General features: G+C 37.8%; 2 protein-coding genes across 2 annotated transcripts; one reads left to right on the forward strand and one right to left on the reverse strand.

The window, feature by feature from the left end:
• Positions 1-1,741: 1,741 nt before the first annotated feature.
• Positions 1,742-30,603, forward strand: LOC122147963 (unconventional myosin-VIIb-like). Its single transcript, XM_042772219.1, has 47 exons — positions 1,742-2,073; positions 2,204-2,305; positions 4,279-4,431; positions 5,380-5,564; positions 8,812-8,933; positions 9,015-9,157; positions 9,620-9,733; positions 10,027-10,180; positions 10,298-10,374; positions 10,515-10,634; positions 10,806-10,948; positions 11,165-11,375; positions 11,462-11,597; positions 11,704-11,873; positions 11,963-12,103; positions 12,197-12,355; positions 13,218-13,310; positions 13,828-13,922; positions 14,004-14,088; positions 14,197-14,415; positions 14,605-14,805; positions 15,087-15,485; positions 15,593-15,745; positions 15,895-15,969; positions 16,063-16,211; positions 16,319-16,445; positions 16,844-16,963; positions 17,039-17,212; positions 17,315-17,542; positions 17,646-17,813; positions 17,936-18,053; positions 18,581-18,704; positions 18,882-19,045; positions 19,667-19,848; positions 20,994-21,118; positions 21,229-21,371; positions 21,559-21,712; positions 21,836-21,991; positions 23,785-23,890; positions 23,977-24,090; positions 24,186-24,273; positions 24,383-24,489; positions 25,771-25,956; positions 26,372-26,488; positions 29,745-29,828; positions 29,933-30,052; positions 30,139-30,603. The coding sequence occupies exons 1-47, from the start codon at positions 2,056-2,058 to the stop codon at positions 30,229-30,231; spliced, it is 6,615 nt and encodes a 2,204-aa protein (XP_042628153.1). The 5' UTR covers positions 1,742-2,055; the 3' UTR covers positions 30,232-30,603.
• Positions 30,604-35,631: 5,028 nt separating this feature from the next.
• On the reverse strand, positions 35,632-42,345 carry LOC109064893 (angiomotin-like 2a). The gene is made up of 10 exons (XM_019081922.2): positions 42,114-42,345; positions 40,504-41,238; positions 40,065-40,227; positions 39,202-39,403; positions 37,942-38,237; positions 37,595-37,782; positions 37,419-37,508; positions 37,175-37,311; positions 36,820-36,957; positions 35,632-36,595 (listed from the first exon to the last, which is right to left on the reverse strand). Exons 1-10 carry the CDS (start codon positions 42,152-42,154, stop codon positions 36,510-36,512), a joined length of 2,076 nt encoding a protein of 691 aa, XP_018937467.2. The 5' UTR covers positions 42,155-42,345; the 3' UTR covers positions 35,632-36,509.
• Between the last annotated feature and the right edge of the window lie 9,171 nt (positions 42,346-51,516).

Consider the following 51,516-nt stretch of genomic DNA (forward strand, 5'->3'; position numbering starts at 1 on the left):
GTCGCAGAAATTTGCTCTTTGTAAGGCTCGCCAGATGGCGGCAGGAGAAGCTGGACCACTGCTGTGTGGTGCTGAAGGCAGCGAATCAGCCGAGCAGAGAGGTCGCTTTTCCACTGCGAGATGTGTCAACGGTAAGCAGGCTCTTCAGTCAGCAGAGATCAGCGAAGAACGTCCTCGTCGCTGAAGGAGAAGAAATCTGAATCCTATGGCAAAGTGCCCGCTTATATAACTAGGTGGCCCTGCCCATTCTGCCGGGCTTTGGTGGGCTTCATGGCCATAGGTTTGTGCAACACCTTTTTAAGCGTACTGCATGAACCAATGGCCATAAAAGTTACACTGTGTTATTAAAAATGGCTTCAGTTCAGGAGAAAAAATTACTTAGTGTACTTAATGGTTAAATTGTGTTATTAGTTATGGTTTGTTTTTAGGAGTGGATTTTGTTTTTTAGCATAGCAGACCCAGTACATAAGACCCAAAAAATGGCTTCAGTTCAGGAGAAAAAATTACTTTTTCCCATAGCAGACCCAGTACAAGTGAAGTATCGATAAGGAAATTGTTTTTTTTAATGAGTTTACATTACATTGATCAAAAGAACAGTAAAAATATGTGGAAAAAATAACAGTTTCCAGAAAATTAAGTAGCCTAACTGTTTTCAACATTGATAGAATTAAGTTTTTTCACATTGAATTAGCATACTTAACAATATATCAATCTAACATATATTAACATATAGAACAGTTATTTTAAATTGTAATAATATTTAGTGATATTACTGTTTATACTTTATTTTTTGATAATAAATGCAGGCTTTGTGAGAATAAGAGACAGAAACATTAAACAGACTTTTAATGACAGTAGCTGGCTTGAGCAATAAAGTTTCTTGAGGTTTACTGTGGAATAGAATGCATTTAAATAAGTAATGTTTATTGGTTTGTAGGGTGTGACTAATGTTTGGAGTTTCTATGCACTTAAAAAAGTGATCCCTCCTTTCTTGAGTATTTTATTGTTCTACAGCGTTAACCAGCTGGTTTGGTTTCAGTCTTATCTCCATGGAGACTTATAACACAGAACTTAACACTTTTCATCCTTATTCCTCAAACACACTAATTAATTACGCTTCTCTGAGTTGCGGCTGTGGTACTTAAGCCTTTTTTTAATGCGGATCCCTTCATGTTTTTAAGGGCTATACAAAGTCTGAATATACATCAACCTCCAGGAAATAAAGATGCTTTGGTGTTGACTTTAACTGTGTACTTTGAAACCTGCTGGCCGCTTCTAAATGTTTTCATAATCAGTGCGTGCAATATCGTCATTTATGAAAACCACTGCTTATATGACACCCAAGCAATTCCAGTATCTGCACACTTAGACTATGCAAATGAATGTATGCTCTAGAATCTCACAGTTTTACTGCTTAACAGCAGTAAAGCTCTGACTCAAATAATAAAGCTGTCCTCTGGTACCATCTTCCTCTTACGTGAAAAGTCCAAAAGGCACATGTCATGCGTAGTTAATGGATAGGGGGCAATTTTTTTTTTTTTTTTTTTTTTTTTGATAAGATAAACAGCATTTCAGATTTCATGTGTTAAATGTCTCAAGCCAAAGAAGCTCATGATTTTGAACTACTTGTCTATCTCATGATTTGTTCCTGACTTGTTGCAATTCATTGGAAACTTCCAATGAGTCAAGCTCTCAGGCTGCTAATGACGTGTCTTCACAGCCCTCTGTGGTTGATGGTGATAATCGGCCCATAATGGAGCAAAGTCTAGGGGCCATAAAGAGATGAACACTAGGGACACTTCCTTGTTCCTTGTTGCTGTCACACAAGCGAATGGAAAATTTAAGTTTGGACACGTATGTTTTTAATTCCTTCTTGGAATTAGTCAGTGAGGGCGTATTGTCCACAGTTATTGAAAAGATTCATACAAGGCATAGTTTTCAGCTGTAAATGCTTCAATGAGGGTTCCATTTCCAACCGGTTAATATATTTATTTGCTTGTCTTTTGAGGGTTTTAATTTCAATTAGATGCCAGTGGTACAAAAGGGATTGTTCAAATGGTGATGTTAAAAAAGGTGTGTATTCATTTATTTACTTCTTTTTTGCTTTCTTGCCCTAAGTAATATGTTTTTCTGAAATTGTGATATTTGAGTTGGTTGTGAATAGTGTTTGGTTTTAAAATGTAGTTCATGTAAATCTGAATAGGGGGATCACTTCTGGATTGACTCCAGTATTGGGGTCCCTATTGGAGGGTATGTGAAGGTCTCAGCCAGTGGACAGTATTGCCTGATTGATGATGAAGGGAAGGTAAAAGCCATGGCTCATGAAGACTTGTACATTAGGAGAGACCGGTGCTAACTGTCACACAGGCTTTTATTTGTAAGGTTTTGAGTCTAAGATCTAGTTACACAAAATTAGTTTTCTCTATACACAGTTGACCTTGTTCAAAAAACCATCGTACATTTTTATTTTTGAGAATTCTGTCCTTCTAACTAAAATTTCACTTCATATTCTGTAGCTGTCGGGAACATTTTAAAACAATGTCTGATTTGTGTCAGATCAGTAAAGGTTTTTTTTTTCATAAAATCCAAGTGGAGCAAATTGTCACTTTTTATCACATTTTGAAATTCAATGCATCAGTGAAGACTTTTAGGCTACATCTAAATTGAACACATTTTTTCTCACTGTAATTTGAAATGGGGGAATCTTGAGTTGCGGCGATATTTGGTCTGTATTTGATTGACCTTTTTAGAGTTAAAATTAGTGCTGTCAAAATTTGCGGGTTAACGCATGTGATAATTTTTTTTTTCAGTTTAACCCAAATTTTTAATATTTAACGCAATTAACGCAGGGGTGGAGCTAGGGTACTGGTGACGAGGGAGCTTCAGTAGAACAACAGTTAAATCTGCGGTCAAATGAGATGTCAGTAAAAATGATTTTTCCAATTTTCCTGTCAGCTGGTAATTGCTCACACAAATGTGGCAGCGTGCGCTGTAGCCTGTATCATTTCATAGTAAAGCACAAAAGAAACTACCAGCATGCAATGTCGTAGTTGTCATCAGTTAAGTCATTAAGCTATCAAAAAGGCGAATAAAGCTGCCTTAAAACTGTGCATGCAAGTATTTGTTATGTGAGTCACATTAAAAAACATGTCTCTGAAATGCAGTGGTTTTCAAAACTGTCCTGGAGCAGCCCAGCACTGTCTCCCTCACCTATCAGACCTGATTCATTCGTTAGCTCATTAGTAGAGACTTTAAGAACTGAAGTGAGTCAGAAAAGGCAAAGAGACCAGCTCTTAAAGCAGCCAAAATAACCAAATAACCCAGCTGCGGTGATGTCTGTAAATCAAAGAACAAAAGAGGAAAGAGGAAAAAAAGACTTTTGTAGCTTTAAGGATTCATCTAATTTAGAATTTAGTGTTTGATTATTTTATTCAATTTCTATATATTTCCTACTTGCCGAAGGCCCCAGGTAGCTAAATATGACATTATAATGGGTTTACGTGAAGATGATTTTAAGTTATTTTTTTAAGTCTAATAAATGTTACAATTGCTAGCTCTCAATTATATTGCAATGTTGAATAGTCAAATGGTTGGAATGGTTAAATATTAGGAAGAAGAAAAAAAATAACTATTTCATAGAGACATCAGTAGTATGTATTGCTATCAGTGATGCAGTCATAAAAATAAAAGATGCCATTAAACAAATATTAAAGATATACTGTCTTTACGATGTTTCTACATTCATTTGAAGATTGAATGTAAAATTATTGCAATTTTAAAGTATCAAAAAAAGTATTCGTTTCAGAAAAAATGTGGGGTTAATTAATTTTTTTAATCGATTGACAGCACTAGTTAAAACATTTGTTACTGTGTCTGTGTATCTTATTTTACTATTTTTAATAATTGTTTATTTAAATATGATGCTAAATGTGCTATATGAATAAAATAAATAATTATCAATGTGTTAATAATGTAATATTAAATATTAATCATAATATTTAGAATCATAATATAATGGCTGTTTAATGGCGATTTACACTGTGGTAACAGCCTTTTTTGCCAAGGCTTTAAGATATGTGTCTATACAGAAAATTACTTAAATAAATATACCCTTACAAATATTCAGTGGAGTAAAAATGTGACAACTAGCCCTGCTCTCCCCTAATAATCTACAGTAATGGAATATTACATCACAACACATTCTATATTATTCCGGTGTTCTAATTCATCTATACTTATGTAGTCGGATGAATCTCATTTATTGTGATGGTTTCCCAGGAGCACTATATCCCAGAGGGGGAGAAGGCTATTCTTAAGCCTATGCACCCCACCTCAGTGGAGGGTGTGGATGACATGATCCGACTGGGGGACCTCAGTGAAGCCGGTTTACTCAGAAACCTGCTGGTGCGCCACAAACAGAGCATTATATATGTGAGTAATTTTATTATGTCATAACAAAAATTTAGCCTCTGTAATCATCAAATTAAATATAATGTTTTTCCAGATTAGTATTTGAGTTGTTTTTCAAAGAGATTGTAATAACAGTGAAATGCGGTAAAAACCTTTCTGAAAATTGGTAAAAACCTGTGATATCTAATGGGACGTTTCATGTAATTTTACAGTAAATATAGTTAAATGTACAGTTTTTTGAAGTGGAAAAGAACGTCATCTTATAATTTACAGTGAAAAACCATATTCCCAGAATTCATTGTGTGACAGCTCACATTTATAATATACACATTTACAATATATTTTTTTTAATGTAAATTAAATTTTATTCTGTAAAACATAAAATGTTGTTACCATATTTTTTAGAGTAAAGTTTTGGCAACCACAGCTTAATGGATGGTGTGATGTGGATTTAGTTGTACTTGAGATGAACAATGGGGCACAAAAGTCTGAGACCACTAGGGAAAATAATTCTGATTTGCATTTTTTTTTTTTTTTTTTTTTTAATGACTACAGTTGATTGATAACAAGTTCAGTTATGCATGATTTTATTAAAAAGTTGAATTGAAAAAATTTGTTTGTATTTCAGTGAGAGTATGAGCAAGTTTGTGTAAAACGCCATGATCACAACTGGACATAATCCAAAAAGTGGCGAGAAATTCTTAAGAAGGACATCTGACTGTTTGTACAAAGAGTCACATGATTGGTGTCATAAATTTGCCTTTTTTTGATTAGTGACCTAGAAATAGTGTAGAATTTAAAATATTTATTATTAATTTTACATCATAATGTTGCTTTGTTGTAAATCCTTACACTTTCTGTAAATTTTTATATTTATCATGTTTTTTGAGTTTTTTCGTTGTATGTTTGTCCCATTGTAAATATAAGCTGTGTGTGATATATGTAGTTTTCTCTGTGTGTGCTGTTTAGACCTATATTGGCTCTGTCCTCGTGGCCATGAATCCCTATCAGATGCTGCCCATCTACACGGCAGACCAGGTGCACCTCTATCACGAGCGTAAGCTGGGTGAGCTCCCACCGCACATCTTTGCTATCGCCGACAGCTGTTACTTCAACATGCGGCGCAACAAACGCAACCAGTGTTGCATTATAAGGTATGTATTTAATCTTTTCTTCTGAATATTGAGAATCTAATCTAATGCATGTTTAATATAAATTTTTTATGGCTAGTAGTATTATGTGTGAAGTTAGAAGTTAGTCACGCAAGCTGCCCTTTTAAGATAATGTTTTTAAATAAGATTTATGAGTGTCTACACATTTAGTCACACATCATAAAATTTGTGAGTGGTCAATGTACAATTAGAGATATAAGTTATGCTTTCTAACTTTCTAATATTATATTATATTATATTATATTATATTATATTATATAACAGGGCTGTTGAATGCTTGAATCTGATTGGCTGACGAACTTTTAAGGTGTGTAATTATTTTCAGGAATTCAGGAAAAGAGAAATGTAGTAAACAATACAATAAAAACCAAAAATTTCTTCTGTGCTTCTGCCACAAAATTACGTTTTATTATGTAAGGAAAGCACATACTCTATTTCTCCCACTCTCTCTCCCTTACAAACGTACACACATACAGTACAGACACACACGCGCAAACACAGAAACACATGCGCACAGAAACCTGTCATTTGTTAGTGATGCTCTGACGATTTTATCAATAAAATATTACATTTAGCAACTTAAAAGCTACGTGACATTTCTTACCAGCAATAACAGCGCTGTTCTTGAAACAGATTAATTTACAGTTTTGATAATAGTAGAGACTGTGTGCTGCTGAACACTGTTGAGAAACACACAGACTCAGATAATTCACACACACTTAATCTTTCTCTCTCTCTCTCTCTCTCTCTCTCTCTCTCTCTCTCTAATAACTTAATAATAACAGCATTAGTCTGCTATCAATGGCTCAAACCTCCGTTTTTAGATCTTAGGAATTAGCAGCTGCAGTGTTGGAAATTAATCCTACTCATAACAGCATTTTAAGGACAAAAACCTTATTAATGTCTTAAAAATATATCTGAACAATGTCTTGAAGTGTGGTAACCGAAGTATAAGCAGACTCCACTACACATCATGGCCACTTCACTACCTCGGGTGTGCATTATTTTCTTATAATTTAATGGCCCGTTGTCAATTATTCCTTACTTATATTATATTATATTATATTATATTATATTATATTTAAGCATAGTTTATTTTCAGATTTCACCTTTTAATTTAATATTTGTTGTAGTTACACATGCTGCAGCAGCTCGCTGTCAATGGATTTGAACACATTTACAGTGGGTACGGAAAGTATTCAGACCCCCTTAAATTTTTCACTCTTTGTTATATTGCAGCCATTTGCTAAAATCATTTAAGTTCATTTTTTTCCCCTCATTAATGTACACACAGCACCCCATATTGACAGAAAAAACACAGAATTGTTGACATTTTTGCACATTTATTAAAAAAGAAAACCTGAAATATCACATGGTCCTAAGTATTTAGACCCTTTGCTCAGTATTTAGTAGAAGCACCCTTTTTGATCTAATACGGCCATGAGTCTTTTTGGGAAAGATGCAACAAGTTTTTCACACCTGGATTTGGGGATCCTCTGCCATTCCTCCTTGCAGATCCTCTCCAGTTCTGTCAGGTTGGATGGTAAACGTTGGTGGACAGCCATTTTCAGGTCTCTCCAGAGAAGCTCAATTGGGTTTAAGTCAGGGCTCTGGCTGGGCCATTCAAGAACAGTCACGGAGTTGTTTTGAAGCCACTCCTTCGTTATTTTAGCTGTGTGCTTAGGTTCATTGTCTTGTTGGAAGGTGAACCTTCAGCCCAGTCTGAGGTCCTGAGCACTCTGGAGAAGGTTTTTGTCCAGGATATCCCTGTACTTGGCCGCATTCATCTTTCCCTCGATTACAACCAGTCGTCCTGTCCCTGCAGCTGAAAAACACCCCCACAGCATGATGCTACCACCACCATGCTTCACTGTTGGGACTGTATTGGACAGGTGATGAGCAGTGCCTGGTTTTCTCCACACACACCACTTAGAATTAAGGCCAAAAAGTTCTATCTTGGTCTCATCAGACCAGAGAATCTTATTTCTCTGTTTTTTTAGCATCTCCATGCTGGCTTTCATGTGTCTTGCACTGAGGAGAGGTTTCTGTCGGGCCACTCTGCCATAAAGCCCCGACTGGTGGAGGGCTGCAGTGATGGTTGACTTTCTACAACTTTCTCCCATCTCCCGACTGCATCTCTGGAGCTCAGCCACAGTGATCTTCACAGTGGGTTCTTCTTTACCTCTCTCACCAAGGCTCTTCTCCCCCGATAGCTCAGTTTGGCCTGACGCCCAGCTCTAGGAAGGGTTCTGGTCGTCCCAAACGTCTTCCATTTAAGGAATATGGAGGCCACTGTGCTCTTAGGAACCTTCTTAGGCCAGATCTGTGCCTTTTCTGTGCCAATTCTGTCTCTGAGCTCTTCAGGCAGTTCCTTTGACGTGATGTTGTGTTCGTTGAATAATGGTTAGAGAGTCGGACTCCCAATCGAAGGGTGGTGTGATTCGAGTCTCGGGCCGGCAGGAATTGTGGGTGGGGGGAGTGAATGTACAGCTGCCACCCTCAATACCACGACTTAGGTGCCCTTGAGCAAGGCACTGAACCCCCAACTGCTCCCCGGGCGCCGCAGCATAAATGGCTGCCCACTGCTTCGGGTGTGTGTTCACAGTGTGTGTGTGTTCACTGCTCTGTGTGTGTGCACTTCGGATGGGTTAAATGCAGAGCACAAATTCTGAGTATGGGTCACCATACTTGGCTGAATGTCACGTCACTTTCACTTTTCACTTTCACTTTCATGATTCTCATTTGCTCTGACATGCACTGTGAGCTGTAAGGTCTTATATGGACAGGTGTGTGGCTTTCCTTATCAGGTCCAATCAGTATAATCAAACACAGCTGGACTCAAATGAAGGTGTAGAACCAACTCAAGGATGATCAGAAGAAATGGACAGCCCCTGAGTTAAATATATGAGTGTCACAGCAAAGGGTCTGAATACTTAGGACCATGTGATATTTCAGTTTTTTCTTGTTTAATAAATCTGCAAAAATGTCAACAATTCTGTGTTTTTCTGTCAATATGGGGTGTTGTGTGTACATTAATGAGGAAAAAAAAAAGAACTTAAATGATTTTAGCAAATGGCTGCAATATAACAAAGAGTAAAAAATTTAAGGGGGTCTGAATACTTTCCGTACCCAGTGTATATTTATTCATTTACCAGATACTTTTATCCTTATAAATCTTGGCAAAAAATAAATAAATAATAATAATACATGCTTTTGGTTTGTGTGTTAGTGGAGAATCTGGTGCCGGAAAGACAGAAAGTACTAAACTGATTCTTCAGTTCCTGGCTGCTGTGAGCGGGCAGCACTCCTGGATAGAGCAGCAGATCATCCACGCCAACCCTGTCCTGGAGGGTAAGCACTGAACAGGCTTGTTTGGTGGACTATTTCAATCATTTCCATAGAAAGCTGTCTCACTTATGCATGTTCCTACAGCCTTTGGGAACGCCAAAACCATTCGGAATGATAACTCCAGCCGCTTTGGGAAATATGTGGAGGTCTACTTCAATAAAGAGGGCATTATAGAGGGAGCTCACATGGAGCAGTACCTGCTGGAGAAGTCTCGTGTCTGTCATCAGGTGAGACTATGTTTTACAGTGAAAAGGTACATAGCTGTCACTACACTTTCAAATGGTACTAATATGTACCTTTAAGGTGCTAATATGTTCCATTTAGGAATAAAAAAGATACAAAGGTATAGCATTACCACCACAGTGACAGCTGTGTACATTTTAGTCTGAGATTGTTAAACTTACGTGCTTGCTTACTTACTTTTATGAGCTTCATAAGTTTCAAATAGTCTGAAATTGCTTATATATATATATATATATATATATATATATATATATATATCACAGGTTCATTTTTACTGATCAAAATAAGGTATTCTGAATAGTGTGTTTAATAAATATTAACTAATATTTATCATGTTAATGATTAAAACCTAAAAAATTAAATGAAGTAAATAAATGTTATTTTATAAATTTAATTTAATAATTTTGAGATGATTTAATTATTAATTAATTTATTTTTATTTTTAGGCACCTCACGAAAGGAACTACCACATTTTTTATTGTATGTTATCTGGGATGCAAAGTGACCATAAGAAAACTCTTTCTCTTGGTGATGCATCACAGTTCAAGTACCTGACTGAGGTGAGCACTTCAATTCAGGTTTATTACATTTTAGAGAGGAGAGGAGTTGTAATGCTTTTGTTTTTGCTCATGTATTCACTCAATCTTTAGCCCTAAGTTTTTGGAGTTTTTCTGCCATTTTAAATGTATACGTTAATTGAGTCAAATACAGGTAAATCATAACAACATCTTAACGTTATCGGTGTTATATCTACTGAGTTGTAAAATCACTCTTCTGTAATTCAGATTCTTTTATCAGGTTTTGATACTGATAATCACAAGTGCAATAAGTGACTCTTCTGATGGTTATCTAGGGTGATTGTTTGACTTGTGATGGTCGGGACGATGCTGATGAGTTCGGACGGATTCGTGCTGCCCTAAAGATCCTCACTTTCTCAGACAGGGACTGCTGGGAAATCTTCAAATTACTTGCTGCCATTCTCCACATGGGCAATATCGACTTTCAGAGTTAGTGTCAATAACCTTTCTATTACAGTAATAGCATTTCAACTGTCTTCCCATAAACAGAAGTTATTGCAGTTAGGAATACCATAAAGTTGACTGATTTGCTCCTGCACTTTTCAGGCACTACAATGAATAACATGGACAGCTGTGATGTCCTATCATCCAATCATTTTTCTGTCACTGCCAAGTTGCTGGAGGTACAGAGAAATGTTCTTTAGAGCTAATGCTGCTTTGAGCACTTTATCCTCAGTTCATTTTTTAAAAGCTTACTATATTTATGTAATCAAACATTCGGCTGCTGAATGGATTTGATGACTGCACTTCTGTCACTTTGCAGGTGGGTGATGCTGCTCTTGATAAGAGTCTTACCCATCGCTCCTTCATGACAAACCGAGAGATAGTCACGAAGCCCCTCAGCTCAGAGCAGGCCACATCCACCAGAGATACTTTTGCCAAGGTACCCACATCCTCACACCTAGAGTCCAAATGTTTTTTCCAGAAGAAAAAAACAACTTATTGACCCCAAACTTTCAAACAATGGTCTATATACAATCATCATTCAGACTTAATAAATGCTTATTATTATTGCACATGTGTATTACATGTTTTTTGTTCTACTCCCTGAAAGGCCATGTATGGAAGGCTGTTTGTTTGGATGTTCACAAAAGTAAACAGCGCCATTCACAAGCCCCAGACTGATGAGCCCTCTTACACACGCAAGTCCATTGGTCTGCTTGACATTTTTGGCTTTGAGAATTTCCCTCAGAACAGGTAAATATCTGTTGACTAAACTAAAAATTATGTTAAAAATTATCATGAATAAATAATTCATAATAATTAATGCGGCTATTTAGCTAGGGATTTAAAGTACTTGAGCAGTTATACTTTATTACTGCATTTAAGTATAATTTCATAGATAAATAGATACCCATACCCATACTCGAATCATAAATATAATTTCTCTATACTACTGTCCTCTTTGTTTAGTTTTGAGCAGCTGTGCATTAATTATGCCAACGAGCACCTGCAGCAGTTCTTTGTGAGGCACATCTTTAAGCTGGAGCAAGATGAGTACAGTAAAGAAGGAATCTCATGGAAGCGCATCGCTTTCAGTGACAACCAGAAAACTCTGGACCTGCTGGCCATTAAACCTCTCAACATACTGGCTCTGATTGATGAGGAGAGCACCTTTCCTAAGGTGAGCATCATAAGCTACATGAGTGGTTTATATGCTTATGGATATTTTGTCAGTGCTCACCTTGCGTTGTCTTGTTTTCAATGCAGGGAACAGATGCCACAATGTTAAACAAAATGAACACAGAACACAGTGGAAACAAACTGTACATGTCATTCAAGGGCAACCATGGCATGAGTTTTGGGGTAAAGCACTTTGCTGGGACGGTTTATTATGACTGTGAAGGTACAATTCATTACTTAAAGATTTGGTTATGACAAACATACTGCATTACCTAATAGTTATTTTAAAAAGCAAATTAGTTCTGACAACAAGTGCTGTATTTTGTCAGGTTTTTTGGAGAAGAACAGAGACGCCCTCAGCATGGACATCTTGGGGGTCATTCAGAAATCTTCCAACAAGCTGCTCAAACTGATCTTTGAAAAGGAGATGAATACAAACTCAGCCAAGAACAATAACAAAAGCAACAAAATCGTCATGACGCCGAAGAGCTCATTACGAGTATGGGACATTAATATGGTAGACTGAGAGTATTGAATGGACAGTGGCAACAGCTTTGCAATATATTGTGTCTTTTTTGTGTCACACAGCAAGTAAATGATTCGAGACGGAATATATCTACTCTGAGCGGCCAGTTCCGGCAATCTCTGGACTCTCTGATGAAGGCCCTGGCTCTCTGTCAGCCCTTCTTCATACGTTGCTTCAAACCAAATGACAAAAAGATGCCCATGGTACCAAGTCACATCCCTTAAGTTACATATTATATATTGTGTAGCCACTAGAACGCTAATCAAATAATGCTTTCTTTTTTTCTCGCTTTTCAGGTTTTTGATAGAAACCTCTGCATGCAGCAGCTTCGCTACTCTGGAATGCTGGATACTATTAAAATACGCAAGCTGGGATATCCCATCCGGCACACCTTCAAAGACTTCCTGCAGCGCTATCGTGTACTCCTTAAGAGCGTGGACTGTGACCCCAACACTGTATGGGCCTAATGTGATTGTTTACAGATGTGATGCTCTGAATATAAAAAATATTATAAAGTGTTAGTTGATTAATATAGCTTAATGTGTTATTCAACATCCCTAGATGGTCCTGCGTAAATCCAACCAATCAGTGCCTTCTGATTTAAAGTCAAGTTCAGGGCTGTGATTGGTTGCTAGGAATCATTAATCTAAAAGTCTCTATTAACGCTTTACAATAAGGTTTCATTTGTGAACAGTAGTTAACTACATTAGTTTACATGAACTAACAATGAACAATACTTCTAGAGCATTTATTAATCCTATTATCCTAGTCAGTGTCAGTCTCTGCATTTACTAAGATCACAATTTGTATCGATTAACGTGTGAATTAACTAAACATGAAAGTTGTAAAAATGTATGTTCACTAATGTTAACAAATGAAACCTTACTATAAAATCTCTCTTAATATACAACTACATTTATTTAAAGGTGAAGCGTGTCATTTTTGTGCCACTTGCATCACCAAAAACAACTATAAGCAAGCAAAATGCAAAATAATGACCATTTTCAAACAAGTTTCCCTAAACACTCCACCCATTTGCCATTGGCCAGACATCTAGATCTCTCCGCCCCAGTTTGGTTTAGCCAGTGCTGACGTGTCACATGTCTGCATCACACTAATGGAGACGCTTAAAAACAAAACAGCACAGTGTTTTACATTTTTGTGGGAATCATACTATGAATGGTTCATTTATAATTGTCTTCACATACTAAGGTGACATAGGAGAAATGAAAAGCTTTAAGCTTCAGCTTTAAACATGATGAATGTACTGGGTTGGAATGATTTGATAAATGGAAATATTTGTTATTTGTTTATCAGGAGCCTGCTGCCAACTGCTGTGCAGCCATCTGCAGGGCTATGATCAAAGACAAAGAGGACTGGAAGATTGGCAAAAACAAAATCTTTCTCAGGGTACTTTAGGCGTTATATTTCTCTAGTATATTATACTGATTTTACATCTATATCAGTATACATTCCTGTAATGTTAACATAAATTGGATTTCTAAAGGCATTGATGTCATTTTAGTGATTGTGCTAAACATACACTACTGTTCAAAAGTTTGGGGTCAGTAAGATTTTTATTTTAAAAAATGAATACTTCTATTCAGCAAGGATGCATTATATTAATTAAAGAGTAAAGTCACAGTAAAGACATTTATAATGTGACAAAAATAAATGGTGTTCTTTTGAACTTTTTTTATTCATCAAAGAATCTTGAAAGAAAAAAATGACAAAACAGTTATTTTAATTGGTTAGAATTTTCACAGTCTTATTGTTTTACTGTATTTTTGATCAAATAAATGCTGCCCTGGTAAGCATAAGAGACTTTAAAAAATCTTATTGACTCAAACTTTTAACAGTGGTGTATCTTACATATTTTTTCACATAAGAATGTATTTGCACTGTGTTTTCTTCTTTCCTATTGCAGGATCATCATGACTCCTTCCTAGAGCTGGAGAGGGAGCAAGAGCTCTACAAGAAGGCACTTATCATCCAAAGAGTGATGATCGCCCATAAGGACAGGTTTGTTCCCCATTGCCTCTTGTCTACATAGTAAAACAAAACTAAGTATAGTAAACTAAGTCATTCTTCATTCACATACAGATCAAATTTTGTAAAGAAGAGGAGGGCAGCTCTGGTTTTGCAGAAAAACTGGCGTGGCCACAGAGACAGAAGAGTATTTTGCAAAGTAAGCTATGCAGGAACATCTTATGTCTACAGTATATGGAATAGCTCTTAAAATTAGTATAATAAAATAATGAAACATGCCTCATATTGTTTCTGTTTTCCCTGTAAGCTCAAGCAAGGATTTGCTCGGCTGCAGGCAAAAGTGCGCAGTCGGCAGCTCCATACAGAGTATATTCGCAGACGGGCTGCAGCCATCACTCTGCAAACACAGACCCGTGGCTATCTCGCCAGGAAAGACCTGAAACGCAAAAAAGATGCAGTGATACTCCTGCAGACACAGACCAGAGGCCTGCTGGCCAGGAAAACCCTCAAGAGAATGAAAACAGATGTGAGTGTATAGTGGAAGGATGCTATAATTTCATTAAAAGTAACAGTGTTGTATTATAAGATTTCTATTTCAAATAAATGCTTTTCTTTAGAATTTTCTGTTCATCAAAGAACCCTGAAAAAAAATGAATCATGGTTTCCACAAAAACAGTTTGAAGTATTTATTATTCATACCCTTGTTCTATCTTAGGCGTTTTTGACTGCACAAGAAAAAGAAGCTCAGGAACGTATAGCCTTGGAACTTCAGCAACGCCTAGAGGAGCTGCTCAAAAAAAATGAGGAAGCTGCCAAATCCCAGAAAAAGGATGAGGAGGACACGGTGGAGAATATCTTTGGCTTCCTTCCGAGTGCAGTAGGAGGACAAGAGGGCCCAGCTCCTGAGGGTTTTGAGGTTAGAGTCATCTCGACAGCACAATAAGGAAGCAGGACACCTATTTGAAGGGAACAAACACTTCCTAATCAAAATTAATTTCTCAAAATAATAAGCCTATATCAACTCCAACTATCCAATAAGCCTATGTCAACTCCAACTTTTATTGTCGCTACGCAATCTATTAATGGCATTTACTGCATTTGCTATCATTGATAATACATTAGGTCTTTTAAATGCAAAATGTTAGTATTGTTAGGTAAATATTAACTTTGTGTGATTTGTTCCTGATGTTCTTCTAGGATTTAGAGGCAGAGCCGGTGAAGTTAGAAGAGGTTGAATTAGTAGAGAACCCTGTAAAGGAGAAGAAGGCGATGTCATTACCAGACAGCAGCAAACACAATCAAGATGAAGATGAAGAGGATGAGGATGAGAAGGAGAAGGAGAAGGAGAAGGAGAAGGAGAAGGAGAAGGAGAAGGAGAAGGAGAAGGAGAGGGAGAGGGAGAGGGAGAGGGAGAGGGAGAGGGAGAGGGAGAAGGAGAAGGAGAAGGAGAGGGAGAGGGAGAGGGAGAGGGAGAACGATGAGTTCTCTTTCTCTAAATTTGCATCTCTGCACTTCCAAGGATCTTCTACCCACTCATATATCCAACAGAGATTACGACAACCCCTGCTCCACCATGAAGATGAAGGGGATACCCTGGCAAGTGCTGTTCGCATAAGCATCATGTTCCCATTAAAAGCAAGGCTTGATAAACTGTCTTGTATTGTTTTTTTACTTTTCTCTCCGCTCTTTCCCTCCTCCTTTAGGCTTGTTTGACAGTATGGTGGATCATACTGAGATTTATGGGTGATCTTCCAGAGCCGAAGCAAGAACGTGTTTCTGCCATAGCCGACCCCATTCAGATGAACCTTGGTCAGAGACAAGCACGGCGACTCAGTAGCCTTGTTGGATTAGATCAGGTAAACAATCAAGACACTCTTATGGATGACATATAATAACAAAGTAGTCAATAACCCAACAGAAATGTGACTGTTGCTTTTCTTATATCATTATTTTACATCAAACAAACGTTTGTCGGTTTATTAATTTGCTGGTCTTGTAATTGCAGAAATTTTTGAGGAAAAAAATTAAGCAACAGAAGGGGACAGGGAAAAGAAAACACTCAACCATTCCTGAAGAAGAGGTGAAATGTGTATATATACTAAATCACTGATCGTTTACCACGGCTAACTGCATCATAGCAGGTTTCTGTTAATTATTCTGATGAAATTTGCAGCCAGAAGAACAACCAAAACCTAAAATGCAGGCTGTTCAGGAGGAAGAGGATGTACTGTTTGGAGAGAGAGCAACTTATGATCGTCCAATGACACCATTGGAGAAATTGCATATTATTGTTGGATATGCTATCGTACGACACGATATAAGGTTAATGTGATGAGCCATTGGTCATTTACATTCTTTATATTGTGGAGTATATTTCTCATACAGAGAGATAAGGGTTACATAATCTTTTGACTTTATATGTTTTTCAGAGATGAGATCTACTGTCAAATCCTTAAGCAGTTAACAGACAATAAAAACCACAAAAGTACAAACAGAGGCTGGACTCTTCTGTCCATCTGTCTGGGTATTTTTCCCCCTACGGACCGCCTCACTAAGGTATAAAATTATGTCATGTTATGTTATATGTTGTGTTGTGTTGTGTTGTGTTGTATGTTAAATGTAAGGTTAGGTTAGGTCATGGTTTATATTTTATGTTATGTTGTTATGCTGTGTTATATGTGCTATGTTTTGTGTTGTCATCTCATTTTATGTTCTATGCTGTGTTATGTCATGCTGTTTTATAATGTTTGCTGTTTTATGTTGTTGTGTTATATGTCATGATGTCATGTTAAGTTATGTGTTGTGTAATACATTATATTACATTTGATTTAATGCTATGTGTAATGTTGTGATGTTACGTCACGTCACATTAAAGTTGTGTTGTGTTGTGTTGTCTTATGTTATGTTATGTTATATATTATGTTGTGTAATGTTCCACAACCTTTTGGCCACAGTACCTGCAGAGCTTTATACGCTATGGGCCAAGTGAATACTCCTCCTACTGTGCAGAGCGATTGCAGAGGACTTTAGCCAATGGAGAAAGAAGTGAGCCACCATGCTGGGTTGAACTACAGGTAGGCAGTCCCTCTGACTGAAACGATGAAGAATACTTCTCTTACTCTAAACATAACCAGCCCTTCTTTCCTGCATCTGTAGAGAACAAGAAGCCCATTTCAGTAGCTGTGGGTCTGATGGATGGCAGAAGCATCAGCGTCACACTGGATTCAGCCAGCAGTTCTGCAGAGGTGTGCAGTGCAATTATCCAGAAAATAAAGCTGCAGGACACTTACGGCTTCTCCCTATATGCTGCAATGTATGAGAAGGTATGTAACATCTGGATGGCTTCAAGACGCACCTTATAATAAGTCACATATAATTAATGAGTAATACTAACAAAGTCTTCATGTTTGCATCTCTTGCTGCAGATATGGTCTCTTGGCAGTGGTAGTCAGCATGTCTTGGACGCCGTGTCTATGTGTGAGCAGGAAGAAAAGAGGCAGGGGAAAGAGGAACAACATGCTCCTTGGCGCCTCTACTTCCGCAAAGAGATCTTTACTCCATGGCACGACTGTTCATCTGACCAAGTCAGCACAGACCTCATCTACAAGCAGATCATCCACGGACTCAAAAGTGGTGATTATCAGTCTGATAAGGTCAGTCCAGGCTATTTGTTTGAACTGTTCATGTTGCATATATTTTTTATAGGAATAAGATTTGTGACTTATGCTCTGTTGTTGACCTATAATCTTGATCTAGGAGGATGATTATGTGCAGCTCGCAGCCAAACATTACTATGTACAGCATGGCTCTGAAAGCAGTATGGAAACCACAAATAAGATTGTCCGTGAGTGCATGAGCATGACTTTAATTGAGAACAAATCTGTGGCCAAGCTAGTGCAGATGGTCCATTCTGCACACACACAGGTATGATGTATATACAGGTATATGCTGTTATATCATTGTTCACAACAGTGATTGGACAAAATTTGATTTTGTCGTTAGTGCTCGGAGAACAATGCAAGGAGTAATCCTTTGTAATTTCTTAGGGTCCTTACATAAACTCTACTAAACCTGCCTTTGAAGTAAAAGCGGAGATTGTCCAATATGCGCAGGAGAAGTGGCCAGTCTATTTCTCCAGGTTATATGAAGCTGAAATTATTTCAGGTAAAAAATAAAAAAAAACTATTCTTAGTTCTTATAGGAGTAGCTAATCCAAAAATGACCATTTTGTCATTACCTATCCTCATGTCTTTCCAGACCTGAATGACTGTATTTCTTCTGTGGAACACAAAATGAGAGTTTTTGAAGAAAGTGCATGCTGCTCTTTTCCATACAAAGCTGTAAAGATAAAAAATGGCACATAAAAACATCATAAATGTACACTATATGACTCCAAGACTTTTGAAACCATATGAGTTTTGTTTGAGGAACAGACTGAAATTGAAGTTATGGTTCACTAAAAATCTTGCTTGATGGTCAAGGTCACCATTCATTTTTTTTTTTTTTTACTGAAAAGAGACATTCAGCAATAAATAACTCATTTTGTGTCCCACTAATATAGAGTCATGTCTTTCTAAAGTCAGTAAATGATGACAGAATTATAATTTTTAGGTGAACTATCTCTTTAATGCATTGAATTTGTGAATTCATTGTTGTGTTTTATTAGTTACTGTAAAAAAATATGTGTTCAGGTCCCTCAGTGCCTCAAGACCAGTTTGTAGTTGTTGTGAACTGGAAGGGGGTCTTCTTTCAGGATGTGACAGAAGCCGCATTTATGCAGCTCTCTTATCCTGAGGTGTCAGGAATCGAAATGAGGTAAAACATCCCTTTTTATGATAAGCCTCCATGGAGAAGCATCTGAATTACATCTGAGCATTGATAAAGTATTAAGGCCTAAAAGACTGCAGATCCAGCCTAATGCATGAGATGAACCATTTGACTTTTCTTTTTTCATTTCCGTTATTCCTTCTCTTCTTAACTTTTCTCCTACAGTGAGGAAGAGTCTGGTAGAATTGTGTGTTTGATGACTCCAAAGGGGATGTATGAGCTGAAGGTTGTGAAGGGAAAAGACTTCGTGGAGCTGGTCAACATGTTCATCTCAGGGCTTAAGGAGAGATCCCAGTACGCTGTGGCAATACAGGACCTTAGCAGACAAGGTGCTTCTTTTACAATTTTACTTGTAGCATTCACAATTATTTGAGAGTGAATTTTTAACTTTAGGACATTTTTGACTTTTAAGTTTTTTAATTTTATGATTGATGATTATTTGTGAGTGATTTTTTGTTTTTTTTTATTTTTTTTTTTTTTTTTTTTTTTTGGTTAAGAAATGATTTTTGTTTTTTATTTAACAATCAAAATTAAATTAAATTATTTTATAATTTATTATTAGATTATTTTTTTGTATTTCTATTTAAAAATGTCTAATTTTTTTAGTTTTTTTTTTGTACAAATGCTTTTTATTATTTATTAAATTTAATTGAATTTAATGAGTTTTAATTTTTTCTTATTAGATTTTTTTTTTTTTACAATTTTTTAATTTTTTATCTTTTTAAATTTATTTAAGTTTAAGAATTAAAGTTAAAGTACAGATATTGTGGTTATTTTTGTTTATGTAAAAACAACAACTTATAATTAAAAACTAGTATAATCACTCCTAAAACTAAAATGTAAGTAAAATGTAAGAATCACTCTTACATTAATTTGAGCTGATGACATCTTGAAAATGGTTAATGAACTGGTCGAAATTGTTTGGATATTTTCGTTTTCCTTCCCTCCAGAGGATCCCACATTGCTGAGCTACAGAAGGGGTGATGTACTGTATATCATTAAGGATGGGGAGTATTCTTCTGAAGAAGGCTGGATCAAAGCAAGGAATGAGAGGACAAATCAAACTGGAGCAATTTCCTTAGATGCCATTCGGATTTTGCCGATGTTGACCAGGCCAACAGAAGAGACACTGGTAAACATGATTCTTTTGTTTCACACTAATTTGTGGAGGAAATTACTCCTCAGCACTGGCTATTATTATGTTAATTGTTTTATCAGTGTTTTGAGGGTTTGTCTTGGAAATAAATATTTTAATGAATTAATCTGCTTTTAAAGATTTTTACATACCTTTAAAGAATTAAAACTGCATTTAAAAATTTTAGACTGACTTTAAACCCCTTAACTGTCACCCACCATTTTTTAAAATGGGCATTAAAGTGCACTATTTAAACTTAAATTGTTGTAATTTATGAACACTTTGGAATATCTTCTGCAATATATGAACACTAAAGTTGGTTTCTTTTTAAAGAAGAAAATCAGCAGATACAATTAAGTATCAAAAAGTTATAGAAGTTTAAATGTACTGTAAATAAAATGCACTATATTAATTTTATTTTATTTATTATAAATATTTTACATAACAGGTTTTACTCTAAAATTGGTATAAAATTAAAGCCTTATGTCTAAATAAATTATGTGCCAAATTTGAAGTTGATATGAAAAAAATTGAGGTTCCTGTGAGGTCTTATTCAGGGCGTCATACCACAAACAGCCACCAGGTGCCATCCAAACGCCACAGAATTTTTTTAATGCATTTTTCTGTCACAAATGTCTAGATTTCTCTGTCAATATTACTTCTATCTCAAAATATGGAATATCCTAAATATGGAATCCTGAGATGCAGACCTTTCCAATGATATGTTTGTTTCCAAGATTATAAAAAGTTTTGATTCTAAAAGACCGTAATGCATTTTGTAATATGACACTTGACACTGCCCACTAAGGGGGAGGAGACCGCCATAAGATTTTAAAGTACCATTTCCATGGTAACGCAATGTCCGATTTCAAAATGGTTTTCACAGGATGAATCTTGGCATTCTAAGCTTTCAAATGATGATGATTACTAAAAGATTTGATAGAGAAAAAGAACAACAACAAAAAAATTGCACCAAGCATCCCACAGGTGGGACAGTGACTGAATTCATTAAGTTCATTGGAAACTGGTTTTCAAAACCCTCAACAAGGTTATTTTCTTAGGGTCACAAAATATGCTTTGTTTCACAAATCAGTTTATGCTTTACAATAATAGAAATGTAAAGAGTGATTTCTATCCTCTAGAATTTGCTGAATTTGAACCCTGCACGAAGAAAGTCAGTGATGCCAGTGTTGCCACAGAAGGAGGAGCTTAGTACAGAGAAAGTTGCCGTTGTGTCCCTTAAGGAGTTCTCTTTTGATTATTTCAGGTAACACATGTACAGTTTGCACACATCCCATCTGGTATAAATGATAACTGCTCCGTTTTGATAACATGCCAGTACTCATGCCATCTTGTACCTCTTTCAATTGGTCTCAGGGAGCCTAAAGAAGGTGGCCGTGGCAAAGGCGGGGCCAAAGAGAGACTGTGGGCCAACAGCAAAGAGCCTCTCAAACAGCCGCTGCTCAGGAGCCTGCAGGGCAACTCAGAGATCTGCCACCTCGCTTCTGACTGCTTCACAGATATCCTTCCGGGTGACTGGTTGAATGAGGAAAATGAAGAATAGAATCATTTGTTACATATTTAATATAGTTCCTCATGTAGGAAGTTGTATTTTGTGTATTATGATAAAAGTGATTAAGACTTCAGTACATGTGAACCGAGTTTTTAATGAATGATGATTACCATTTTCTTTAACACTGTCTCTACCTATCCTTAAATATATGGGAGATTATCCAGTCAAGCATGTGCGGACACCCATAGATCTAACAAACCAGATCTTTGGACCAGCAACTGCACGCGTAGAACTAAGAGATGAGATCTACTGCCAAATAATGAAGCAGATGACTAATAACAACCATGGGTTTGTCACCTAGTTTTAACTCATTTCGTTTTGGTACCCAAATATGGTCTAATGTGGTTTGTTTGTTTTATCTGATTACTTTGTAAATGCAGTCTTGTTTGTTTCTCTCTGTTTATCTCTCAGGTTGAGCATGGAGCGAGGTTGGCAGCTGTTGTGGCTGTGTTGTGGTCTCTTTCCTCCAAGTCAGTTGCTACTGAGACATGCTCAGCGTTTTCTGGAGTCCAGAACCAGAGAGCCTCTGGCGTCCACCTGCCTGCAGAGGATGCAAGCTATGCTCAGGTAGGACTTAACAAACTCAAGCATTTTGTCTAATAAGGCCAATTCACACTGCAACAACACACATGACCAACACAGACAGTCACCAGATTATAGTATGGCTACATTTACACTGTCAGTGTTAGCGATTGACAAATGCATTTACTAACAGGTGTAACTCTCGAAATGTCCTGTTCATACAGCAGCTTAAAATAGGGGCTTGAATTCTTGTGTACAAATGTGCAGTGAAAGTCAATCCTGTATTGATCTTATTTAGGATCGCATCATATTTAATTTTTGACGGGAATGAAAGTGAGGCTGTGAGAGATATAAGTGCAGTGTATTCAATGGATTATACTGTTGTTTAACCACTTATCAATTGTTTTGCTGATGAAACATCTTTCTGGGAAAAAAATAAATAAATAAAAATTCATCCACATCTTAATTTTACAGATGGCAGCTTTTATACTTCAGTAAAGTGTGCAGCATTTAAGTTGTGTCCAGATCACAGAACTGTCTTGAGTAGCTCTGATGGAGGACAAAAAATAAATTAATGACATACAGCTTATATATGCATCTTATGACACATGAAAAATGTGTGGCTAGACTCATATGTGGAGCACAGAGCAGCATTCTCACACTGTATGATGTGACAGACAGCTAGTTGTTCAGTACGATTCCGTTGACACACAAGGGCTTCGCTGAAAATATGGTTTTGAGTCCTGAAAATTTAGAGGTTTGAGTTTGTTTATAGAATGTGGTTGTCACTCCCATAAATAAATATAATGAATGTACACACAACTATATTAATGGCTCAAAAACAGGACTGACAACCGTCTTCTGCTGCCGTGTGAATGTGTCACTATGTTCAATCGACAAACACAAACACTGACCAACGGCAACAGATGGAGAAAGGGGTAACACACACTCTCTCTCTCCTTCAGTCAAGTCAAGTCACCTTTATTTGTTTAGCGCGTTATACAACATTGGTTGTTTCATAGCAGCTTTACAGTGTCAAACAGGAAAATAGTTTGTCAATAATGCAAGAAGACAGTAACAGAGTCATTTTTAAGCTAAAGTCAGTTCATTGATGATTCAATGATGTCATTATCCAGTTCAGCTCTCTTCCAATAGTGTCTGTGCAATCAGTCAAGTGTCCCCAACTAAGCAAGCCAAAGGTGACAGTTGCAAGGAACCAAAACTCCATCAGTGACAGAAATGGAGAAAAAACCTTGGGAGAAACCAGGCTCAGTCGGTGGGCCAGTTCTCCTCACACAGGTGCAGAGGTCTTGTCTGGTTCCAGTGGTCTTCTGCCGATGGTTGTTGAGGTGATGAGGTCTTCACAGGGGATCTGTCTCTGGGGCTCATCTAGTTGACATGGTCTCCACTGACATTCAGGGTGCAGAACCACCATCTTGCCTGGATATTGACTAGATCTGGGTGGCTACGGTGACCATCTGATCTGCATACGGACTGGATCTGTATGGCTACGGAGACCTCGGAATAAGAATGAAAGAGACTAATATTAGCTTAGATGCCAGCTGCTCTTGTTAGGGGTTGCCACAGCGGAATTATTCACACAGCCATTCGGCACAGGTTTTATGCCAGATACCCCCGGTGCTGGGACATACTCATACACACACTCTCACTCCTACAGCCAATTTTACTGCATCCACAGCGGTAACACACTGATCCAACAAAACTCAACAAACATGTCTGTTGGTGTTGGCTGGTGTAGTGTGAATTAGCCATTAGATGCCAAAGTGAAGAGAACATTAGGGCTAAAATTGATCTAAAAAGCAATGTTTTTTGTACAGTATTGAGGGAAGGAAGTTGCCTCCTCACCAGGTGGAAGTGGACGCCGTTCAGAATAACAGCACTCAGATCTTCCATAAAGTTCATTTTCCCAACGATACATCTGAAGTAAGTAGTGGTATTACAGTTTAAACAATTCGACTCATTGTTTTTTCCATTCATGTTAGAAACGCTCTCTTTTTATTTAATTTTAGATATTTGAGGTGACCTCCACCATGAGGATCAAAGACTTATGCCGCAACATTGCTAAAGACCTCCGGCTCTCTTCATCAGATGGATACAGTCTGTTTGTTAAAACATCAACAAAGGTTTCAGATATGATTTCTTTCAGTCATTTTGTTTTTCCTGATGGTGTTGTTTTACGTCTATGCTAATCTTCATGGGTCATCTCTGATTCTTTCAGGTAGTAAGTATGGATTCTAAAGAGTACTTTTTTGACAACCTCAGGCAACTCACAGATGTCGTCAAAAAAGGAAAGAAAGTCAAGGAGGGTGAGCTGTATAACATAATAAACTACTGTAATTAACCTAATATATATTCAGTAGGTTGTGTTAAAATCAGACTCTCACTCACTATTAATATTATTGATCCTGAATACAGCTACTCCAACCATTGTGCCTTACCTGGTGCTCTTCATGAGGAAGCTCTGGTTTAATGTGATCCCAGGAAAAGACATAACTGCTGACCTAGCCTTCCACTTTCCCCAGGTACATCGTCTATCTGATTATTCCTAATCTGGTCAAGCCAAATACTGTCAGCAGATTGAATAGGCGTGGTTGATTGTAGACTCAGAATTAATTGCCCACTGATATTATTGGCTAACAGTTGTGTTTGTTTGACAGTCTACATCCTTCACAGATGGACGCTGCTGTGATTTAGGTTAAAAACGCATGAATACTCAAGACATATCAAACAATCTGTAATAACAGACAAAGCAATATGGACCACATATTAAAAACAGTTACTCACACTTGTGTGGTGCGACATTACTGTCAGATCCAGTATAGTCGACACAGAATCATCTTGTAGTTTCAATCATTCTGAAAATCCTGCGTCAAATTGTGCCTTGTTTGTATACAAATCCATGGTAAAATGCAGTGAACAAAGGACAAAGTTCTTAGTGATATGGTCTGGATCTTCATTAAAAATAAAGTACATTCATTCTTTTTATAATGTTGGGATGAGAAGGAAGGCAGTGCACAGTGTCTTGATGTCTTCGGAAAATCTTTCTCGTTTGGTTTCAAAACATGCAGTGATATAGAAGCAGATGTTGGTCTTCTTCTGCGGAGACAGTGTTTAACCACAATATTTTGTCATAAAGTGGTACAATCCACAAGCTAATATAAGATGTTTTTAGACTAACAAAATAATTTTGAGTTCTGAAACTTACAGGATGTTTTTATAGTACACTGACCTTATATGTCAAAAGGTCAATGGAATTTTGATTTCTCAGTTCATAACCCCTTTAAATACAATCCTAATTACAATCAACAAGTAAAAATCCATTCAGCAGATTGTTAGGCTATAAACAAACTACAACATGGTCGTACAACTTCAATATCACCACCACTAAGCTTCTGTTTTAACTTTTATTTAAAATCTACAAGCTGGACATTTTGAGTGAGAATAGTTTGCAAGATTATAGTTTACAGCATGGGGGTAAAATCGGACTCAGAGTTTACCTGTTTGACATGATGACTTTTAATGTCCCCAACCTTCCATATTTATCCACTTCTTGGCAACCATCTTTTTCACATGTAAAGAGTTCAAAAAGAAATCCAGGAGTATGATACATTTTATATGGAAAAATAAATCAGAGACCTTATTTCAGACATTTAACCATAAACCCTTTCAAAAACTAATTGATTTTATCACAATAAAACCGAAAGTGCAAAAATGCCAACTGATTTCTGAGTTTTAGGACTCTTTCCTGTGACACTCTATTATGCTGTGCAACATTGCCCAACTGTCTTCTTTTATTTTCCCAGGAGTTGCCGAAGTATTTGCGGGGTTACCATAATGTAGCTAAAGAGGACATGATCAGTCTGGCAGGACTGCTGTTCCGTATTCAGGTTGAAACGGATAAATCACAGTTTGTCATGATCCCTAGAATGTTGAAAGACCTGGTGCCAGCTGATCAGCAGAGGATCATGACTCCTGATGACTGGAAAAAGGTGATCCTCAAGCCTCTTATTTATTATATGGCTCTGTATGTTTGACCTTGTTCCAAACCTTAGTAAGGTGCCTACATAGACACATACACTAATGTTCAAAAGTTTGGTGTCAGCTGTTTTTTTTGTTTGTTTTTTTTTAAATTCACAATTTAATCTTGTGACGGACCATGTGACACTGAAGACTTGAGTAATGGCTGCTGAAAATTTTTAAATATATTAAAATAAATCTGTTATTTGAAAGTGTAATAATTTTTCACTATATTAGTCTTTTTATGCTAAATAAAGCCTTGGTGAACATAATAGACTTTTCTCCAGAATGTAAAAGGGATTGTTTAGTATTTATATATTTAAGTAACCCCTGGCAACCCCTAACATCAAAATGAATGACAGAATAATTTTGGTCTTTGGTTTGCAGCACATCATCAACGCATACAACAAGCAGGCAGGCATAACTGTGGATGAAGCCAAACTCCAGTTCCTGAAGACGATCTCACAATGGCCTACCTTTGGATGTGTTTTCTTTGAAGTAAAGGTAACCAGGACAACACTAAAAATAATTCTCCGGTAACTTACATAACCTCGGTTCCCTGAGATAAGGTAACGAGCGTTGCGTTAACACGCTATGAGGAAACTCCTGTTTACTCTGATACTGAAGCCTGATTTGATCATGTTTGTGTAGCTGCACGAGCCAGTGGTGCTTCAACCTGCCAAAAGGAATCATTTCGTCAAAATCTTTTGACTGACGCGACAGTCATCGACTTGCTGCTGCTTTATAGAATGGCAGCTTACACAACGCTCGTTCCCTTATCTCAAGGAACCAAGGTTTCGTAAGTAACCGGAGCGTTCCCTTTCGAACTGTCTCTCCCGTTGCGTTAACATGCTATGGGGGAGGCTTCCAATCACACGGTGCTATAAGCAACAGCAGAATGAAGCCGCTCTGCAAGCCCTGCCCCGGATCACTCTTACTGAGGGCTCCTGTAGGTCTGAGCTAACAATGAGGCCCAAGCCGCCTAGGCTGAGGACTACATAACAAAACCTTCTCCACTTACAAAGTGGATTAGGTAAACTTAATTGGACAAAATCCATGCCTGCAGGGCAGCGACGTCCAAGTTATAAAACTTGGTGAAAGTTGACGGTAATGATTAGCCGGCGGCCACACAGCTATCACAAATAGAAATCAAAATACACTCAAAAGGCCCCAACTGGGCAGTGTGGATTAGGGCCCCATTCATCCTCTGAATTGAGAAGAGCTAGAAGGGTGATGACTTGTGCTCTGAACAGGGTGAAGAGCACTTAGGCACATAGTTGTGTATTGGTTTGAGGACGACTCTACAGTCGTTAGGCACAAACTCAGACATGAAGCACTGACTGACAGTGCCTGCAGGTCACCAACTCACTTGACCGACACTAACAAAAGGCAGTGGCCACAAGTCGGCCGACTGGAGCAGTTTGAAGGGAGGGCCCTGAGGACTATAGATAAATCCCAAGTTGGCACAGTATGAGGACGTGGTGGATTCAATCTCAGCGCTCCCCTCAGAAACTTAACGACAAGGTTTCCAATTGACTGGCCAGCCACAAGAGAATGATTTGCCACGATGGCTGCCACATATACTTTGAGCATGGAAGGGAAGTGCCCCTTGTCCAGTAGCTCTTGTAAAAAGATCAGTACATAGGACGCATCACAAGAGGACGGGTCCTCGTTCCATGCTGGAAGGTTTTTAGGGCAAGAAAAAACGGGAAAATCTCGAGGCATTGCCAGGTTCCTGCACTGCAGGTTTGATCAGGAGCTGAACGCCTGTCTGCCCTCGTACAAAGCTCCCATATTTGAGTTGGAAGCATCTGTCATGACCATCTTCCTTCTGGAGGTCAGTCCCAACGGGCTACCTGATTGAAACAGGTGAAGGGTTTTCCAAGGGGCCACAGCTCTGATGCAGCTGTGGGTTACACTGAGATGAAAACGTCCCAGGTGCCAAGCGTGGGATGGGACATGGGCATTGAGCCAATACTGGAGGGGCCGCATATGAAACAGGCCTAGAGGAATCACAGAGGAAACAGCTGAAATGAGGAAGAGCATGCTCTGAAAAGCCCTGAGGGGACGTGAAAATCACGAGTCTGAATGACGCTGCTAGCTGCTGAATTATCAGGGAACAATCTGACTTAATCCATGCCCGCATCTGGGCATAATTGATATCTGTCCCCAAGAAGGCCACTCGCTGGCTGGGAGACAGAGAGCTCTTGGCTAATGAATTTTTAAGCCGCTCCAGGTGGCTGTGCAGCAGTGACCTTTGAGCAACGGGGGTTTCTGTTCCGATCTGGCTAAGGCCAGCCAATCGTCTAGGTAAATCATAATGCAGATTCCTATCCGTATCAGAGGGGAAAGAGCCACGTCCATGCACTGTGTAGGTCCAGAGACAGTCCAAATAGTAGGACTGTATATTGATAAGTCACCCCCTCGAACACAAATCTCAAGAGAGGTCTGTGATGAGGGGCTATCTGGATGTGAAAGTGAGCATCATTCAGATACACTGATAAAAAAAAGTCCTCTGAGAATATTTGCACAAGGATCTGCTTCCAACTCAGCGTCTTGAATGGGTGATTCATCTTCTCTGGGAGCTTGCTATTCTGTCTTACTTCAGCGCCGTCAACAGAGGTAAGGGTGGCAGAATTTGAAAAGTGGGCACGTGCTGAGTAGGGGCGCGCTACGCCTTGATGAGTTCAACTTCTGGGAAAAACAGCACCGATCTCTAGCGGGAGATTCATTGACGACAGCCCAGCGGGCAACATTCATCTAAATAACTGTGTGCAGGCTCTTCCAGAGCTGACCATTCTTAGCCAAGATTCTCCATAGCCTGGTGAGAATGCAAATCAGTTTGCTCTCTGCCAGCCCGTAAAAATCCATTGGGGAGAAGGGTGTCAGGATCCTCTCCGGAGCATGCCCAATCCTCCAAATCTGAAGCTGTCAGTGATATAGAATCATCAGTGACAGCTTTCAAACCACTCATAGATGAGAGCGCTGATGCTCACCTGTAAACACACCAGCAGATCAAAGTGATGAGCAAGACTCATATTCTCGCAGTGAGTGCAGTCTGCTTTAGTGAGCACAGCCTCAGCGTGGGCGTGGCCCAGGCACATCCAAATCTGAAGCTGTCAGTGATAGCGTCAGCATTCTCCTCTGATCCGGCTAAAAGGATCAAACCACTCGTTCTAGAAGAGGGGCACTGATCCTCACGTGCAAAACACACCAGCAGATCAAAGGGCAGTGGGGAGAGTGAGCACGCGAGACCTGTACCAGAGTGAGATCACTCAAGCCCGGTTGCTCATCCCTGTGATTCCGCTGTTTCTTCCTCTGTGCTAACTGAGAGGGGAGAAACGGGAGAGCAGGGCTGCCTTCTTTAAATAAGGAGATCCGCAAGCAGAGAAAGGGAAAGACTTCTGTTCCAGTGAGCACAGTCTCTGTGTGGGTGCTGCCTAGACAGGCGACACACTCAGCGTGCCCATCAACATCATACAGGGGGTCCCTGCATGAGCCACACTGACGTCATGACATTTGCTGGGAAATTTGCTTAGAAATTTGCTCTAGATGCCGGATAGCAGCAGGGGAAGGCTTCTAGTGATCTTACACTGCTGTGGCTTTTTCTCACGGTGGAGAATAGCAGGCTTCAGTATCAGAGTAAACAGGAGTTTCCCCATAGCTTGTTATCGCAATGGGAGAGACTGTTCAAAAGGGAACCCATATTGCTAAGAAGGGGGGGTTGTTTTCTTGACTCTGACTGTCCTTTTTCTCACAGCAAACCTCAGAGAAGAGCTACCCCAGTGTTATTACGCTATCAATCAGTAAGCAAGGAGTTAGTATCATCAACCCTAAGACAAAGGTACAAATTTGTCTATATATACATAATACAACTATAATGTACAGCCCAACTCATCATTGTGTAGTTTGTGAAGTTAACAAGTGTTTTTGCTGGCTTGTCTGCAGGAGGTGCTTGTGATGCATCTTTTCAGTAAGATCACTTCCTGGTCTAGTGGAAACACCTATTTTCACTTGACCATCGGCAACCTGGTGCAAGGCAACACTCTGCTCTGTGAGACCTCTGTGGTAAATATTGCGAACACACACACACAATATAGCAAGTGTCACCTGAGCATATGTTAATATCCTCTCTGACTGTTTGTGTCTTGCAGGGTTATAGAATAAGTGATCTCCTGTCGTCTTACAAGGACATGTATCTGAATGAGATACCAAGGGTGCGGAAATCAAAGGGGATCAACATGTAGTACAATTGTTTTTTGTGGCATTTCTTTTTTAGATCTTTACTATAATAATTATACTAAGAATTTTTTCATGTAATGTCTGGAGAATTGAATAAAAAAAATTACATTTAATAATTACTGTCAAAAATCGGTTTTAAAATCGTCACTTTTTAATATGTAACAGTTACTAGTATCGATCTGTCAGGGAAATCATAGTTTTTGCTTTTTGCTTTTATGTGCATATATATTTTAAATGAATTTATAGGCTTGAGTATTTATTTTTATTTCAATAGTCCACCCTTGACTTTGCATTGCAGTGTTACACTAGGTGGCAGTATTTTTACAGTTTAATTCTAATCTAGCTACTACTGCTTTGATGGAACTATCATATTTAACAATAAAATGTAAAAATCAGTATGGCTCTGAATTTAAATTTTAATTCATGAATGATGACTAGCTGAACAATATGTCATCAATGATAATATTCCACAATTTAAATTGAACTTGTTTCTTAAATTGCATTCATTTTGTTCATAATAATTATACTTAGTTTGTAGTATTTGCAGCTTGGTTATATAATATTGATATGGTATATTTGACTCTTGATGTTCTAAACTGTGATACACACACACACACACACACACACACAAATATACACTACTGCTCAAAAGTTTGGGGTTGGTTTACATTTTTTAAAATATTTTTTTAAAAAGTCTTCAAAAATACAGTAAAACAATAATATTCTGATCATTTGAAAAAACTGTTTTCTGTTTTACTACATTTTAAAGTGTAATTTATTCCTGTGATGGCAAAGCTGAATTTTTAGCAGTGATAACTTGTCACATGATCCTTCAGAAATCATTTTATTTACTACTGCAGACTGAATTTCCAAATCCACAAAAAAATTGGGATTTACTTTTAGGACTTTAGGGATTTTCACAGCCTCTCTTGCTGTTTAATTCTTCCACTAAACCAAAAATATCCAGCGTGCCTCTCTCAACCCCTAGCCTCTTGACCAGCAATTCAGCTATTCCATGAAACTGAAAGAAAGCCTTGTGCTAAAACTGGAAAATCCAGCATGAATGCTCCACAGCAATCATCGTAATCGAGTGTAGAGCACGCTTTTTGGCCCTGACGCACACTTTGCCATGTGCTCACTATTACCAAATAATAACAGAGGACCCTGGGCAGGAGAGAGAAAAGTCAGAAACACAACACTTCACTGTGGGGGACTCAAAAAAACATTTCATTCATGTCATGCCTAAAAGTGAATTGTATCCATTTCTCTTCAGCCCTGAACCTTATTTTGTCTTACCGACATGAGCCTCATGTTATTAGAAACATGTTCTTGATACCACAACGTCATGGCGCCTTCAGCCTTCTCAAAATTTCAGTCTGGAGCTATTTTACTGTTGAAACCATAGGATGCTGGTGTTTTGGAGAAATTGTATCAGTCAACCAACCTTCTTGTAAACCTATATAGGATTTACAGAACAAAAACAATTTATTGAAATACTTGGAAAAGTAAGTAGGCAGTAAGTAGGGGTAAATTCAGGTGAATTGGAGAAATTTTTTGCCATTGAGATGACTGGAAATAAACGTCCCAATTATCTGTTTTCTATTTTTAAAATGTAATTTATTCCTGAATTTTCAGCAGCCATTACTTGAGTCTTCAGTGGCACATGATCCTTCAGAAATCATTCTAATATGCTGATCTGGCGATCAAGAAACATTTCTTAATATTATCAATGTTGAAAACAGTTGTGCTGCTTAATGAATGAAACTTATTTTTAATTATTGAACTAAATGTATTTAGTTGATAGCATGCATTCATTTTTTAACTTTGACTGCCCTAAATTTTGTAAAATCTTTTTTCGTAGCACCGTATCACCACATTGCAACCCTTGACCTCACTTTGAAAGCCCCTTTATGAATTATCATCATGTATTACTTTTTTTTTTTTTTAGCTCAGTTTAATTAAAAACAGGCAGTTTTTTTTCCATTGTGTTTTGAACCGTCATGTTACTCATGCAAATTAATTGAAAGAGCCCAGCAAAGGTAATCATGGCCAAGTGCTGAGACTTTCAAACAGCAGCCCTGAAAAATGCAGTCATGCACGTGACTAGCATTTGAAATGCTGTCATTCCTAACCATTAAAATGCATGATGGGAAAGCTTTAGTCATGGATGGGCTATGTGTGGCTCCTTGTGGTTTTACTGCTCTTCATCATTGCACTGCCCTACTGGAGTCATGAGATATGGTTTGGATTGTGTTATAGTTTAAAAATATGAAGGCAAGGTTGCATTAATTTATTCCCCTTGCAGCGTGTTTCAGATCTATCATTCAGAGAGAGTCCAAATTGAAGGTTATTATATCCAGTCATCAATCAATGCTGGAAATGTGTGCGGCTGAAGTAATCAATCTGCTCTCTGAGAGCACAGCACATGCAACCAACATGTGCAAGACAATAAACAGGACAGCTTTTTAGTTTATAAAGCTGACCTCATTCATGCTGGATTCACTTGAAAATTTATCCTGTTTTCAGAATTGTTTGGTTCTTGGCTGATTGTGCTGATCTAAAAATCATCTAACATCTAATCTAATGTTGTTTTTCAACAAACACCAATGTTCCCAACCGCTTGAATTCTGATTTGAAAGGCGGATTGCTGCACCCTCGCTCAAACGGATAGAAAAATTCATATTTGCGAGGACCTTCAAATGCTCCACGGCCCTCCATTTTGTTCATGTTGAGGAAGCAATCCAAAGGTAAAAAATGTCAAGTGCTTCTCAAAAGTCAAAAGAATGCTGGCAGCGTTTCTCTCTGTGAGGAGGAAAAGGCCTCCACTGCGCTTATAAACAAGATGAATTGCAGTGTATCGCATGTTTCCTGGTTCCCATGCAGGCTGTAACTGCCATAAAAATGCTAAACCTTTTCATTCCAACCAAGAGGATTTTCTCAGCTCACATAAGCTCACCTGGAGCCAAGTTTGTTCTTGTCTTGGTATGAAGATCCAGTGCCACAATGTCGTCATCATGTTTGCCTGTTAAAATGTTACTTGGTTAAAGATGGTTTATTGCAAATATTGAAAGCACATGTGAACATTGTCAGTGTATATAGACGAGGGTCATGAACTCCCCCACATGATGGAGTGCTATTCCCTCTGATTTCTGTTATCGGTTTAAATTGCAATGCTGTTATGATTTATAAACTGTACTTAAAATGTTCTGATACTGAGTCATGATAATCCATTAGTATCACTGAATATATATATATATATATATATATATATATTTATAAATACTGACTTTATATATTTGATCATTTTTGACAGTGATCTATCTATGTTGAATGTCTGCTTCAAGAGCTGCATTTGAAAGCAGATGCATTTTAGAGATATTCAACCTGGAACGAAAAAAAAACAAACAAAAAACAATCGATTCAATGATTCATTTGAATTGTCCTTTAACTTATCCTTCCAGCCCTACTGACCAATCATACTTATTTTGTTATATTATCCAACAAACCTTTGCTCTTTATTATAGGCTGTCCTGTAAGTTGGGGTAATTTTACAGAAATTATTCAAACATTTTGGAGAAAAAAAAATCAGTTTCCTTGAATAATTATCATATATCCAATTTCCCTGAGTTTTGTTGGAAATGAAATGAAAACTGTTCATTTGTTCTTGGTGCATTTTTTTTTTTTTTTTTTGTTTTTTTTTTTTTTTTGTGATGTGTTTTTTGTGTATTTTATTTTTTTTTTGTTATACTTTTTATTATATTACATTTCTTGTACAAGATATTGTTTAAAATTAATAATATTTAAAATATAAAAATGAACAGATATTGCCCATTTCTAAAGCTTCAGTAGCTAATTGCAGTATAGTATCTTTTTTAGTAGTTTGTAAACTGTACCTTGTAACTTAACATGCTAGTTTTAAAGTTAAATGGAGAAATTTTCTGTGTGGGAACATAAATGCATAAATGAACAATGGAGGTCATAATCAGAGGCATTACTACTGTACGTGGCCATCTTATTTCCAACAACAAGCATTGTTCACTCTTGTTACAACTGAGACCTGAATTCCTGAGATTCCTTCATCAATCAGTCTTTTGTCTTTGAAATGCCTTAAATAGTGAAGCATCCTAGCATGCTTTAGCTTACTTACCATAGATGATATCATTGCGCATGTTTTTTTCCCATTGCACCCTAATGTTGTCCTAAGGACGTCCCATCAACTTCAGAATTTCAGCTGAGTATAATTAAGTATAATTAAAACCATAAACTATACCTTTCCCTTTTGGAAAATGCATTTAAAGATTTGTTTGGCATTTGTAATTAAGACATTAATTGGTTTATTTATGCACCTTCTATTACACGTTTGTTTTGAGAGGTTTTAACATTCAGTGGGGTTCAAAAGCCTGAGAACGTGAAAATGCTTCCATTTGGCATTTTTTTTTATTTTATATATTTAGTTTCATTACAAATGATATTATCAGCATAACAGTTTGACTAAAAAGATAATATGACATCTAAAATGGTATCAGCACTCGAGCTACATGAACTCCTCTTATGTGTAATGTCTGTGCAGAATCTCTAATATTTTCTTAAATAAAATTAGATTAGTTTTTTATCTTTATAAAACTTTATTTCCAGATTTCAATACAGTTTTGAATTCCAAAGTTTCAATGTGTTTTCATTCTTTTGGGCCTCACTGCTGTATACAGACAGATTTTTGGCCCTAAAAACAAGGAAATCAAACACACACACACAAGATTTAGCAGGAATGCATGTGGGGTATGTGAGCTGCCCAGTTTTCACACAGTTGAGTGCCTTGTTCTACAGTATGTAAACAACTGACTTACAGTAAGATCACCCCCCAAATAACTTCCTTATGAGCAACGCAAGTCTAAGTTGCCTCTCATTACTATCACAAAGATCAATTAGTTATAAACGAAACATTACATCTAATACAGATGTAGCCTTGCTCTAAATTTGGAAACTCAGAGTGTGACTTCAATACCATGTTACAAAGCATGTGACTACACTAAGAAATATTGAGTTTGCTTTGTCAGTGACAGTATTTGTGGAATAGGAGGCCAGATAGGTTAGTCAATGTTGGGTAAGTCAGCTTTGAGTGAGATATCTATTGTTCTCTCTCAAAAGCAGAATGTTTGTCTGCATGCCTCAGAAGTCTGAGTCTAAAATGTGGCTAAAGGTGCGCCTGAGGGAAATTACTTGAAGTTTTCTCTGGTGAAATATAAGAGCTGGAATGCCCCTCACTGGCATTCATTTCTAATTACTCATCTTTCTCGGACTGTGCGAGAAAAAACCTCAAATGTGCGAAACGGGCTGAAATCCAGTAGATGGTGCTTGCTAGAACCAACAGAAATTCCCAAAGGGCTTCACAAAACAAAAGACACATATTTTATATATTAATAGCTTTATTGTAAATGTATGAAATGTTTCAGAACATTCACATCTTTCATTGATTAAATAGAAGAGGTCAACCCTTGGCCATGTGTTTTGAACACATGAACTTTGCTGAAATGCTCTTTGGCATCAGTTCCTCAGCTTACATTCCAAACACAACTCAAAATAATTGTACAAAATATATATTAATATTTACTTTGAAATGACACCTTGACCAGCAAATGTGTCATTTAGGAGCAAACACATTCAAAAACAAAATACAAGAAAGCAAATTATAATACAGTTGGTTTTCTATCTAACAGTTCTTCTGGACTCTTAGGTCTATATCATGTTTTTGTCTCACACAATGTGACAGCATAAAGCATGCCAATCCTAGAAATGCAATGTAAAAGAATAACTTTGCGGAAGGGCGTAACAGCCATAAATAGAAAAACATGAGAAAAATGTAAGCATTTATAACATTCAATAAAGGTGGGGTGGAAAAGATACATGCAAGAGCTTCAGTCTCAAGAAGAAAGTCGACTGAACTGGAATGTGGTGAAGTTACCACAGGTCTTCTGAGAAGAGGGACAATGCAATAGTGAGGACAGTTTAGAAGTTTGTGTCTGCCCTCCTGTACGGTACGGCTGTAAATACCAGAAAAAACTCTGTAGGATTCTCGCCAGCAGCAAAAGTCTCCATAATTCAGTTTACTGCCTTATCTGTCAAAACATACCAGACTGGAGATGTAGTTTTAAGAGAAGAGCTCAGCTCCCTCTTTGATGAGATTTTTGAGCAGCTCTGTTATTTAGCTGGACTCTTGCTTCACAACATTATAGTGATGTGGTGTTATTTAATGTCTCCCAGAGCTAGTTTGTCCGAGTGTTCTTCATCAAATGAAGATCTCCACTGCTTCAGCCGCCACATCATCCAGGCCCTTGAAAAGGTCCAGAGCAGATGGTGCTTTCTGGATGTTATCTATGAAAAATAGTTACAAATATTAACCAGTTATCACAAAATGAGGGACTACATCAGGAGAGAGACATCAGTGGTAGACCTATTTATAAAGGATCACAAATAAGATTTTTAACAAATGACTTTTAATCTATGTCTCTGAATTAGCTTATTTTTTACACACTGAAGTCTGTATTATTTTCAGTTACTTTCTCATATCATACATAAACAGCTAAAAGCTGACTCACCAGAGCTGGTCTCTGTGTGGGAGGTTTGATCTGTTGTCTGTTTCTCTAACAGAACTTGCTCAGGGTATCCCAGGGCTGCTTCCAGAGCGAGCGTCAAATGGGACGTACCAGTCGCCTGGTCACTGGAATGTCCCTTCCCTGGAAAAAAATCCATAAGTATTTGTAAGAATTTCTTCTCAGATAATTTCATGCCATTCTCAGACCTTACTAATGCTGCTAATGTTAGTCAGATACTAACTTGAGTAGTAAATGCTAATTAGGAGTGAACACTAATGTTAGTGTTAGTCAGACACTAACGTAACTATTAAAAGCTATTTGACTGCTATAGTGAAGGCTACTAAGCATTGACACTAACCTTTGACTTGGGCGGTGTGTGTGATGGTCTCAGCAGTAGCTAGTCCGGGGTCACCTGACTCTCTCTTCTGCAGCTTCTGCTTCAGGATACTAATCACTGTGTCCTTCTCCAGCATTTGGGCGTACAGGGCACGGATCCTGACAACATATTAACTTGATGAGTCCTACACAATCTTAAAATCCAAAATGGTTCATTAAACATGACTGAAATGTATTTTTAGGTGCATCGAGGATGGCTCTTTTACCTGTTTTCTACCTCCTGGTTCCTGTGCTCAGATAATGGGAGCTCCTCAATGAAGGAATGGCAGGGTGAATGGTTGATGATGGTTGTGTCTCTATGACGTTTAGGAAAAAAGCTATTAGAAATTGGTTTAAAAACAAAAAAAAACTCAATATGCTCTGAATATTTCTCCTTTTTTACCTCTGAGCTGCAGCGGTGGCAGCGGCATCCATCGCAAACTCCCTCATGGTCTTCTCTTCCAAGTATTTCTGTTCCCAGCGCGTCTTGTCAGCCTCCAGGGACAGAATGCGCTCTTCTTTCTCCCGCAGAAGCTCTTGCAGTGTGGACACACTCACATGGGATGCTACGGAGACTGGCTGAGGCTGCCGCTGTGGACAAAGACAAGCAAACAAAGTGTAAGATTGTTGCAATGTCCTGATCTGAAGTCTCAAGCTATTCTTAGCTTTACCGGAAGGAAACAGCCCTGAAATACAATGCTAAGACACATCTGAACAGTTAAAAACAAAAAGTAACCTTCGTCTCAGTACCTGCTGATTTCGGAGGCTCCGCAGTTCCTGCTCTAGCCGTGTCCTCAGGCGCATTTCCAACCCTTCTCTTTTCTGGCAGGTCGCCTGCAGCTGAGTTAGAGCCCCCTGCATACGCTCAACCTTCTCCACATAGGCTCTCTTCCTCTGCAGCTCCGTCCACAGCTGCTGGCTGCGTGTCTGCGTGGACCTCAGTGCCGTCTCCAGGGCCTCACTCCTGTGCTGCTGACTCTCCACTTCGTTTCGCAGATGCTGAACCTCCTGCTCCAGATGTGCACACTGCAGCTGCTGTTCTTCATCTGTCAGAAAAGATAGAAAAATTGAGATTAGTACAAGCAACTAACTAATAAAATAAAAATAAATTAAAGGTAAATTGAAATATTAAAAAACAAAATCAAATAAAAATGACAAAAGCACAACAAATTTTCTAAAATTAAAATTAAATTATTATAGAATACAGATAATAGTATTCAAAATATTCTAAAATTGCACTGTTCTGCAACCATTGATCTGTATATTCTATTCTATTCTATTTTTTTTTCTATTGTAGCTAAGTTCGAATGCAAGAACTGATGAAATGCATACGAAGGAAAAGTATGTTGTTTTGGATAAAAGCATCCGCCACAAAATGTTTTCAGTATATACTAATCCATTATGTCCAGTCATAACAAGCATAGATATTTATGTGAGGATGTGAGAAAGAAGCTGAAGGAATGTTTATGCAGGCCCTCTCCAGCACCACTCCTCATTGACTTCCTGCTCAAGAATTTAATCGCAAAGTCCGGAGCGCCTCATTTACGCAAGCGCTTAAGGAATGCAGAGGAAAGGAGAAGCAGTGAACCACTCTCCCTTTGACCCACATCCCGGAGCTTATTTCCCATCAGTTATTGCAAAACTCATCATCATCCCTACTCTTACCACTATTAGCAAACAGGAAGTGATCGCTGAGCAGAACATTTCATTAATTGTCAATGTGAAGCAGACAAAAGCAGTGGTTATCTGTCCCCAGGCATTCTCTTGTACAAAGCTAAAGTCACTTCTGATATTTAATCCTCTTTTCTGACTGTTCAGATCCACTAAGGCGCTGTTATGTGACTGAAATTCCTGCACTGGAATGTTCTAATTGGAAACACGTTCCCTCTTTAAGTGAAATGACTCAACAGAAAAACAGATCTCACATTTGGAGTGCAACTCTGGATTAAGAAGTATCCAGAGCATGTGAAACAGTAATGAGGTTTAATGTGGCCGTGTTCATGAACTCACTCTTAAGAAGGAGCTTCTCAATAACATGTTGGTTCTGGTCAGCAGCTTCGGCTTCTTTTGCCGCTTGAGTGCTTGAATGTTGTAGCCTCTTGATCTCCGCCATCAGCTTGCTTCTTAGCACTTGCTCTAGAGTTTCTCTTTTAGCGCAGCCCTTCATCAGAGTGTCGTAGGCCTCTGAGATCCTTTGGATCTCTTGTTCTAGCTGGGGGAAAAATAAAAGACAATTAAGTTGCAAGTCAGATGTGTTAATCTAACAAATACTTAAAGTTGGTTAGCAATCAGTGTTGCTGGATATGATTAAAGGTGCAGTCACATTAGGGAAATTTTGTGTGCAAAAAAGCTCCATAGTCTATTGTCAGTAGTGAAGTCCCTTTCAAAATAGGCTGCTTTCTGCTGGCCAGCATGTTAATTTACATAACCATTTTTCTAAAAAACTAGCAAAATCTGCATGCTGAACTTTTTCACCCTCATCCAAAATTGTAGATTCCTATTGCATTGACTAGTTTTTGCTCACAAAATTTCATCAAGCAATGGTAAATGTGACCACTCCTTAAGAGCACAGAACAGAGAAGGTGTTTAGGAGTGGAAAAACCAAAATGGCATTAACCATGACTCCATCATCCCAGGCATGTTTACACAAGGCAGTGGCCTGATGGTTAAGTGCTCAAACCTGGGTAATTATAATTCTTTCAGAGTGAGCAACAGCTTAACTGCACTGATGTAATCCATTGAAAACACTACATTGCCTTTTGGAATTTAGCCCAAGTCAAATGAAAACTACAAAATACACTTATACACAAATAAAGTGTCTCTGCTTTTTTTTTGTTAAGAAAAAAGTAGATTTCAGTGTCATGTGATTTTACCTTCTGAATTCTGAGAGCCTTCTCAGTGTGTCCCTCTAGCTCCTGTTTCAGTCTTTTATTCTCGTTCGTGAGCATTTCTAGTTGACTGCGACTGCAAGCTGTGACCTCCCTGCCAGCAGGAGGAGATGTGGAGAGTCTATGGCAAACCTCTGGTGTTTGAAGTCTGCAGTGGCACAAGGTAAAAATCATGATGTTAGTTAAAAAACTAAGCTGTGGCATTCAGTTCATCTTAGTATGTTAGTATGGTTGGATGACAAACTGCATCAGCATGTCCCATACTGCATACTCAGCCATAGCATCAGCCAACAACAGACTATTAGTCATAATGACACATCTTATAAAGTACGTCAGAACTGGAGGAAATTCTTATGCTATGTTACCAAATTGAATGTCAGCTGTGGTTAAGTGTAAATTTTGCAGTTGTTATAGTCTTCTCTACCTGTTGTGCTGGGAATGAAATGCTGGTGGTGCTTTGTAGTAATGTTCATACTCCGCTGCTTGTTGTGCAGGAAAGGGGTACTCTGTATAAGGAACCTGATTATTGTATTCCAATCCTTGGTGGCTATATTGTAAGTGCTGGTTTGCATGATATCCATGGATCTGAGGGTAACTGGCAGAATATGTTGCAGGCATTTTACTGCGCTCTACTGAAAACTGCAGAAGCCGCTCACTGAGTGACCGTACGTGGCCTCGCTTCGGGTCCCAGCTGTCTTCCTCCTCACAGGGCTTTGGGATGGTTTCACTATCCTGCAGTGAGCAACCCCAGTTCAGTTGGCTCCACTGGGAAGCCAAATACTGAGACTGGGCCTTGGCTTGTTCATAGGTGGGCAGCTCCTCTCCGTGGTGTGGGTGTGTTGTGTAGTTCTCAGAGTGCTGGTAGTCGACCTGGTGCTCTTGACCCTGGGGTTCTTGGCGAGCAGAGAGTTGAAGAGACTGGGGCTCCTCATGGCTGAGGCTCTCAGATGAAGACTGTGAAGAACCAGTCTCTCCGCTGCCACCTCCAACACCTCCTCCTCGCCGCAGGGCCTGCTGCTGGATGGCCAGGAGTGTGCGGGCATCTGTGGGGTTTCCATAGCGAAGCTGCTCTTGGATTAGTCTGTGCAGGACAGTACCAGACACTTCTTCACCTCTCATTTTATTTGATGGAGACAAGTATTTATGATCTGAACTGGACCTGGAGGGCAAGACCGATCCAAGAGAAGATTATGATTTTTCAATAGTCAGTAGTTATTTAAAAAAAAAAAAAAAGTTTTTAGTACTGTATTATTTATTTTTTTTTTAAAGAGTATTTTTTTTGAGCTCTATTTTTTTTTTTTTTTTTATATTTTTATACAGTTTTTAGAGAGTGTGTGAGATATTTTGAGAAAGTGTATAAAGATATAATATAATAATAAATCGAAGCCAACTTTACACTGTAAAATGTTGTCACATAACAAGCTTCATTTGGTAATAAATGTTTTAACTGGTGTTGCTTAAATCAAATAATAAGCTAATATTTAATGACAAAACCAACTATATAAACTTGCACCATTGATAAGGGCAGGTCAGGCATACCCACTTTTTACCATATAGTTAAAATGTATATAAATAATAATAATAATGATGATGATGATGATGATGATGATAAATAATAATCTAAACAACTCAGAACATCAAATAATTAAAAAATAAATAAATAAATACATTTTAAAATAATAACAATTCCAAAATAAAATCAAAACAACTCATACCATTTACCAACAACTATTCAAACACACACACACACACACACACATACAAGTCTTCATGCCAATAGTAATGTAGCGCTCAATGTGAAATCTTTATTATTCCTATAACTCGTCCCCAGTTGATTAAACGCCATAAGCATCACACAATTTCGTTTAACTTTTACTCAACAACAACAGATCGTCCTCAAATCGATAGGGATTAATCGGTGTTACATTTAAAATCTCTTATATTCCGTTTTTCTGCGATTAAGGCAGTAGTGAACGCTTGCGCTACTATTGATCATTAAATTGTCTGTAGAACGAACATTGACGATTAACTTACCAACTAAAACTTTCATTCCACACGGATTCTGTTAGTGGCATGTGTAATAATCCAAGTAATCCAGCTAATGTCTTCTGTATGTGTTTTATCTCCTCGCTGTGTTTGTGTGCGTGCGTTCAGATCTGGTTGGGTTATGAGCCAGTAGGCGCGCGCTCTGCTCTCATAAATAACTGAGCGCGCCTGGAATGATCGGAATGTGTGAGCTGAGCTCAGGCATCAAAAGTGAAAAGAGAGAAATGGAGAAATGGAGCCATTTAACCCAGCAGCTGTAGTTCCGCTTACGTCCACCGGGGCTTTCACAGGAGCTACGAGCGCTCAGGTTTTCACTGAAAGTACTGTAATTTAAGAAAACGGCCCAGTTGTGGTCGAAGTAAATCCATGGCAACATAAAGCCTTGTTTTACTACAGAGAAGCTGAGAAGTGATGTCACATTAACCGAGAAAAGGTGTCAAAAGGTGTGACCCAATCTGAAAGGTATGCAGACGTGTTGACACAAGATAGGAATACAAATTACTAGAGCTAGAAGATCAACCTTTGTGTATTTAAGCATATTTTCAAGTACTAAACGAGTTTACGTTTTCTTCTGTACAGTATGTTGCTGACTTATTTCACAGCATAGGCTACAACATTTTTTTTAATGCTGCCTTTGGACTTAGTTTATGTGTTCTTTCTATTATTTGTACTGAAAATTCAGCTTTGCCATCACAGGCGTTAAATATAGCATATTTAAATAGAAAACAGTTATTTTTAATTGTCATGTTTCACAATAGTACCGTTTTACTGTGTTTTAGTCAAATAAACCTGGTGAGCATAAGAGACTTACAACACAAAGCAAAAATATCTTAATTATTTAAAACTTTTGACCATAAGCAGATGGGGAAGACTACACTATATTTCCAAAAAACCTGTCACAAAATGGGACAGTGTATATCTTCTAGTTTATTTTAATACTCTAAAACAAGTCACCAACAGGAAACAGGGAAGGTAACACCCTGCTATGGCAGACAGGGTGGTAACTTTTCTTAGTTGCCATGTGGTTGTCTATGAATCCTCAGGTTGCTCCTAACTAAAGCCATAATAAATGGTAAATGGTAGAATTCCACAGAGTGAATTGGAAAGAATGTTTATTCAGTTGATCTGGACTGATTACGCTGAGATCAAGCAGCAGATTTCCAATGGAATGGCAAAAAGCAAAGAGCGTGATGTTTAAAATAACAAGGACAACTTTATTTGCTTCTATGTTATGATATTGAACAATCCTTCATACACATTCCCCTCTTGATTTGACGGATAGCAGGGTATTTCCAACTAAGTCTCAGACAGTGAGTCAATGGGAAACAGGCATGTGTTGGACGTGTGGCTACTTGATTGCAGGTGTGAATGAAGGAAGCAGTCACTGGCAAGTCTGTACAAATCTATAAAAAATTTGAGTCTTCCTCAAAATCATTCCAGGAAACAAACTGGAAGACATCAAAGCACCACCTAGTAGTGTGATCTTCCACCATAAACCCCGCACTAATAGCCATCCTGCTTTGTTTTTATCCAACAGCCCCTTTAGGGGCCAAACTGGAATATCTCCATTCTTTCAACCTCCACCCTTATGTCTTAAACCTTGGAGTTATAAACTGCCGTGTGGGCTTTTTAGAAGAATCACAAGACTTAGAACAGTAGACAACTGAAAGGAGAAAATACAGAGAGAACTAAACTCAGCACAACAGAGATCAGATGTGGTTGTTTGGGTTGTGCGAAACAGGCACTTGGTATGGGGGACTAGAGAGGATGCTCTATTTTCATCACAATTCTGCCTTTATTGGCCACGAATGGCCTGGCATATTTTCATGGCATATTTGTGATTTAAGATGCGATTGAAGCATGAGCCACTGAAACAGCTTACAATGAGCTAAGTTGTTTACGGACGTCCTCGGCTCCAGGCCACTTTATCTAGAACAAAACTCTATTAAGACAAGCTTTTGATATCAGAATAAATATAATATGTCTTTAAAGAAAACCAACAGGAATATACTTTTTAAAAATATTTTATTAATAGGCTCTATTTAAACACAATAACAGGAACATTTTATGTGTCCTCACTAGCTACAAATGCTCATAAATCAGGCTAATGGTGATTATATTTAAATCTAATAATGTGCATATCCAGGTTTCTGTGAGGGTTAGGTTTAAGGGTTGGGTTAGGATATGGAAAATAGTATTAACCTGATATAAAAACTAAAATCTACAGACATGTGACATGTGACATCTGACATGTGCTTACTTATATAATCACACAAATCAGTGTGTGTGTGCTTGTGTGTGCATGTTTGTATCTACTTAACCATTTTAAAAAGTTGCATAAAAATAAAGTAAAGTAAAAAAAAAAAAATGTAAAATGCAGTTTTCTGATAGTGTTTGGGTTAGGGTGTAATATGTAAAACTACCTTTATATAAAACAATATACACTGCAAATCTGCAGATTTAAAGATTCCTGTCTTTTAATTCAGCTTGGAGTTCACAACATGAGGTATCGATCTTCTGTTGCTCACACATCTTCATGCGATGCAAATCTACAGGGCAGCGTTCACCAAATTTTGAAATGCCGCAAAATTTGCGTAAACGTTACATTTGTATGCGTATGAATGGAAGTCAAAGGAATGAAAAGTGTAGTATGACCTCTCCCTGATTCTGTGTTTTTAAACAAATCTGTGGAGTGAATGAGTCAATGGTTCATTCATAAAGACAGGGTTTTTTTTTTAATTATTCCTGAATGAATCATCAATTTTAAATGAATCATTTGTATCTGATTCAGTGATTCACTCACTCATCACACACATTTTCACAACACTCTGGTACTGTGAATGTATGAGACTTGAGGGGGAATGAGAAATAAATAGACACATGATTTTTAATGAAACCCTTTGGTGCTGGCAATAATCTCACAACAATAGATAAAGAAATGTTACAATACAATAAGTCACAATTGCTGATGTACATTGTTTCCTAATGCAATTCTGCAAAAGATGGAGTGCTTTGAATACAAACACAAAACAGATTAAATTCTGCCCAGGATTTGTATAAAAAGAAACCACAGAACCTGATATGACAGTTGGTGGTGTTAATAATTTGTCAGTATGTCTTTGTGTGAATGGGATCCTTTGCACCCTCTGTCACAGTGTCATTAGACATAATCAGCCTAATCTACAACATTCCTCACCTCTGGTGTCTTACACTCAAATTCTTCTCATGACTCTCTGTCAAGCCGTAAACCTGGAATGAGCAGCAAAACAGTTGTTCATTCCACACATATGTTCATACTATGGTTTTTCTTGAGAATTATGAATTGTTCCATAAAATCCAATAGGTACTTGCAATTGTAAACGCAATAAAATAAAGGACAATACATGACATGGGAAGTGACAAGCGATGCAACACAATTACAGATGGAGTTGCATGGTGCAGATCCCCTAAATAGTTTTCCACTGGATCATGAGAATGCCGTTTATTCATGTGGGTCCATGCTTTAACCGGCCCTGTGCCCCAGAGCAAATAGCTGCCCCCACTCCTGCTGATCCAGCACATAGCTCACACTCAGTGGTTTTGCCCACCAAGGTGATGGAGGACAAGAGGAAGAAGGATATATATAGACCTTAAAAAGTTTCTGAACTCTTACAGCACACATTTTACAAAATGTAACACAATTATAAAAAAATAAATGTTGCACAAATACACTGTAAAAAATAAATGTTAAATATGTGTTTGGTTGAAAAAAAAGATGTACTAGCCCTGAAGTTTATTAGATTAAAAAAGTATTATATATAACATAACAAACATAACATAACATAACATAACATCTAATGTAACATCTAATGTAACGTAACGTAACGTAACGGTGCAAATTATGATATTTATTTTAAAATATTTTTTGGAACAATATAAAAGTCTTTGTTGTCCCTTTTGGTCAATTTAATGCATCCTTGCCGAATAAAAGTATTATTTTCTTTCAAAATCATCTTACTGTTATATCTTAAACATGTAGACTCCCATTCAAAAATTAAGAATCAGTTATAGTTTTTATTTTTAATTATTATTTTAATTACTATTTTTTTTATATAGTTTTATAAACTCCTGGGAATCAAATGAGCTATGTTACATACATGTTCCATAAAGTTTGCCAGTGAAAGTTGTCCATTGTTAACAGGGGAGGTCCTTGTAGTGTTTAGCACTATGAATCATCTTGTTATCTTTAATGATGCTTGCACACTGATAAGATAATGCAGGTGTGGACAAATAATGCATCTGTGTGTTTCGGAAGGTCATGTCAGAAACCACTTAAAGTAGTGGTGTCTAAACTCAGCTGTTTTGTACTGAATATACAAACATTATATAAAACACCACAAAAATGCACATTAGCTTTATTGCTGGGAGCCGTTCAGCTGAGTGACCTTAAAATAGTGTTTTGTCATGTTGAAAAAGAGTCATTGTTTAGAAGGCACACAGGAAAACTATTTTTACCACTGTGGAAGAATGTCCTTGAAAACAAGTTATTTTTAAAGGGGTCATATGATGCGATTTCAGTTTTTCCTGTCTCTTGGTGCATTAAGAAGATCTGTAAAGTTGCAAAGACTAAAGTCTCAAATCCAAAGAAATATCCTTTATCAAAGTTAAGACTCTGCCACGCCCCCCAAAACAGCTTGTTTAAACACGCCCCCACATATCTACGTCACTATGTGGAAATATTTGCTTAATGCTGCCCAAATGTTCACGCAAAGAAAGAAGGCGTGGTTTCAGTAACCGCAGTTAGTGTTGAAGCAGCCATTTCAGGGAGACGCTGTGTGTATCTAGGCGAAAGCAAAAGCACTTTATTTGGCATTCCGAAAGTAGATGCATTTAGGAAGCTTTAAGATTACTTACAACAGAACAGCAACGCATTTTACGGATGACCGTTTCGTGAACCTAGAAGAGGAGGTAATTCTGACTTTGCTACGACAATCTGGTGGGTCTGAATCAGCTACTGTATGTATGATTTGTTTATTAGTTTAAGTATTTGCTATTGACTGTTCAAATGCGGAGTTTTGTGCGTCTTGTGTGTGTGTGTGTATGTGTGTGTGTATGTGTGTGAGAGAGCGAGATGTGTGAGAGAGAGATAGAGAGAGAGAGAGAGAGAGAGACAGGGTCACACAGTGGAGTCAGCTGTCTTAACCGTCCGTGGCTTGTGTACTGCAAACACATACAAGCTTCATCACTGTGTCTGTCACGCGACTCTGTTCACCTTTCAGGCTTGAACTGATGGTAAATCTAAGGACATTATTAACTGTCTTTACATTTATTTTGAAAGATGAAGCTCGCGATTATGGGAAGGTGCGTTATATTTCCAACAAGTGATTGCGGTGTTCGGCAAATCACAATGCACTGGGTCAGGTGGCCAATCAGAGCAGACTGCACTTGTCAGAAGGAGGGACTTTGTAGAAAACAATGCGTTTGAGAGAGGCGGGGCATAGAGGACCTACAATAATGTACAGTATTTGAAAAATAATGTGTTTTTTTGAACATTAAAGCATGTCAACCTATTCTGTTACACCAAATACACAAAATAATGATCTTTATAAAAGCATCATATGACCCCTTTAACTCAACATGCTGATGTGTGGGATAATGTAGTTTTTCCTACTGAATATTAATGCAATAAATCTGATCCACATCTCAGCTAAATATAGTTTATCAGAAGGGTAGTTTCTGGTAATTATCTGGATCCAGCTTGTATTATGTAAGTGCGGTCTGACTTGTTGCCAAAACATTTGTTTGAGAATTCACCCAGCTTTTTTTCCATTGGGGAGATGCTGTTCAACTGGGTGAAGTTATGTGAGCAAAGGCTCTGTTTCATGTAGCCAACCTAGTTCTCTGTGTCCTGTTACACTTCAGTGGGTAAGAGGCACAAATACAGGCATTTCATGCAGGCTGATATTGACTTCAGTCTGCCATTATATAAGAGGCTATATGGAAGTAAAACCAGAGGCATTCGTCTTGTAAGAGAAGAAATCTTAGGAAATAGGCCTGATACATCAACTAAAGAAGAAAAACCTGCAAGACACCCTCACATTATTACAATGTGAGTTCTTTGTCAAACGGTGCTGCTTTTGCAACAGGTCATATCCTTACCTCAAGGTTATTTGAAGGTTGCAAAACATCAGCTGAATAAGCATCATCTCAAAAACACAGATGAATATTTGAATACTGTTTTTATAGTATTAATTCATTATTGGTACATTCTTCTCTATTACCCTTTTATTTTGGGAGAAATGCGATATTCCATGGATTGCTCACACAAAAATGAAACCTTCACCCTTGTGTTGTTCAAGACCTTTTCTTCTGCGGAAAAGAAGAAAGCTTCAAAAACAGATACAAAAACACCATCAAATTATTAAGAATTTGTATTAATAATTAATAAAATTATTTTCTAAAGAACTGTGTCCTATAATTACAAGTCTGCTGAAGCCATATGATGAACAGACAGAAATTTATTTTGATCACACTGACTCAGTGAGTTGAACTTGTAATATGTAATTGAATCTTTCAGATCTGTTGTGAACAGGTCAGTCAATTCCAAAAGAATGATTCAGAAGATTCAACAAACTCAAGAGAATGATTCATTTGTAGATTTTCAGTCAAAACAGTCACTACTCTTACTCAATGCCTTTTTGTTTTTTTGTGTTTTATTTATTATTAGTAGTTTTAAGTGTTTTTATTAGTTTTTTTTTTTTTTTTTGTAGTTTTGAAGGTTATCATTCACCTTTATTATACTGAGCAGGAGATTCATTGGAAAATTCCTGTTTTTGTTCCACAGAAAAATAGAGAATAAGGTTAAGAAGGACATGAAATTGAGTAAATAGGACTTAAAATTTTGTGTGAGCTATTCTTTCATTCTTCATTATATCAGTGTGCTTTGTTTTATCTATAGTTCCCCTGACTTTCACAGTACCATCCTCTTGACAACAATAGGAACTGTTCAAAACATCAGCATAATCAAATCAGTCAAAGGACAATGCAAATGTTTAGCCGAGGCCGGCATAAATATGTGTTTTGAGTATTTGTGTGAGCAAAAGCGTGGGAATTATGGGAGGAATGTAAAGGGCATGACCAGCAGCATATCACAGGAAACTCACAGAGCGCATCCGGGCGAGGACGAGAAGGGTAACAAAACATCAACTTTGGAAAAGAACATCTGTTCCTTGCACAAATGACCACTAATCACAGTGTCAAACTATTCTGTTGAACTAAAGAAAACAAAAACATGCCAAGACGCTGACATATAAAAACTGTAAATGAGAAAATATTGTGCCAAATCCAAGTCATAGCAAAAAAAAAGATATTAAATAAGGAATATAGAGCATGAACTCAGAGCTTATCTCAAACAAACACATGACAAGTATGTGGAGAAATGACAAGCATGTGGTTCCTGATAAAACACAGTTTGTTTTTGCATAATTGTGGTACCATTTATTTGAAGGTATGCAGAATACGTATCTCCTAACCTTTTATAGATCTATTCACATTCCTCTGTGCTGGTTTGCGCAAGATTTGTCAGAGATGAGATAGAAGCCAGCTCATACTGGGATTATTGTTATGCATTGCGACTAATCTTCACTTTCTTATTCCAATGGGCATTCAGGTCGTGGGGTTTCAAGCATATTTAAAACAGGTGAATTACTTGACATTATTTAGGGAGTTGTTCCAGTAAATGCAGGTCCAGGAGCAGAAGTTCTATGCTTTTATTAAGGGTAGCTTGGGTTTTCCATGCTGCTTTGTCTTTACTCTGCCAATAATTATCTTTCCAGCTGGAATAGATTTGCAGGACTGTGCAATATGCTGTATTGCAGTAATTATGAATGGAAAGGGGCCTGGGTACAAGCCATACCGGGTGAATCAGAGAAGCTTGAGCAATCTTTGAGAATGAGAGCTCTTTTTGAGGTCTGAGGTCATGCCTTCTTTTCAAATAGACAAAAAAAACTAAAAGGATATGTCTTGAAATGTATGCATGCATCAAAGAAACTGTTTCAGCATGGAAAAGACTTGAAACTTAATTTATGGTGGCAGCGATGAAAAAAAAAATCACCATCAGTTGCATCCCATCACTGCTCCCAATCAATGATTCATTTTCACACTCAAACATTTGGATGGGGGTGCCAATAAGTCTGACAATTTGACAGTGACTGAAGGATAATAAGAATTTGTAGGTCAGGTAAATGTACAATGTGGATTTGCAGAAGTGAAACAAAAGTGCATAGTCTAACACGGTTAATTCCTCTGGGCAGATCTCAGCAATGTTCCAGGATTTGAAGGATCACTCATCCGAGAACTGTGAGCAGGTTAAAAAAAGACCTTTCATGTTAATCTAGAACATCATTGTTCATGTGCCACTCATAATCTCTTTATAATGTTTTTACCACAGTGATCAAATTTCACTTCACAGATTCAGAGATGCACATCCGCCAGTCAAACAAGGTTTAAATGTCACAGAAGCTTCACTAGCAGTTGAAAGAAAAAAAGTAAATAAAAAGCAATTTCTGTCAGGAGCAAATGCAAAAACAAGGGCTGCATCTAAAATCACATTCTGTCTATGTAGGTAATTCTTTTAAATAAGAAATTACTTCATGACCATTAAAAAAATACATTCTATATTGTATGAAAGTGTGTAGCATGATACAATCTGGACATACTACATTAGTCATATTGTCATGTGACGTACAGTGTCATTTGTGTTGCTTCACTGTCTTTCAGAACACTTTTCCTGTGGCCCCATGGGATAATAAATGTTGCTTCACTGTCTTTCAGAACACTTTTCCTGTGGCCCCATGGGATACTATATAGTAGGGAAATTTGCATATTCAGGTGCGGCCAAGGACTGTTTTCAAACTTGTTTCCTGGACACTCCACCCCCCCAAACTCACACCGTTGGTTGGACCAGTGTTGCTGTGTGTCAAGCTGTTCATGTATGCACATACAACACAGTTTTCACATTGATAGAGCCACAAAAAAATGTATTTATACAGTCATTGACTCTGCATATTATGCATATAGGATATTCTAACACTGAAAAATGTGCACAATTCAACTTTAATTTAGAAACTAAACAAATTTTACATTTGCATTTTTACATTTCACAAATGTGTTGATATCCTATGAAATTTATTTCCTTCATATAGCAGCTGTATTGCTTTCAGGCAGAACTTTGGCACCAGCTTCAGACTTTACAAATCAATGACAGGACATAAAGAATATAGAATGTTTTTATTAAAGCCAGCCTGAATGCTTAGACCAGTGTTTCCCAATCCTGGTCCTGGAGAACCCCCAACACTGTACATTTTAGATGTCTCCCTATTCAAACACACCTGATTCAATTCATCAGCTCATT

The sequence above is a fragment of the Cyprinus carpio genome, chromosome A2, assembly GCF_018340385.1.
Source record: "Cyprinus carpio isolate SPL01 chromosome A2, ASM1834038v1, whole genome shotgun sequence".
NCBI lineage: Eukaryota > Metazoa > Chordata > Actinopteri > Cypriniformes > Cyprinidae > Cyprinus > Cyprinus carpio.

Excerpts from the sequence above, each read along its gene's own strand:
- LOC122147963 (XM_042772219.1), top strand. Across the intron at positions 18,054-18,580 it reads TGAAGCTGAAATTATTTCAG|GTCCCTCAGTGCCTCAAGAC; the intron begins GTAAAAAATAAA and ends ATATGTGTTCAG. Across the intron at positions 23,891-23,976 it reads TTCCCAACGATACATCTGAA|ATATTTGAGGTGACCTCCAC; the intron begins GTAAGTAGTGGT and ends ATTTAATTTTAG.
- LOC109064893 (XM_019081922.2), bottom strand. The coding sequence starts at position 42,154 with ATGCCACTAACAGAATCCGTGTGGAATGAAAGTTTTAGTTG. Across the intron at positions 41,239-42,113 it reads TGGAATGAAAGTTTTAGTTG|GTCCAGTTCAGATCATAAAT; the intron begins GTAAGTTAATCG and ends CTTGCCCTCCAG. Across the intron at positions 37,509-37,594 it reads GCCACCGCTGCAGCTCAGAG|AGACACAACCATCATCAACC; the intron begins GTAAAAAAGGAG and ends TAAACGTCATAG.